The 69,104-nt window shown below is 36.6% G+C and overlaps 3 protein-coding genes across 3 annotated transcripts; all 3 read right to left on the bottom strand.

Annotated features, from left to right (window-relative positions):
• Nucleotides 1-21,001: 21,001 nt before the first annotated feature.
• On the bottom strand, nt 21,002-21,406 carry LOC141719319 (uncharacterized). Its single transcript, XM_074521690.1, has one exon. The coding sequence runs from the start codon at nt 21,404-21,406 to the stop codon at nt 21,002-21,004; it is 405 nt and encodes a 134-aa protein (XP_074377791.1).
• A 402-nt stretch (nt 21,407-21,808) lies between these two features.
• Nucleotides 21,809-22,776, bottom strand: LOC141719318 (uncharacterized). Its single transcript, XM_074521689.1, has 2 exons — nt 22,649-22,776; nt 21,809-22,499 (listed from the first exon to the last, which is right to left on the bottom strand). The coding sequence occupies exons 1-2, from the start codon at nt 22,774-22,776 to the stop codon at nt 21,809-21,811; spliced, it is 819 nt and encodes a 272-aa protein (XP_074377790.1).
• Nucleotides 22,777-42,736: 19,960 nt separating this feature from the next.
• LOC141719317 (uncharacterized) lies at nt 42,737-44,604 on the bottom strand. The gene is made up of 5 exons (XM_074521688.1): nt 44,464-44,604; nt 44,162-44,379; nt 43,394-43,420; nt 43,126-43,250; nt 42,737-43,026 (listed from the first exon to the last, which is right to left on the bottom strand). The coding sequence occupies exons 1-5, from the start codon at nt 44,602-44,604 to the stop codon at nt 42,737-42,739; spliced, it is 801 nt and encodes a 266-aa protein (XP_074377789.1).
• Between the last annotated feature and the right edge of the window lie 24,500 nt (nt 44,605-69,104).

The following is a 69,104-nucleotide window of genomic DNA, read 5'->3' as shown; positions in this document are numbered from 1 at the left end:
GGCCATTTACGACGGCCAACTTACGACGGAAAAGAAATGAGCGTCAACTTACGACGGAAAAACTGTTTCGTCGTAATTATTTACGACGAAAAAAAAATTATGTCGTAAATTTAATATTTTATTATTAAAACTATCACCAACTGAATAAAAAAAGGATTGAGGAAGATTTGTGGAAGAACGACGTCATTAAACTTACGACAAAATGTTATATCCGTCGTAACTTACGACGGAATTTCCGTCGTAATTAAGTATAACTTACGACGGAAATTCCGTCATAATTGTTCCCACCAACCACAATAAATGCCATCTATACTAGCATTTGTTAGCCGTTCGAAAATAATATTTTTTTATAAAAACTTACGACGGAAATTACATTCCGTCGTAAGTTATCAAAGAGGGAAATTCAACTTTTCCCCTAAAATTTTGGCGGTAAATTTGACTTTTTCCAAATTTTTGGCGGCCAATAATTTATGATAAATTCCGTCGTAAATTAGCACATGATTTTTGATATTTTTAATTTTTAAAAAAAGTATTATTTAATGATCCAACCATATTAATGTCAGCATTTATTTAAAACACCACATAAACACCAATTCAAGCTTAAACACTTGTTAGTTGTACGAGTCAAACTCATGCTTGACTGTTAAAATGGCAAACAAAATAAATTTATTTTGATATGAAATTTTGGTTATATCACTTATATATATATATATATATATATTGACATCCATACAATTGGATCGTTGAACTTTTTTAAAAAAATAATCGAAACACCAATTCAAGATTAAACACTAGTAAGCTATACTACTCAAACTGATGCTTGACTGTTAAAAATTGCAAACCAAATAAATTTATTTTGATATGAAATTTTGGTTATATCATTAATATATATATATATATATATCTATTGACATTCATACGGTTGGATCGTTCAAAAATATTTTTAAAATAATCGAAACACCAATTCAGGATTAAACACTAGTAATGTGTACTACTCAAATTGATGATTGACTGTTAAAAATGGAAAACAAATAAATTTATTTTGATATCAAATTTTGGTTAAATCACTAATATATATATCTATTGACATCAATACGGTTGGATCGTTGAGAAATATTTTTAAAATAATCGAAACACAAATTCAGAAGTAAACACTAGTTAGCTGTATTAGTCAAACTCATGTTTGACTGTTAAAATGACAAACCAAATAAAATTATTGTGATATGAAATTTTAGTTATATCACTAATATATATATCTATTGACCTCCATACGGTTAGGTCGTTGAGAAATATTTTTAAAATAATTGAAACACATTTTCAGAAGTAAACACTAGTTAGTTGTACTAGTCAAACTCATGTTTGACTTTTAAAATGACAATCCAAATAAAATTATTTTGATATGAAATTTTGGTTATATGACTAATATATATATATCTATTGACATCCATACGGTTGGATCGTTGAAAAATATTTTTAAAATAATCGAAACATAAATTCAAAAGTAACCACTAGTTAGCTGTACTAGTCAAACTCATGCTTGACTGTTAAAATGATAAACCAAATAAAATTATTGTGATATGAAATTTTGGTTATATCAATAATATATATATTTGTTGACATCCATACGGGTGGATCGTTGAGAAATATTTTTAAAATAATCGAAACACAAATTCAGAAGTAAACACTAGTTAGGTGTACTAGTCAAACTCATCTGTGACTGTTATAATGACAAATCAAATAAAATTATTGTGATATGAAATTTTGGTTATATCACTAATATATATATTTATTGACATCCATACATTTGGATCGTTCAGAAATATTTTTAAAATAATCGAAACACAAATTTAGAAATAAACACTAGTTAGTTGTACTAGTCAAACTCATGTTTGACTTTTAAAATGATAAACCAAATAAAATTATTTTGATATGAAATTTTGGTTATATGACTAATGTATATATATCTATTGACATCCATACGGTTGGATCGTTGAGAAATATTTTTAAAATAATCGAAACATAAATTCAGAAGTAAACACTAGTTAGCTGTACTAGTCAAACTCATGCTTGACTGTTAAAATGAGAAACCAAATAAAATTATTGTGATATGAAATTTTGGTTATATCACTAATATATATATTTGTTGACATCCATACGGTTGGATCGTGGAGAAATATTTTTAAAATAATCGAAACAAAAATTCAGAAGTAAACACTAGTTAGGTGTACTAGTCAAACTCATCTGTGACTATTATAATGACAAATCAAATAAAATTATTGTGATATGAAATTTTGGTTATATCACTAATATATATATTTATTGACATCCATACATTTGGATCGTTCAGAAATATTTTTAAAATAATCAAAACACAAATTTAGAAGTAAACACTAGTTAGTTGTACTAGTCAAACTCATGTTTGACTTTTAAAATGACAAACCAAATAAAATTATTTTGATATGAAATTTTGGTTATATGACTAATATATATATATATCTATTGACTTCCATACGGTGGGATCGTTGAGAAATATTTTTAAAATAATCGAAACATAAATTCAGAAGTAAACACTAGTTAGCTGTACTAGTCAAACTCATGCTTGACTGTTAAAATGACAAACCAAATAAAATTATTGTGATATGAAATTTTGGTTATATCACTAATATATATATTTGTTGACATCCATACGGTTGGATCGTTGAGAAATATTTTTAAAATAATCAAAACACAAATTCAGAAGTAAACACTAGTTAGGTGTACTAGTTAAACTCATGTTTGACTGTTAAAATGACAAATCAAATAAAATTATTGTGATATGAAATTTTGTTTATATCACTAATATATATATTTATTGACATCCATACGGTTGGATCGTTGAGAAATATTTTTAAAATAATCGAAACACAAATTTAGAAGTAAACACTAGTTAGCTGTACTAGTCAAACTCATGCTTGACTGTTAAAATGGCAAACCAAATAAAATTATAATGAAACGAAGTTGTGTATAACATCAAAACCATCAAACGATTGAATAAATAGAAAGCCCCAATTCGGATTATAACCAACGAAGAACCCTAATTTTAAAATGGAAGATTTACCACTTTTCCACATGATTTGATGCAAGAACTTGACAGAGCTCTTAAGCCCATCTTTAGAGAATTTTCAGAATTTTCTTTTATTTTCTGAAATTTTTCTGAATTAATTAATTAATTAAATTGATAAAAACAATTTATAATTACCATAATTATATCCCGTAATTACAATTAAGGATCAATTTATATCATTATTTATTTTTAATTGTTTGTAAAAATAACGATTCGAATTTTAAAATATACTTGTATAAATATTACAATATATATGCCAAAATTTCCCAAAAATTATGAATAACACAGAAACACGAAGATAACAAAAATTTGAATAATTATTAAATTTATATGAGTAAAAGTATTAATTTTATGGGGCTCCAAAATACCGAAAATGTTTCATTTTGAAAAACAAAAAGTTCCCTAATTTAATATGATATGTAGAATTTCAAAACCCCGAAGTGTTTATAAACGACATATAGGCGTACGATATACCTCGGGATAATGACCATTTTCAGGCTACCAGCCAGCCTCCGCGCTGATCCGGTTCCCGAATAATTACTTTAAAAATACATAACAAATCGAAAAATAAACTAGTTCACACGAGGCAAGTTAGGTTATGCCACATACATTATTATTGACATCATAAAGCCGACTTTATCATATTTCAAATATTTTTCATTTTTAAAAATAATTACGGAATTCCCGGATATTACACTTGCTACTCTAAACCATTTGCAAGATATTTAATAATTATTCTTTAGATAATCATTTACTTTTTGATTAATAAATTAGAAAATTTAAATACTTTAGATTTGATAAAATGTAGTCGTAAAACTACGTAAATTAATTAGTTGAGATACATTTAAATTAACGAATTTGTAAAAGATAAAAATATATATAAAATTATACTTTTGAACTTTGAATATAGTCATCCTCATGAATAAATTATACTTTTGAACTTTGAATATAGTCATCGCACATTACAAGATAGTTTTACCTATGTTAATCGTTAAGGATCACCAAGGAAATTGTACATAATATTGGCCTACAGATTTAACTCTACAATAGTATGACATTGTCCGACCTGGGGTGAGCCTGCACAAATTTATTTTTGGGTACGTCCCAAAATGCTTCAAATTAATGGAATTTTTTGACTGCTTATTAAATAGAAAACTTTTCCTCCCATAAATCATGTGGGATAAATCCTAATAATTTCTCTTTTCACACATCGAACTCGACACTTGTCGAATCTGCCTCCTTAACTGTGACCTAGTTCCCCCTGACCCATATTAGAAGTCCATCTAGCTCTATGACCCTCGAGACCCATACTAGAAGACCCACCCGCCTCCCTCTTTAACCGATCCTGGCACCTGCCTCTTTCTAGGCCCATGCGGGAGCCCATGTGAGATTGTTATAGACCGTTAAAACTCGCTCTGATGCCACTTGTTGGGCTTGCTAAACAGCCTTGGTCAGCATTAATATACCATTGTGGGCCGAGCCCTCATGGATTTGTTTTTAGACACATCCGAAAGGTCTCATACTAATGGAGTTAACTAGTAGCTCTATATAAAAAATTATTTTTTATTATTTAGTCGATGTGGTACTTGAGTTTATACCACTAACACATGATATCTATATTCTCATCTCTAAGCCATCATGCATAGAATTTTATTTTGACTTAAAAACTATATAGTTTGCATCTGTATTTTCTTGGATGCATTATTTGTTGATAATGGAATTCACAACTTAAACACACTCACCCCTGTCTTTGATAATATTCGTAAAAAGAGCTAGAAATATACCAGCACAGGAGGTGTTGGTCTAACGGTTCACAACTTAAAATTTATGAATTTTTTAGTGACATTGGTAATGGAACAATTTATCCATCTACAATGCAACACAAAAAATGATTCAACTTGGATATAAATGATTATCTCTGGGTTATATAATTAAAAGCGACATAAAAATTCTTCCTTATTAGACTAATTACGAAATAGCAAATCTGGTTGCTTCTAAAAGTTTACCCTAATGTCACATAGTTGCTTATACATATATGTTGGGTACTAGAAAATAGTTAGGATAAATTTTCAAAATTATTGTAGTAAAATAACATAGCAGGGAAGATATTCAAAAAAATTATTCATTGAAATAACATTAATTATTCAACTATGTAGCACACAACATATTCCATTATGAAAAATATTTAAATTACAAAACAAATATAATATAAATATAAAAGAGAAAATATGTTAATCATAGAAGAAAACTTAATGCAAGATTAATAACATTATAAAATATATACTAATTAAAGATTATATAATTTCTATGTTCCCGTCTCAAAGGATTTTCCCATGGTCTCCAACCTTAATTACACATTATAATACAATAGCAAATATGATCTAAAATTCTAATATTCATTTATATTCCTTTTGGTCCGTGTATAATTATATTAATTTGGTTTTTTATATCATTTTATATCTTTCGAATTTAGTTATGGATTGACAATTTATTGTATATTAAATTTAATGTTATTTTGGAGTTTGTTTTTGTTTTTGATGATTGTTGGCCAACTAAATATATTTTAAATATGTGAGGACGTGCAAAGCTTTTAAATGACATACATGTTATTTGGTTAAAAATTGAGCATGTTAGTTTTAAAACTTTTTTAAAAAAAAATCATCATTAAAAATGTAATAAAATCCTTATAATTAAAGTAAAATTAGTTTGAAATTATTATACAATTGATATATTACATAAAATGGATTTTAATAAAATTCAAATTTCGAAAAAAGGCATACTTATATTTCTTTTCAGTAGAAGTCTAACTATCAAATATTTTATTTTATTCAAGAATTTATACTCCTTATACTCCCTAATAAACAAGCCTAATACTTTTGTTATCTTTTAGCCTATAGTGAAATATTTTAACTAAAGGGGATAACAGAAAGTAGTATATCATCATTCATATCCATCTATTAGTATGATATAGAAAAACTTAGATAATTTATCACTTACATTGACTAGTGAGATTTATCACTGGAATATAGTATAGGTCTCCAAATGTACTTGTTTTGTTATCATGTAGATAGGTTTATTCTGATTGCTCAAGTTAATAATCAGCTTAGAAAGTTTCTAGCAAATAGATTGTATATAGGATCTAAAGGTATTCATCCTGGAAGAAGTTCAAATTGTTCATGCAGCAGGGTGAATTGCTTTGAAGAAATAAGGTGCAGAAATATTTCTAAGTCCCCATGTTGAGAAGTCAGAATGATGGATGTCGTGAAGTCCTCAAATCTAATACCGTAGAGTGTTGAGATCACAAAGTCCAAATGCTTAGTCCGTGAAGTGAGTTTGTGCTATAGCGCATACTTCTCTCAGCCATACCGCAAAGTACTCCACATAACTTTACGGCAAAGTCTCTTACATAGTTGTACATCAAAGTCTCTTACATTGTTGTACATCAAAGTCTTCATACATTAAAGTTTGAAAGAGCTATGTTGACATGTGTGGGGAAGAGGGAATACTGGAGTTTACGATATCAACAGTTAAACATTTAACAGCAAGATAAATGAAGGTACAAGACAGAAAGAAAGTGAAGACAAATACTGGGAGTATCCGTACTGGGCTGTGGTCCAATAACAGATGGCAAACCTACTCAACTTGGAGAAGTTGAAACGAAAAATAAAAGGCTAGTGGGGGTCCTCACCTGCACAGTGTATTCTCTGCGTAGTTTGTTGGAGCCGTCATTGCAGTTCAAGGGTAATTGTGTAAAATGGGAATGTACACTAGTTTTGTATAGGCATTATATATCATGCACATTCTCATTAGCCATAAGTGCGAAAAAGAATACGTACAGAATCATCTTTTCTTTCTCCGTAAGAAAACAAGAAACAATCACTTGTTTGTTTTGAAACCAAAATTTTTATTCTGGAGCTGTAGTGCTCGATTTACTTTTTATAAAGTAGATTGAGTTATTCTATGTGTTCTTGTTTTTACATTTCCGTATTCAAGCATACACACAAAAAAGCAAACAGTTTTTGGAAAAGTTCTTCATAATTTTGAAATTATCCATTCACCCCCTCTGCATAGTTTACGTGTGTTACTCACACTTAACATATCTTTTGTAAATTTTTGATGAATTTAGTAAGAATTAAATCTCATTGCTATGTGTTGTTGAAAGGTTGAGTTTTTTCAGATTCATTTTGTGACAACAAATGCTTTCATTTTTCAAGTAGTGATGTGAAAAAATGATTTAATATAGGTGAAATTAATAAATTGAATAATAAGTAAGTTGTCTTGTTATTTTGTGGTTATGTATATCAAGTTCTAGTTATGTATACCAATGTTTGTGTAACAGCAATAGTGAGATGGGGATAATTTATTTATATCTTTTTTTTTGAAATGGGTTTGATGTTGTTAGTTATCTATAAGTTGTGTTTGATATGAATTTTAATTGAGATTTCTAAGTTTAATAGCTTAGCCTGAAATGAGAGCGTCTAGTTTTATCATGTGAGTGATGCTTTTGAATTTTGATCTAGTTTTATTAGTTAACTAGTTGAAAATACCGCGCTTCGCGCTGAAGAATCTTTCAAGAAAATAACAAAAAAATTAAAATATTATCACGCTATTTTCCAGCCAAAAATAAAAAATAGTATAAAAAATCAGAAATTTTATTTATTCATTTTGACAGACCCAATAGAATAACAGAATATGTAGCAGCTTTGTTATTTCAGCAAAAACAAAGTATTCAAAATTACAAATTTAAAATTTTAATGAGGTCCACATAACTCCATCATTCACATAGAACAATATCTAGGTTCTCAATAAATTCACTCAAGAACCTAAATCCTACTAATACATGTTTCATATTGCTGCAGTGTGAGATTCACTTCTGTAATGATTAATATACCACTAAAATATAACAAATTTTGCAGCAGGCTACTATTAAACACTTCTAGTGTAGATTGGGATTCCAAATGAAATTCCCTTGTAATTTAAAGAACTGCTAATCTGCTATACCTAATTGGATAAGTATATTGCACATTGTGAAACATTGATTTCACTTCTATGATAAACAATGAAAATAATAAAGTATGACCGGGGCCAAATGGAATGCAAACTGATGATAGTCTGGTAGACCAGGCTCAAGATTAATGAATAAAAGACTTAAAAATGAAAATTTAGACAATTAACATAATGAATCACATTCAATTGAAGCGAAACCCTGGGTTTTTTCAAATTAATACGCTTGTTGACATTCATATAATATACAGTTGTGGCGCAGTGTGAGGAGGTGTTCAGCAAACGGGGCTTCACCAAGAATTTGAGATAACCAACCGAGGAAGCTTGTCTTTTTGAGAAATTTAAGGTACCTCCTCATGACACATATACATAACTCTTTTTACATTGCTTGCACTCACAGTAGTAGTTGAAAAAAGCATCTCAAAGTTTTTTTTGATTTTTCATTTTTGCCGAAGCCAGCTTCCACTAAAAGCCTGGCCTACAAGCATACCTTGCTATACAGAAACTGAGATGGGGGTTCATAAGCAATCACTTGCTTAAGAATTTTCAAGGCCTCTAGTTACAACTAGACCCGGGAATTTTGGACACGACACGACTTACACGACACGAAACGACACAAAAATTTAGTGTTTGTGTTTGCATTTTTAGTACACGACACGAAAGTACACGAACACGAAAGTACACGGTCAAGATTTAGTGCCGGTTTTGTGTTTAACCTTCAAGTACACGACACGACATGAAGTATACGACATAAATAAATGTTATAATTAAATTTTAATATTTTTTATGAATATATGTAGAATTATAATAAATGTATGCATATTTATTTTTAAAATATTATTTGATTTCATTATATTGTATAGATATGAGATCTAAATATATATATTTCATATATTTTATAAATTTTTTTACCTAAAAATTTTATATTTTAATTTATATTAATATTGTTATGGATTAAAACTAATATATATAATTGTTGTATCTAATAATAAGGAACATGAGCTTCGAGGCTCGATTTGACTGCTCTTGTGTTTCGTGACTCAATCTGCCTTACAAGATGTCTACGTACCTTGCTGATTGCCATTGATCAAGTCAAAAACGTAGTTCTGATCTGTGGGGTGAGACCCCTTATATAGATGTTGGGAGTCCTTGAATTGGACTTGGTATAGGAGACTTGGTGGTCAAGCCTCTGATTTTGGATAGACTTAGGAGTCCAAAAGAGTAGGAAGCTGATTCCTTATCCCATGAGGTTCCTTGGAGGCCAATCTACAAGGATTTGTATCCTCACTAGGACTTATCTTAATAGTTGTTTTTCTCCCTTATTTATTAATTACGAAATTAATAAATAATCAGGGTTTTTGGGCCTTCTTTGTTCCATTAGGCCTGATCTGGCCCATCAAGCCTGATCGATATGTTAACCTTTCTGGTCTGAATGTCATACATCTGCTTATTGGGCCTAGCAGCCCATACCTTGTACAATTAATATAATTTAATTATACAATTAGGATTTATTTTTCCCTATCATTTGCCCCCCAACTTTTGGGAAACATTGATTAGGTTTCGCAGAAGTTAAGTCTATTCATTCCCTTACAGGGTTTCGTTTTTGCGTAAACTGTGGAGCGACCTACATATTTACAATGATTTTTCCTTTAATTCAGGAATTATCTTAATTTCCAGGAACTTTTCCCTAATTTTCTGGATTTTCCCTTAATTTCTGGATTTTTCCGTAATTTTCTGGGATTTATCCTTAATTTCCTGGATTTTTTCCTTAATTTTCTGGGATTTATCTTTAATTTTCTGGATTTTTCCCTTAATTTCTGCCCCTTTTTCTTTTTTCTTTTTCTCTTTTTTTTTATACAGATTTCGACCAGGATCCTGGTTGAATTAATCTTCAGATTGCCCTGGTCGACAGGGTTTCGGGCAGGATGCTTTCGATCAGGAATCCTGGTCGAATTTCGGCCAGGATTTTTTCCTTTTTTTTTTTTCGAGCAGGGAATTTTCAGTCAGGATTTTGGGTCAGAACTCCTTGCCTTGACCGAATTAGCCATCATTTTGAGCCCTGATCGAAGCAATTTCGACCAGAATTTATTCTGGCATTCTGGTCGAATGAATTTGTTTCTTGACCGAATTAGCCATCGTTTTATCCTTGGTCGAAGCCTATTCGACCTTAAGCATTTTGATCAGGATTTTCTCATGATTCCTGGTCGAATTGGGTCAGGTTTCTGATCTTTTTATCCACTTTTCCCTGGGCTTTGTTTTTGGGCCATCTTCACTTAGCTGGGCCTTTTTCTAGGCTTGTATTTAGGAAAGTATTCAGGCCTTAATCTTGGTCTTTTTTTTGGGCCCTTTTTCCGGGCCTTTTTTCTTTTGGCCTGTTCTGACTGGATTTTGGCTTATGGGCTTTTAATCTCAATTATCTGGCCCCTTTTCTGGGCTTTTGTTTTTATTGGGCCCATACTTAGGCCTATTTATTCATCTGTGTTTTTTTTTTATTCTTCCAGATTCTTCAAAAACTCAATTTTTTTTCTCTTGAATTTTCCAGGAACTTCCTGGATAATTCCAGAACCTTCTAGCTTTTGGGCCCAAATGGGCTTTTTAAGGCCCATTATCCACTTTTTTTCCTATATATAGGTGGGGGAGTGTGCATTCACTTCACACTCTTCACTCTTCACTCTTCATTTCATCTCAAACTTTCTCCCCTTCCTTTCTTCCCTTAGCTTCTAGCATTTCCTTTCTCAAATCCCTTCCCTTAGTTTTCCAGCTTCAGGCTTTTTTCAGCTCATTAATGGCTGACAAGAGTTCCGAGAGGGCGGCAAAGATAGCCTCGGCTTCGAAATGAGGTAAGGATATCGAGATCCGTTCTTCGTATATGTCTTTAATCGATATGATTAACACTAGGGGGGATGAATATCCCTCTACTGCACATCTTGATTCTTTTAATCATTGCAATACTTGGTACAATATATATTTCGATAAACTAAATGCACGTTATAACGTCCTTCCTCCTCTTAGATTAGTTCCAGTCTCTGATGGTGACCGTACTTGCCATTGGAGACCCGACACTCTTTTTATTTACACAGATGCCCTTAATGCTGGGCTTAGGTTTCCTTTCCACCCTTTTATTCCTCATCTTTTAGCTGATTTACAAATCAACCCGTGTCAGCTTCCTCCAAACGCCTGGAGGAAAAACGCCTGGAGGAACATTTTATGTTTTATGGTCTGCTGCCTTAGGGAGGGCTTTCCTCTTTCTGTAGCTGTCTTTAGGAAGGTCTTTCAGTGCTATAATAGCTCGTCCAGTATTTGTGGCTGGGTTTATGTCAAGCAAAGGCCCAAAAGTAAACATATCTTTAACAGCGCCTCTATTCCTGATAACAATCAAAATTGGAGGAATAGTTTCGTTGGGTTACGTTGGGAGAATGGTGACTGGAGCACACTTTTCCGATCTTCCTTCGGGAAGGTCAGTGATGGTAGCCTAAATCCATTCACTTAACTCCTGAGGAAACTATTATTTATAATGGTCTTACTCAGGATGATGGCACTACCACCAGCTGGACTCTTCTAGAGGAGTTCTCCCTCATTCTCATGGGACTATACTCTGTTTCTCAATAGGGTATTTTTCTTCCCTTCTCAACTTTATTTCATTTCATGCATTATTAACATCACTTATTTTGTCTTTTGCTTTGTTTCGCAGCTGCTAAGGAGATTAACGAGGACAATGTTCCCCTGGTTGAAGAGATAGCTAGGATGAAGAAAGCTCGGCTCGCAGGCCTAGACACCCGGGGAAAGGCGACAGAGCCTATCTTCTTAAGAAAGCACAAGGAGCCTATGGGGGAGGCTTCGAATGAAGGAGCTGAGGGCCATAATGCTCCTATCACTGCTGCTGCCCCTACTGCTGCTGCTACCGGTGCCTTTCAGCCTCTCTGGGGATTCCGCCGAGGGGATACCGTGGTTGGTTCCATGAAGCATGCTTGGGATTGGTCTTACCATAGCGTGACTCCCAAGGACTTTACTGACGTGGTGGCCACCCCTGACCTTGAGAGGATTAAACTTATGGGAGCCCAGTCTCTGGCTTCGGTATGCCTTCTCTCTTTTGAATTTATCTTTCATTCTTGTAGCATTTTCTTACCTTATACTTTGTTGATTGCTTTGTTTCAGTCTAACACCTATTTTCAAGGTGCTGTGAGGCAAGCCGAGTCATGGAAGCGGGCTTCTGATAAGGCCGATTATGCCCTCAGGAGGCAACAGAAGAAGTATGCTACCTTGGAGAAGTAGCTCAAGCGCAAGGAGGAAGAACTCGCAGAGTCTAACGCCTGATATTAACCCGGCGGACTATGTCTGCCCTGATGACGAGGCTTTGCTACAGAGGTTTCGTACCCGAGTAGTTGTCTCGGATCATGTTCCTCAGGATCCATTCCTTCCTCATCCCGAGTCTTCTTCCAGACCTGCTGAGGACGATAGCTCTTCCTCCTCCTCCGAGACGACAGAGACATCCAGCGAGAGCGGAGAGGATGATGATATGGACGCCGAGGGTACTTCAGCTCCTTAGAGCTTTTTCAGCCCTGCGTGGCTTGCTTTTTTTTTCTCTATTTTTTTTATCCTATTTTCGAGACTTTATTTATCGAACTCTTGTAATATCTATCAGATCTATTTTATTTATCACCTTTTATGCTTGCATCCATGCATTAGGTTTTTATTTGTTAGGCCACAAACATACTTTGAAGAACTCATGAATTTCATAAAATTGTCTAGGACTCATCCCTTTCACAAGTCTTAATAAACTTCGTAGTAAAACTAAAACATATAAATCCTAAGCAAGCAAAGCTTCAAGGTGCTTTTCAACCTACTTGTCACAATGACAAGTGAGAATCGTACTTCGACTATCTTACACGTAGTAAACCTTCAGGTTTTGTGCGTGCCAGGTTCTCGGGACTTCAAAACCATCCATAGTCTCCAGCTTGTAGGTTCCTCTACCCTGAACGCTCTTGACTTTGTATGGCCCTTCCCAATTTGGGGCAAGTTTCCCTTTCTATCCTACCCCAGAAGCTTCTATCTTCCTCAAGACTAGGTCACCTTGTTTAAAGAACAATTCTTTAACCCTTAAGTTGTAGTAGAATGAAGCCTTCTTCTGATACTCTACTATCTTTGCATGTGCTTCATCTCGCACTTCATCGATTAAGTCTAGAGCCAACCTTTGTCCTTCCTCATTTTCCTCAGTATTGAAAGCCTGAATCCTTGGAGAGGAATGTGATATCTCCACTGGAACTACTGCTTCTGCCCCATACGCCAACATGAAGGGAGTTGCTCCTGTCGTGACTCTACAAGTAGTCCTATAGGCCCACAATATGGGAAGTATCTCATCCACCCAATTATTTATTGACTTCTCGATCCTCTTCTTTAGTCCATCCAGGATTATTCGATTTGCTACTTCTGCTTGCCTATTGGCTTCTGGGTGAGCCACGGAGGTAAACCGTAACTCAATTTCATTTTCTTCACAATACTTCTTGAATTCCTCGTTGTTAAACTGCGTTCCATTGCCGGTGACTAGGACACGGGGAATTCCATATCGGCACATAATGTTTTCCCACAGGAATTGTGCAACTTGTTTAGTTATGATTTTGGCCAAGGCTTTGGCTTCAATCCACTTAGTGAAATAATCAATGGCTACAATCAGGAACTTCCTTTGTGCCGTGGCCATAGGGAAAGGCCCCAGGATATCCATCCCCCATATAGCAAAGGGAATGGGTGAGTTGATAGATGTCAGCATCTCGGGAGGTTGTCTAACAACAGGTGCATGCTTCTGACAGTGGTCACACTTCTTCACATATTCTTTGGCATCAACCATCATTTCTGGCCAATAAAAGCCTAGACGAGTTATCTTATGAGCCAAGGCCCTGCCCCCAAGTGTTGTCCACAAATACCTTCATGCACTTTTCAAGAGCCAAGCGTGCCTCATCGGGCCTGAGACACCTCAAGTAAGGAACCACGAAAGATCTTTTATAAAGAATCCCATCTATCAAAGAGTACCTTAGTGCTCGAACAGTTAATTTTCGTGCTTCAGTTGCATCACTTGGAAGCCAACCGTTTTGAATGTGAGCCTTGATGGGATCAATCCATGACGTCCCCAGGCCTATGGGAGCCACAAGCTTAACATCTATGCTTCGTGTCTTCAAAACACGGAAGTACACACTTCCTGAACTTTCTTCTATCTCAGATGAAGCAAACTTTGATAGCGCATCTGCCTTAGCATTTTCTTCCCTTGGAATGTGTTCAACATGGCATTCATTAAATTGGGTCATCACAGCCCTTACTAGGCGGACATACTTAGCCATCGTATCATCCATTGCCGCAAATTCTCCCTTTACCTGGGATATGATCAGCTTCGAGTCTCCACGGACCTTTAAATTTTTGACTCTAAGTGTCCCAGCTAGACCAAGGCCAGCTATCAGGGATTCATATTCTGCCTCATTATTTGTGGTTGGGAAGTCTAGCTTCATAGCATACTCAATTAAGAACCCATCAGGGCTTTGCAAAACCAATCCTGCTCCACTGGAGTTTGTTTTTGATGCTCCATCAAAATGGAGAACCCAAAATTCTTTATCATCCTTCTCTTTGCCCCCATTATCGACTCCCTTGTCTTGATGTACGGCATCTTCCTGCCCCCCGACTTCTTGGTTGGGTATGGTACATTCCACCACGAAGTCAGCTAGTGCCTGGGCTTTTATTGCCGTACGTGGCTTATACTTGAGATCGAACTCTCCCAGCTCTATTGCCCACTTAATCAATCTCCCACTTGCCTTGGGACTGTGAATGATATTTCTCAGGGGCTGATTTGTTAGCACCTCAATCTGGTGAGCCTGAAAATAAGGACGCAGCTTTCTCGAAGCCATTACCAAGGCTAAAGCGAATTTCTCAATAGTTGAATAATTCAACTCAGCACCATGCAAAATTTTGCTGACATAGTTTACGGGTTTCTGGACTTTCAGCTCCTCCTTAACCAACACCGCGCTCAAGGCGCTCTCTGAAACAGCCAAGTACAAGAATAAAACTTCCCTCAGAACTGGCTTGGCCAACAACGGGGCCTGGGCCATATACTTCTTTAACTCTTCAAATGCCTTCTGGTTTTCCTCACTCCATACAAAGTCTTTGATGTTCTTTAGTGACTTGAAGAATGACAAGCACTTGTCTCCCGACTTGGAGATGAATCGTCCTAGCGCAGCAACCCTTCCTGTGAGCTTCTGAACATCCTTGAAAGTTTTTGGTGGTTCCATGTCCAGGATCGCCTTTATTTTATCGGGGTTAGACTCAATTCCCCTCTTTGAGACCATCCATCCCAAGAATTTTCCAGATCCTACTCCGAAAGCACATTTTGTAGGATTTAACATCATCTTGTGGTACCTCAGGACCTCAAAAGCTTCCCTCAAATGGGTTATATGATCAGTCTTTGCTAGACTCTTGACTAACATGTCATCAACATAGACTTCCATAGTCTTACCAATAAGATCCTTAAAAATTTTATTCACCAACCTTTGATAGGTGGCTCCTGCATTCTTGAGACCAAACGCCATAACAAGATAACAATAAACACCAAAGTCAGTGATGAATGATACCTTTGGAATGTCATCCTTATGCATTTTGATCTGGTTGTATCCGCTAAATCCATCCATGAAACTCAGCATCTCATGTCCAGCAGTGGCATCAATCAAAGTATCAATTCTTGGCAGTGGAAAACAGTCTTTAGGGCATGCATCATTCAGATCAGTAAAGTCTATACACATCCTCCACTTTCAATTAGCCTTCCTCACCATTACAGGATTTGCTAAGCACTCCGGAAATTGGATCTCCTCAATGAAACCAGCCTCTAAGAGCTTTTCTACTTCTTCTTTTATAGCCTCTTGTCTTTCTGGGGAAAAATTTCTTTTCTTTTGTTTTACTGTATTCCGGCTTGGATCCACGTTTAACATGTGAGTAATCAACTCTGGGTCTATGCCTGGCATATCAGCTGCTGACCATGCAAACACATCACTATTTTCTTCCAAAAATTTCACTAATTTCCCTCTAAAGGGCTCCTCTAACGTGGCTCCAATGAAAGTCACCCTCTCAGGATTCTCGGGGTCTAAAGGAACCGAAACCAATTCTTCTGCTGGCTTTCCTCTCTTCTCGTCATTTTCTCGGACATCCATATCTTTAATAGGAAGAACCTGCCCCCCGACTCCATCTACCCTCAAAGAGGCCACATAACAGCTTCTAGCCATTTTTGATCTCCTCTCTCTTCTCCAATCTCGTTTCGGGTGGGAAACTTCATAACTGAATGGTAGGAAGAGGGGACTGCCTTAAAGGCATGTATCCCTGTTCTCCCCATGATAGCATTATAAGTTGAACTAGCCTTTACCACCACAAAATCCAACATATGCGTTGCTTGTCTTGGTTCCGTACCTATGGTGGTTGGCAATTTGATAATCCCTTCCACAGGACATTCTACTCCAGCAAATCCATATATCGGCATGTCGGTTAGTGTCAACTGGGAATCGTTATACCCCATCCTTAGAAAGGCGTCATGGAGCAATATATCCACAGAAGCACCATTATCCACAAGGACCCTCTTAATCGGGCTATTTCCTATTATTGGTGTTATGACCAGCGGGTCGTCATGAGGAAACTTTACACCCTCCAGGTCAGAATCATCAAAAGCCAATGTTACTTCTGTCCTGGCCCTCTTCGGGGTTTCTCCCACAATATGTATAACCTCTTTAGTATATGCCTTTCTGGAATTTTTGGAAAATCCAGCAGCAGTTGGACCTCCAAAGATCGTGTTTATCACAGGCCCTCGAGGTCGCGGACCTCCAAAAATTGCATTTAAAACGGCCCTCTAGGTTGGAGATTCCGCCCCTGATCATCTTGGTCCCTCCTACGATCTTCAAAGTTCTTCCTTCCATTATTATTCCTTTCCCCTCCTTCTCCAGTATACTTGTTCAATCTTCCTTTTCGAATCAAAAACTCAATTTCGTCCTTCAATTGCCTGCACTCATCGGTGTCATGGCCAATATCTTTGTGGAATCTGCAATATTTGCTCTTATCCAGCTTGGCTGGATCAGCCTTCAAGGGCTTAGGCCAACGAACATCTCGATCTTTCTCGATCTCCATCAAGATCTGGCTTCTAGGAGCATTCAGCTTAGCGTATTCGGTGAACTTTTGCCCAGGTCCTCCCTTCTTGGGGGTTGAATCAGGATTTTGTTCGGTTCTAGGATACTTGTCCTTAGCGATATACTCCAGATCAGTTTTTCACTTCTTGCCTCCAGTGGGCTCATTACTTACTACTGTCTTCCTCATGCTCTCTTCAACCTTGATATACTTCCCTGCCCTCTCTTGGAGCTGCAACATGCTTTCAGGGGGACGTTTGGCCAAGGACATCTTGAAAAACTCATCCCTAGTTCCTTGTTGCAGTGCTATCATGGCTACCTTATCATCAAGGTCTAGGACTTTTAAAGCCTCCTTTATAAAACGATTCAGGTAATCTCTCAAAGGCTCCTTAGCTCCCTGAACAATACTCATAAGAGATGCTGAACTTTTCTCATGGACTCTCCCACTAATGAACTGCTTAATAAAAGCCTGGCTTAACTCTCTGAACGATCCAATAGAGTTTGGGGGCAAGCGGCTGTACCATCTTTGAGCCATACCTGACAGGGTTTAAGGGAAGGCCCGACACTTTATAGCATCATTCACGGGTTGCAGCAACAGTGCATTAGAGAATGTCCTAACATGATTAGCGGGGTCTCCCGTGCGATCATAGGCTTTGATAGTGGGCATCTTGAATTTTCTTGAGATATGAGCATTCATTATCTCCTCTGTGAAAGGTGTAGTTGGATCATCAGGATCTCCAAGGGGAAGGAGATTGCTAGGATCAGTTCTTGGGATGACAGCCCTTCTTCGCACCGGACCATCCAGGTCTATGACAGGAGGAGGATTTCTCCCCGTAGGAGGTATCTGGGGTCTGGTGGCCTGGTGAGCTTCCAAGTCCCGCCTCAGCCTTTGGATCTCAGCCTCATGAGCCCTGATCCTCTCCTGCACTTCTTCGGGATTCGCCCCTTGGGTGCTTTGAGGGCGTTGCCTTCTATCAGCCATTGGCTCCTTGCCAGGACGCCTCCTTCTTGGGGCCACTTCATCATCTGAAGATTCGGAGTCTCTTTCATCAGTGTAAGGACCAGAAAATTCCCGATCCTCGGGGATAGGAGCCAAACTTCTTATATAGGGGGGTGATTGCCCTCGTGCTTCACTTTGCCTAGCATGTCCACTTCCTCCAACCTCGGGGTAAAGGGGCATCCCATAAGGGGGGTTAGTAGTAACAACAGTTGAATATTCATACCCGACGGGTCGAGAAGTCACAGGTACATGTACTTGTTGAACTTGAGGATTCGTACCTTGAATATTCAGGGGAGTCGTCCCTTGTGGCTGAGGTTGAGTTGCCCCTATCTGGGCTTCCCCTTGAGTAGATGCATAAGTTGAGTGGGGAGGAATCTCCACGGTTGACGAGATCACCTGGGTTATCCCTGATGGTGTTCCTTCCTCCAGAGCTCTAATTGTTCTCCGTGTTCTTGCCATAGTTGTCGTTGTACTTTCCCACAGACGGCGCCAAATTTTATGGATAAAAACTAATATATATAATTGCTGTATCTAATAATAAGGAACGTGAGCTTCGAGGCTCGATTTGACTGCTCTTGTGTTTCGTGACTCAATCTGCCTTACAAGATGCCTACGTACCTTGCTGATTGCCAAGGATCAAGTCAAAAAACGTAGTTCTGATCTGTGGGGTGAGACCCCTTATATAGATGTTGAGAGTCCTTGAATTGGACTTGGTATAGGAGAATTGGTGGTCAAGCCTCTGATTTTGGATAGACTTAGGAGTCCTAAAGAGTAGGAAGCTGATTCCTTATCCCATGAGGTTCCTTGGAGGCCAATCTACAAGGATTTGTATCCTCACTAGGACTTATCTTAATATCTGTTTTTCTCCCTTATTTATTAATTACGAAATTAATAAATAATCAGGGTTTTTGGGCCTTCTTTGTTCCATTAGGCCTGATCTGCCCCATCAGGCCTGATCGATATGTTAACCTTTCTGGTCTGAATGTCATACATCTTCTTATTGGGCCTAGCAACCCATACCATGTACAATTAATGTAATTTAATTATACAATCAGGATTTATTTATCCCTATCAAATATTAAATTTAATATATATTAATATTCAATTAACACCACATACACGAAACGAAACGACACGAAACGAAAGTACACGAACATGAATGTACATGAACGCTAAATATGTCAGTTTTATGTTTGGCCTTCAAGTACACGAAACACGAAAATACACGACACAAAAGTATACGACACGAACGAATTGCCAGGTCAACGTACAACCCCCCTTTCGTATAAATAAAAAGGAATGTAGTGCCCTAATATTTAGTTGGTTAATTATATAGCACAAACATGCCAATTTAGTAATAGTGCAGAACTCAAGAATCCACAAACTTAATTTTTACAGATGCAGGAGTAAAGGTCATTGCAAAGGCCTAAAAGAAGATAAAGTCACTAAGTGCAAAGAACCACAAAATGAATAATAACGTTTGATTAAACTCCGCCTACTAGGCTAATAGATCTGCTAATCATCACTCTTAGCAAAAAATATATTTCATTGCATTTTTTATAAAACACAGATTATCTAGAACAATATGAACCTGAAAGGTTTGAAATTAAATAGACATAAAAGAATTTTGGTACAAATATAGGAGAGGTCTAATATCCCATGCCAGCTTCTCGTAACTCCCTTTTATCTAAATTTCATATGCGGATTCAAACTTTGAGTAACCCAAAGTTTTGATCCAAACAAAATTTTCCCAGAATTTACATATCTCCTTTAAAAAAGAGACAGTAGAGCTAATATATGAAACATGCCTATAATGAGGAAAAGTGTTGATCAACAATGGGGAAAAAAATTCTGAAGCAAAAAATTTACACCGATAAAAATAACAGAATGAATGCATGTTGGTTGTGTGGTTAGCAACATGAATGAGAGCATGTTTGGCACTTTGAAGAAAATATAAACATGATAATTCCTACGGGGGGAGTGCAGTATGATGCAAGTGGAAGATTGATATCTCAGTACAAATTTAAATGATTTAACATCCTAGAATTTATAACCTTTTTTGCAGGGGCTGAGCAAGTTGCTGGATGGAACACCTATTCTGCTGTGCTTTCCACCTGCAGCCCGAATATGCCAATGTGTTGGGCTGAGAATAAAATAGAGAATGAATTAAAGAGAATCATTTATGGATCATCTTAAGAATCTTAGGCTTAATTCTATAAATTTACAACATTTGAAGTTAGGTTTAAAATTTTAGGTGGATTTAATTTTTTGGATAAGCACATATTTATTGTTTCCAGTGTGTAGATACACCAAGTAAATTGGGAAACACTACAAAATATTTAAATTCATGCATCTCACTAAGATATTCCACCAGTAGTGCCATGGTATAGAGATTTTTTTTAAAATTCTGATGTGCCTTAACATAGCGGAGCGAACAGTGTCGGGAATGAAAGTACTTGTTCAACAATAATAACACAATGGAGCAATACCCCAATTTGTTAAACATTCATCTCGAGTGAAGATTGCTTAGAGTTCTTAAAAATATTCTATTTTTATGTTCCTTGGTTATTAGCCAATGTGTGATATTAAATGCTACCTATGGCTATGCGATATAATTTTTTTGCATTATAGTTGAACTATGGATAACAGAAAAATGCACAGATGCAATAAGTTATATATTTTATGCTTAACAAAAGAGGTAGCATGGTCTGATGTCTTACAGCTGTCACGTGTGGGCGCCTGAATGTTCTCGAAGACCTATTTGTAAACAATGTTTTTTATTAGAGCCTGGTCCTTCACCTCAGTATCAACATTGACAATGATCAAGCCTTCTATTCCAGTGACCCTTGACAGAGCCACATACACCTGTCCATGGGTGAATACCTGGCTAGGAAGGTACAGACCTACACGGTTTAAAGACTGGCCCTGACTTTTATTAATTGTCATTGCGAAACATGGTGCCACTGGTAGTTGACGCCTATTAAGTTTAAATGGCCATTTTGATTCTTTCGGAGACATGATGATTCGCGGAATGGTAACATTTTGACCAACTTTTGCTCCAGAAATTATGTCTCCTCGAATAGACCACTTGCCTAGACGGGTGACTATTAGTCGTGTGCCATTACAAAGACCCGCAGATTGATTTAAGTTTCTGAGAAGCATGATGGGGGTTCCTTCCTTAAGTCATATATCGTGGTTTGGGACTCCACTGAACCTTAAACTATTCAAAAATTTTGGGGGGTATAACAAATCATCATCAGCTTTAATACTCGCATTGCACACACTATCGGAGCTTAGATATGTTCTTCCTTCTCCCGGTATCATGTTCATTAGAAAGTCATTCAATTCATGGACTGTTTCATTTTTTGGTGTCAATATAGCACATTCTTTTATGTATGCAATATCCTTATAATTTTCCAGCAAAGAAGGGTAGACTTCGCCGACAATGCCTTCCATTGGATTCTCGGTTGTTGGGCTGCACAACTCTGGTGGAATTCTTATCAGTTCCTGTGCTGGATTTTCGTATAGGGAACCATCTCCGATCTGCAAGAGCCATCTATCAAATTATGCTATTTTCTCGGCTTCTATTTCTTCAATCCCTTCCCTGTAGAGCCTCATATTTTGTTTCAGCTCAAAAATTTCAAAATGAGGCCAAAGGTAAGATGAGTTTAGTGAGGCATCAATAATATCTGCGCGTTCACCTTGCGGGATAACAGGTAGAATCTGGCGAAAATCCCCACCACACACGACTGTAAGGCCTCCAAAGGGCTTTGATCGACTATTATCATACCGTGTGCTTAGCAAGTCTCTTAAGGTCTTGTCTAGAGCTTCAAAATGATATTTGTGGGTCATTGGTGCCTCATCCCAAATAATAAGAGAAGTTTTTTGAAGAAGTTTGTCTAATTGCGTACCATGTTTAATCTCACATGTAGATTCAGCTGTTATGTCCAATGGGATGCGAAATCGGGAGTGTGTTATCCGACCATTCGGTAGTAACAACGATGCTAACCCTGAAGTAGCAACATGAAGGACTATCAGCGACTCTGATCTTAATTTAGAAGTGATTGTATTCCATAAGAATGTTTTTCCTGTGCCACCATGACCACTGATAAAGAACAATCTGCCTTCTTCATTCTGAACTGAGTGTAAAATTGCGTCATAAGCACCTTTTTGGAATTGATTTAAATCATTTAATGGTTTCTCATGCAAGATCTTCAAAGCAACATGATCATAATCCAGCTCCTCATTCAGCAATCTATTTGATAAATCTCAGGTGAGTGAAGAATTTGGTTGTGGCATTCCATCTATATCCTTTAGGCTCTTGCCTAATTTTTGCATAATACCTTCAATTTCAACCAGTGCATATGACTCAATTTGTTCTTGTGTTAGATGTAGGTTAGGTACCTGAAACCTTTTTCTTTGTAAGTAAAGCATATCTTCCGAGAGTATTGTTGAATGACTTTTCCAAAGTTCCGGTACATTGGAAACTTGGCAAAAGACGAGCATTGTGACAAAGAGATTGTGTAACTCATTTCCTGTTGCCCAAACTGCGGCCTCAGATAAGCAATCTATCCATTCTCTGTCATCATCCAATAATCCTAACACTACGCCATAGATGGCCTATCGCAATGGTTTAATCATGGATGTTACAAAATTATGTTACCTTAGCTATGTTCATCTTAGCCTACCGCAACATAGTATTTTTAATGTTATCATAGCCTTTGTAACTTGTTACTATAGTTCTAAAGTGTTACATACTGTAACATGTGAAAACTTATGTTACAATAGGGTGTTAATGGATAAAAAAGTAACATTTTACAAAAAATTAACAATATATAATTATTTGACTTCAAAATTAATTTAATTTGATAATATAATTAACCATTAATATTAATATTAGCTAAGATTGATTAAATATTTTCTTTTTGTTATATTTTCAAAACTGTAGTATATAGTAACTCAAATTTTTTATTAATTAAAAATTTGAACACTATTTAAACTTAAAAATTTATTAAAAAAATAAAAATAAAGTGAAATTAGCCATGTTGGGCTTTAGCTCTCATCAGGCGGGCTAAAATAGGCTTAAAATTTTTGGAGAAGCGGCAATTTTGTAGACAAGTCAAAACACTCTCTCAGCTTCCAGAATCTCCGTCTCTCTCTCGGTCGCTCTCTGCTCTCACACGCTATCTCTCTCTCAAATTCAATTGAATCGAATCTAATCATTCTAAACTACTGCCTCAGAGATCGATTATTCAAGCTAGAATTTTATATTGATAAAATCTCACAAATTCGAGTTTCAAACAAAATTAGGGTTTTAAATTGGAATTGGGGTTCTACTTTAAGGTATTACCTCTCTTTCTCTCTCTCATTTTATATGTATATGAATATACTACCTTTGCCCCCTCTCTCCCTTCTTCCCTGCTCTCCCATGTCTATTTTGCAGATTTCTAAATTTTATGTTATGTGTTTGTATCTTGCAGTCTAAAGAACTCTGTAATTACACTTACAACTTTATGAACTTTAACTCTTTAAAATAACTAGTACTAGTCGATGACTAGTTAAGAGACCTGCAAACTACAAAATTTTAGGTTAGGATTATTGTTATATATATAAATCTATTTAGATTCTGTAAATTTTTCGTTTTATAGTTTTTTATTTGATTTATTTTTGTTTTCTAATGTGCTTGTTTTAAAGTATAAGAGTAATGATTGTAATTAAGCTTTTTATAGACGTTGGTCAATTGTTAGGTTCAAGTAGTTGGTTGCTTTATGATGTTGGGGTTTGTGTTATAAAATTGGATAATACAAGTGAAATTTATTAATTTTTCTAAACTGAGTCTTCCAAAGGTAATGATATACTTGTTGAATATGTTTTATACTTCTATTAAGTGAACTGTTTTGCATAATGCTGTTGACTCTATCATGTTTTCACCCCTATTTTCAAGATTCTCATTTGAAGAATTTGGCTGTATACGGACCAGAAACAAAGTTACATGCTGCCATTTTTTTCCAGAGGGGAAGCTTTTAGTTGGTGCAGGGCATGACAAGAATGTAAGGAGTAATGTTTTACAACTAATTCCAAAACTTAATAAATCTTTTTAATCTGTTATTATTATTTGTAGATATCTATGTGACTTTACTCTACATATATCTGTAAAGGCCATAATGCTGAGATCACTAAAATGGAAACAATTGCAATATTTGTTCGACAGGTATTACCCATAGCGAGGGAGGAGATACTAGCTTGCTATTGGCATTTAAAGTTGTTGGTAGCTTGTACATTAATATGATATGGCAGTTAAGTATCGAAATCAAAATTACCAGTAAGAGTAACATATCTAGGGAATTATGAAATTTGAACTATCAGGAAGGCCAAAACCCTGGTATTTAAATGTTTTGCACTTATTATTTCAGGAATGGAGATTAATGAAATAACACATACCAGTTCAGCTGTTTGAAGCATATTGTGGTGGCCCCTAGAGCTAAGTTCTTTATAAATTTATTCATTTTTTATATTTGATTGAGTAGTTATGGTTCAGTTTGATCCCCTTCATTGATCAGTTCATTACTTAAAAATAATAGTTTGCCTGGTTTTTTTCCTTTTTGTGCCATATTGACATAAATCAGTGATATGCATAACCTAGTATATTACTGATTTTTGTTTCTGAGTTCTGACATAGGCTTTACTTTAATAGAAACAGAAGTTGAACTAGAAGAAGGAGAAGCTGGACAGGAAAAGTGAGCTGTAAATAGAAGCTTATTGCTAAATACGGTCCAGAATGATGCAGAGCAGAAAAAAAGTTTTACTCTTCCTCCAACACCTCTACAGATTTACGTGTATGATATGTTGAACAGTTCTGCATGGTTATTTGCAATGTTATTACAATCTTTTAATATTACTTTTTCTTTGTTCAGTTCATCAATTCAGCCTTTCTCCTCTAAGAGCAGGAAAACCACCACGATCTTCACTTCATTCAATTGGAGGATCCTCAGGGATATATGTATTAGGTAAATATCAGGTGACATAACAAGGAAAGTTAAGAAAAATTCACACAGAACTTCCGGAATGAACCTCTACATCTATGGCGTAGTGTAGAGGTTCCTTGGTTTATTGATTTCTCATTGGTCGTAATTTGCATATTGAGTTTCCCGTTCCTTGGACTATTTTTTAAACATCTATTCTCTTACTAGGCTAGCACTTTAATCATATATTCAAACAGGCTTCTAATTTGGGGTCCATATGTGTGTTTCAGTCTGACCCACAATATGTTTGGAACAGATACATTATAGAGGAGCTTATTGAAAATAAGGTTAGATATTCTTTTTGTTTCTAGAAAAGTATCTTGCAAGAGTTTTGTAATGCATTTAAATCATCTAAACAGAGCTCTACTAATTTCCCAGGTTGACTTGTAAACTTCAGCTCTTTCTTAATGTATCATGCCTTTTTATTGCAGCTTGATGGGTTCATTATGCCTCTACTACAAGGGAATATCCTTAATAATTTTATAGTTGTGTGTGCGCTTGGTAATGTGTAGATACATCAGATTAATAGTTATGCTCTCTTAACCTAATATAATGGTATTTTACTTGACCTAATCTAAGTTTCCAGACTGGTAAGCTGAAGCTTAAACATTTACCTGCAACATTTACATTGATTTCAAGGAGGTACACCCGACGTTTAGGTATATTTATTTGAAGACTATTTGTTGATTAACATATATACCTGACATCGGGACATGGACAATTTTATAACTATCTATTTGAATAATTGAATGCAGATACAAGAATGTGGAGAAGATGAGCTAATCTACAAGGAGATACTGTTAATTTTATTCAAACTTAGCAGTCAATTTTACAGCATCTTGTATGAATGTTTTTACTCTATGTTCCCTGAGTAGTAACCTGCTGTTTTAATTGTGACTAGTTGTCTGTTGTAGATGCTTGTTAGTTATTACTTATTACTCAAAGTATTTAACTGAGTTTTTTCATAAAACCTTGTTGCTTAGAAGTATTTAGTAAGTAGAGACCCCTCATCCCTTGGTCTGTCACCCCTTAGTCTGTATTTACCAACTTTTTTCTAATCTTCTAGATAAAATTTAACCTAGATACTACCATTACCCTGCAGTCATATATTGCATCTTTTCCAGTATAAAATGATTTAATAGGAGTGGGTCAGCAAAATTAAATAATTTCATCCAATTGACCAGTTCTACCGGTTGCTTGGCAGATGGATGGATCAGTTTTATTTGTGGGCCTTTAGCGACGGTTTTCTCGTTCATGCTCTCGAAATTGGTGTTTGTATTTTCTGTATTTGTAATTTATTACTATCTAGTCCCTTGATTGAAATTTGTTCATTATTTGATGTCTCCTTCCCGTGTTTCAGAATCTCTGGAGCTCGCACTTTTAATTCAGAACAAAGGAAAATGACCTCTTGATATGAAGATCATTGCTCCTAGTTTTGTTTCGCTAGAGAAACAACAAATACATCTTGTGGAGAACAAACATGAACGGGTATTTATGACAGCTGTAATATTAGCTAAACAGTTTAATTGACTTCTTATTGAAGTACTAGTATATTTTTTGTACAAAACCTTATTCATTGAGCCATACCTTATTCTCTAGTCAAGTAAACTGTGAATAGATCCTCTCTCTCTTTGTGTGTGCACTGCATGGGTGCGTGTACTACCTGTGTGCATAAGTCTGACCCTTTTTGGGAATTTTCAAGAACTAAATGGTAGGTTAGATGATGAGCTGACTTTTAGAGATAAATGATGCTAAATAAACAATAAACTGGTCTTCTGTATCCTTTGTCTGTAGAATTTTCAACATGTATCTCTTCATATATTTGCTTATTTAGAAAGATATAGGGGAATTTTTGGTATACAACATACCTTCCATCTGGAACTGGTGTAAGAGTATACTTCTGACAATTTATATTATTTAGTATTAAAGTGATTCTAAAACTTAAACTTCTAAATTGCTCCGGTAGACCCAAATTGTTGTTATATGTAAAGTATTTTAAAGAAATTTTACATATATAGACAAAAGTTCAGTGAATACTTATATATTTTACAGTTGTACTTGGAAAAGAGAAACTTGGTGGGGGTTGTAACATATTCAAGGAAGGGACATCAGAACATTTACTTCTATAGAGGAGGTAATTAGATTACACAAAAAATCAAACCTGCACTGTGTAAAATAGTGGCTTTAGTGCCAAATTATATTTTACAGTACTTAAATATTTGTTGGACTTTCTATGTTAGCTTCTTTAAAAGTTTCAGTTCTTAGAATGCAGATAATATTCAAGTACAAATCCTAACAAAAGTCTACTTCCCCATCTGCTGAATTTTTCCCAGGTATGAAAAATTTATAGAAAAAGGTGGTTGCATGAGTTTTTTTTGCTTAACTTTGATTTCTATTTGTAAGTTCCACAATTTTTTGAGTTACACGGAAATAACCTATTTGCCTTGTTAGGTGAAGGACTATATGGTAAATATAGCTAATTTGATTGATAATGTTGTTATTGTACGAAAATGTATTAGGTGATGGACTATATGGTACATGTAGCTAATCTCATTGATAATGTGGTTATTGTACATGAAAATGCCTTGTTAAAATATTACTATATAACTTGCATTGAATTTTAGTCACAATTCACTATAACATCACTCATTTACCTTCGTGCATATGATTCAATTGGTCCATTTTCCATTGTTTCATTCTTTTATTATCTTTATGTTTGTTATGACACTATGTTTGTGTTATGTCCAAGATGTAATGAAATGCAACTGGTTCTGAATGTTGGGGGGCCAGACAGACTATCACGGCTCCAAATGGCAGAGAAAGTTGCAGTTAGAGGTTATAAAAGTTTATTACACAAACCAATATCGGCTTCATTAGTAAGTCCACCATAAACACTGAACCCTTAATCTAAAGTTACTTTCTCAGTCATCATATCATTGTTTACACTTCTGTATAACCATTTGTGCGAGTTGTGCCCTTGCCAGAAAGCACACAACATTCAATCAATCACACTCACCTAATTGGATATCAATTTCCTCTGCTCCCTACACATCTAATATTTAAGTCTTTACTTTACAGATTGATCGCGGTGTCAAGTTCCCTGCTGACATATCAATGGACATCATCAAACTATTTAAGTTTATCTTTTTTTCCTAATGTTTAGTAAAGAACCTGAACTATTTTGTTTAGTTAAAATAATTATTGTTGTCGTAGTTTTAGACATGTGATGGTTTGAATGTTTGAGTTGGTTTGGATGTAATACATTTTGTGGTATATAATGATATTTTAGGATTGTCAATTTCGAATAGCATAATTTCATGTAGTATTGCTTTTTATGTATGAAAAATATGTTAATGGTATATATGTTCTATTTACAAACAAATCCTATCAAATAAATATAATACAAATCATTATGAAAAATGGGGCCCACAAGTGGGCCCTATTTTTTTTTGTAAATTTAAAGTGCAAAGGTAACATACATAATGTGATACTATAGATATACATGGATGTTACCTTTGGTGTCTATTGTAACACAAAAGTCCATGTTGCACCAGGGCAAAGGAAATGTTACCTTAGGGGCCAAAGGTAACTCGAAAAAAAGCAACTTAATATTATGTTACCTTAGGTCTTTTGGGTGGCTATGGTAACATTTTTTTGGCCTGTTGTAATATTTTTTGGGTGTTGCTGTAGGCCATCTATGGTGTAGTGTAAAGCATAACATGCAGCATTGAAAGTGGGACATGTCACACTATTTATCGTTCTAATGCACTCAAATGATGTGCTCCCTTTTATAAAATTTAGGAGCATGCGCATATAGAAACGTTCTCCACTTGACGGATGTGCAAAGTAAATTCTACCAACTGCATTCCCCTTTTTCTGCTTGGTCCATAATTTATCCTTGGAATTCCAAACCCAGTGTTGGGGGAATTCTGCATAAGTAAGACTGCGGGCATCCTCATGCTTCCTGTTTGTCTCCAACCATTCCGTGAATTTTGTTTTTTCTATTCCGGGCATATTGAGCACGTTTTCAATGCACCTGCTTTCCTAAAATATAACAGTATGCTCATTGGGCAGGTGAAAAGGTAATCGCTCAACTGCTGGGTACCTGTAGTTGATGTCGAATTGAAAAATTCTCCAGCAAGCCTCACATGCTGATATGTACTTGATAAAGGTAAACATGAAAGGTATGTAAATATTATAATTAGTTAAATCAAAAAGCTTCCCTGATCATAAAACTTACATATTCTGACATAAATTTAAAAAGGTTAGTTTTTTTTCTTTTACAACACATAGCACGTACCTACAGTCAAGGTATGCTTTAATTTCATCCCGCTCGTCGGCGGTCTCAATCACTGCGGTTGCTCTATCTGGGCCTTTGTTAATATATTTGAATAAATATTTGATTGATCTTGCACTGTTACAGAGTTCAATGTTAATATGAGCATCAAATTTGACTGATAAATTTCTGTTGTAAGGGATGACATAACGATTGTCCAGGAGGATGCCATTTTTTTCCACAGTAATTCCTGTATTCCTGCGCTTATATATTGGGAACCCATCTTCTCCAATTGTGGTGGTGTCATTAAATTTCTTTGGGAAAAATTTGGTGCATTTTCCTTGTTGCATATAAGGAGAGGATACATTGGCTTGACCACACGACCCGTGAAGCATAGATTTCTTGACCGCATTATAGGCATCATGGTGGACATTGATATCCGGTATCTCTGCGCTTATTATGGTGTCAATATATTCTGAGAAGGATTTTTCATTGATGGGTATAAGAAATGCAGGATGTGCGCATGAGGTAAACCCCTTTTCTGGAATTCTATGGTGTATAAACCTGCACCAACATTTTGATACTATCAAAATAGAATAAACAAATAAACAAATTTGGGACTTAAATACTGGCTGATAAAAAATACGCTATAAACAAAGCAAACTTACATGCCATGACTTTACCAAATGGCTGTTCTTTTTTGATGTAGTGTATGAGTTGCTGCAACTTTATCTCAAATACTTGACATATAATATCAACTCTGTTAGAGTCATTTTTTTGACTGATCAGGCCAAGCATGTCATTAATCTCTTTCCATTTTGGATTACATGTGAATGTAATGAAAAATCCGGATAGCCTACCCACCGACAAATTGCCAATGCATCTTGGTAATTCTGAGCCCTGTAGCGCGGACCTCCAGTGTGTGACGATGGCAAGATGACTGATTTTCCTACCGTGGAGCTGGTTGAGTCCCTATAATGCACCGCATCCATTAATCCTGAGTATAATTCTGTCCTGAGTTCACTTTGATGGGTTCGAACCCACCTAAACCTTTCTTGCTCAACTGCCATGTAAGCGTCGACTATATATTGTTGCAATAGGCGTCCTGCTAAAAGTAAGGTATGCCCCTCAGTGGACCTTTGTTGGAATCGAAAACAATAATACTGGCACATTGTTAGTGTCTGTCATTTAGAAGTTTGAGAGCCCCTTTCTGCTAAGGGTATACCCAGCCTGTAGCCATCTTCTCCATAAGGATGAATTAAGGGATACTCCATGGACATATAGCTTCGGTGTAACTCATCAATATGTGAAATCCCTTTAGTACGGTGGCACACAATAACGTCACGCTCAAATTTTTTCTCGGTGAGCTCAGCCACTATCAAGCCCCCACTTCAGATTCCGTTGGGATGTTGTATTGTCTACCATCCCTAGTACGGGCCTCAGGTAGCCGCAAATGAAAAGTGGTTTGTGGTTGCTCTTCGAACATGTCTCTTGCTTTTCTATAAGATCTCACCAAATTGCTATTCTCGTCTAACATTTGTGTCAGACCCTGAACAATACTTTCGTCAATAGCGGGACCTCTCTCTGGATTTCACAGTGTGCTAATTCTATTACTAACCTCATGATCAGTATCATATATGTAGAGCTGGGCAAACAGGGGCTTTTTACCTGCTGGTGGGAGTAATGAGCTTGTGTTATGGTAAATCTGTCCACCAGCACGAAACACATAAGGTCCTCTCGATTTGTTTATTAATCTATCAACCTGGACTCCTAATGATGCGACAGCAAATATTGAGTTGTAAGGCCTTATATTCTGCTTGAAATTGGTATCTTGCTGTCCAAAATTTGGTCCAAGAAGATGTTTGAGTAAAGCAGGTGGTTCTTTCAAGAGTTGTAGCTTCACGGGTCCTTCTTCACAACAAAAGGTGAAGTGTGGGTCGGAGGTGTGCCTGTTCCTTTTAACCCGCTCTTCATAGCATAGCACAGCACCACAATGCATGCAGTTGTGCCCGGGTGGTCCGAAATACGACAGAAGTGCTTGTTCAGCTGCAATTGTACAATAAGTGGAGAACACATGAATAATAAGTTTTTTGTTAAGATGCTTGTAGAATATGTCGGAGGCGACAAGCCTGGTTCAATTAACAAATTTGAATAAGCTAGTACTTGTAGCCTAATTCGTAGAGGTATTGTTTGGCCCTGCATCAGTGGTTAACAGTGGGCCCCTCATGGTACGGTTGGTGGTGCCTGTGAGCGATGGAACTCTTGGTAGTTTGGCCCTTTGCTCTGGAAGTAAAAGTATCAGCTGGATAGGAGAGATTTAAAATGTATAGAAAGAGCTTCAAGCTGTAAAACGTGCATTAAATTACTAGACTCGACTTGGAAATTTCCCGGTGCTGCTCGCTTGGCTGTGTGTGGTGCATTGGCAAAGAAGATTCAGCCCTGAAATCTGAAACAGGTTCAAGAGTGATGAATTTGCATGTTCTATGCACAAGGAGCCCAAGTTAATTTGCAGGTAGGTGAGGTATATTAAACAAAAGGGCAGATAGCCTAAATAAGTACCCTTATTCAGACAAAGAATAAATCTACATACATCACAGATAGATCTTACATTTGCTGCAGTAGTATATTGCATAACATGCAAGGAAATTAACTTTTATTATTCACAATAGTTGTATATGAAGCATTGCACACAAATTCACTAATGATTCATGTATGATATTTTCGAGGCGATTTTTGATACATAACATATCATTCAGTGGCTCCTAAGGGTAGCAGAGAAACCACCAAAGGAGAGATTATGTGGTAAGCCAAAACTATCACAATTCGTTGAACCGTTTTGCATGGCCTAATGGGACATGATAAAACAGTAGATATTTTCAAAATGTTTAATTTTGGTTTTTTTAAATTACAGCAAAAACACAGGAAGTGTTGCTGCAAAATCAGGTGGAGGCTTTGCATCCTAGCTATTTTTCCTTTCATAAACTTGGGAAGCACAGTTTATTTTAAAAATAAATAAATTATATTGTTTCAATTTCTGACATTGGTGTAATATTATTTTTATATTTGATAATTTGTTGTGATATTATTGCAATAAATATGCAAATATTGAGAGCTGTATATTGTACAATATTATTTCATATTTTGGTTTTTGAATAATAGAAGTAAAATGTAATATTGTTTTATAGTTTCAAGCCGTAAAACGTGCATTAGATTACCTGACTGAGCTTGGAAAGCTCTTGGTGCTGTTCGCTTGGCTGATGTCTGGTGCATTGGCAAAGAAGACTCAGTAGTGAAATCTGAAACAGGTCCAAGAGTGATGAATTCACATGTTCTATACAAAAGGAGCCCAAGTTAATTTGCACTTAGGCAACGTATATCACACAAAAGGGCAGATAACTTATATAAGTACCCTTATTTAGAGAAAGAATAAATCTACAGACATCACAGATAGATCTTTTATTTTCTGCAGTAGTATACTACATAACATATATGCAGGAAAATTAGCTTTCACTATTCACAATAGTTGTATATGAAGCATTGCACACACATTCACTAATGATTCATGTATGATATTTATGAGGCGATTTTTGATACATAAGAGCGCATTTAGTGGCTCCTAAGGGTAGCAGAGGAACCACCAAAGTAGAACTTGTGTGGTAAGCCAAAAGTATCGCAATTCATTGAACTATTTTGAATGGCTTAATGGGACATGATCAGATTGCAGAAATTTTCAAAAAGTTTAATTTTTGGTTTTTAGAAATTTCAGCAAAAACACACGAAGTGTTGTTGCAAAATCAGGTGGGGGCTTTGCATCCTAGCTAATTTTCCTTTCTTAAACTTAGGATGCACAGGTTTTTTTAAAATAAAAAAATTATATTATTTTAATTTCTGACATTGTTGCAATATTAATTTTATTTTTGATAATTTATTGTGATATTATTGCAATAAATATGCAAATACTGAAAAATTTATGAATGATTAATCGTAATAGGGCTATATATTGTACAATATTGTTTCATATTTTGGTTTTTGAATAATAGCAGGAAAATGTAATATTTTTAAATAGTTTCAAGCCGTAAAATGTGCATCAAAAAGTACCTCACTAAGCTTGGAAAGCTGGTGGTATTGATCGCTTGACTGGTATGTGAGGCATTGGCAAAGAAGTTTCAGCCCTGAAATCCGAAACAAGTCAAAGAGTGATGAATTTGCATATTCTATGCAGAAGGAGCCCAAGTTAATTTGCAGGTAGGCGAGGTATAGTTGCATGAGCTCAATTTTTTTATTAGTTTTGAATAACATCTGAACACATTGTTGTCTACTACTTTAATAAGCAAGTAGTAAAATTGTTAGGCTGAATAGCACAACCTACTAAGATATTAATAACCGAGCTATAGGTTGCCATTTTTTGTAAAGTAGCCTGAGCACTGAAAAGAATACTATGATTGACACTGCAAGTCTTGTAATCACTGATTATTTTGAAGGTTTTTTGTATTATAGAAACTCCGGTTGTATTAATCAAATCCCTAGATATAGTTATTTCAACTATATTCACCACTGCCAACAGTCAAAATAGTGTGGTACAGACTAAATGATAATATGTACCTCAATTGAGCACTGAAATGATTGGTTTCCACTGGTTACCCGCTGATTTTACAAGCTCCAGTTAATTTTACAACCTATCTGGTCACCTAACTAATTATCTTCTTCCATCTTCTTTATTAGTTTTTTTTTGTTCAATACAAGTTTTGGAAGTTGCAGTATCGCAACACTAAAATTGTGATGCGAGTTAGCTCTGTTAGTGCCTGTTTTTGAAGTCTACCAGGCTTGAAAGAAATATCATTCTTAGGTCATACTGAGTAGCTAAGTATGGAAGTTCATTCATATCAATTAAAGAAAGGGCAATACCATTTGATGGCGCCAGCTTAATGCAATGGCGCAGAAGCAGAAGCTGGGAGGGATGCTGTGAGCACATATGCATAATTTGCATTGCGGAAAAGTAAGGCAATCCTTGGTTAGTCTGTAGCTTTCTACTAAGTATAACAATTTTTCTCCTCATCCTTGCTTGTTTGGCAATCATTTTTTTCAGGAAAACAGTGTGAATGCTTCCACCTGGGGAGTTAGCTGCCATCTGCCGCTTAAGGCGGATCTTGAGAGTCCTTTTGTACCGCGCAATGGAAGATAACCAGCGGTGGAAACTTGAGTTCTGCAGAGAGCACCCAAAGGTTGATAATCCTCGTTAGTAGGAAGAAATGGCTCCATTGGCTCTACCTATTTTATTTTCCGCGTAAAGATGAGTCCACATAGACTAAATAATTTGTGAACAAATCTTTGAGCACCAGAACAGAGAAGAGGAAGCCAAAAAGTCTTCAATTACTCAAGATATTGACGTTTTAAACAGCTCCCCTGTATCTATCTGAGCACGTAAATTATAATAATAGGACCTACATCTACACACATTTTTAATTTTAAAGCACCAATATACCTACGAAAAATTCACCATTTTTACCTTAAATATATGATACCCTTTCTATAAATAAATAAGAGAATTTTAAAATTATAAGAAATCTAATATAGAAATAAATTGTTTTCCCTTATTTAGTATTGTATGTAAGCCAAACTATCTTGATATAAAATATTGGCACTTAATTTCTTGGAATGCACATAATTTATTAGCATGTTAATTTTAATATTTTACATTAATTTTAAAAAGTTTGCTGCACCTATTTTACATTTTACCAAGGTAAAGGGTACTCAATATTTCTTAAGTCTATTTTCTACTTAATGTTGCAACTTAAACTTAATATATTCTTATATTTAAAATAATTCAATTTAAAATGGGAGGCGTGATCCAAATTTTTTAATCTGAGTTGAGTACTATAACCTTGATATAAAATATTTGTACACCAATCTGATTTTAGTTTATGGGAGCCTTGATTATTTTTTTTTTAATTATTGTGCCATAATATTCTGACATAAAATATGGATATATAATCAGTCATTATGTATATAATTTATCAGGACGCTAATTTTAATATTACCTTAATCTTCAAAAGCAAGTTATTTTACATTTGACCAAAATAAAGGATTACCAAGATTTATTCATAAATGACTATTTTTTCATTTATATGAGAGATAAACTTATATCCTTATTCAAAATTTTGAAGTTTCAAACTTGTAAAAATAACTTCAAGCTAATTTAGTATTTTCAAGGTGTAAAACTGAACTTTCTAATATTATCCCCCTGCCGGCTAATAGTTCCTGTTTTTCGGTTCTGCGTGGTAGATGCAAATAATTCACTAACAATTTGACGCTTCAAAGACCTGGAAAATGCACCTACATGCTCGTATAATTCTTAGATATCCAACTCTAAGACTCTAAACATGAGCTTTAACTTCAGCTAAAAATTGCTCCCAGTAGAACATTTGTTTATCATCAGCAGAAGCTTCTATTATAAGGGGGATAATTTCTCAAAGATAGACTCCCCTATTCGAATGTAAAGAAAAATCTCATATGCTATGGATTAATATGCATGTATATTTCAACACTTCTTGCAACAGAGAGGCACACATATTATGAAAATTGGCAAGCATGCAACGAAAGCAAAATTAAACATTTAGCCTACTTGCCAAAGGTACAATACACAATTATATCTGATTATTTAATATCAATCAAGCAGCCTATACAATCTGAGATAACCAAACATGTTCCCTTTTCAGGAAGACTGCTGATAATATTAAATAAAGGTAACAACATCATTTGCACAACCCAGGCTCTCTGATCCTCAAGACCTCAAGTCAAACAAATAACTTTTTCCAAACTCGCCAAATATAAACGCAACGCACTACAACAAATCTGGCCATTTACGACGGCCAACTTACGACGGAAAAGAAATGCGCGTCAACTTACGACGGAAAAACTGTTTCGTCGTAATTATTTACGATGAAAAAAAAAATATGTCGTAAATTTAATATTTTATTATTAAAACTATCACCAACTGAATAAAAAAAGGATTGAGGAAGATTTGTGGAAGAACGACGTCATTAAACTTACGACTGAATGTTATATCCGTCATAAGTTAAATACCTTACGACGGAATTTCCGTCGTAATTAAGTATAACTTACGACGGAAATTCTGTCGTAATTGTTCCCACCAACCATAATAAATGCCATCTATACTAGCATTTGTTAGCCGTTTAAAAATAATATTTTTTTATAGAAACTTACGACGGAAATTACATTCCGTCGTAAGTTATCAAAGAGGGAAATTCAACTTTTCCCCCAAAATTTTGGCGGTAAATTTGACTTTTTTCAAATTTTTGGCGGCCAATAATTTATGATAAATTCCGTCGTAAATTAGCACATGATTTTTGATATTTTTAATTTTTAAAAAAAGTATTATTTAATGATCCAACCATATTAATGTCAGCATTTATTTAAAACACCACATAAACACCAATTCAAGATTAAACACTAGTTAGTTGTAGGAGTCAAACTCATGCTTGACTGTTAAAATGGCAAACAAAATAAATTTATTTTGATATGAAATTTTGGTTATATCACTTATATATATATATATTGACATCCATACAGTTGAATCGTTCCATTTTTTTTTAAAAATAATCGAAACACCAATTCAAGATTAAACACTAGTAAGCTATACTACTCAAACTGATGCCTGACTATTAAAAATGGCAAACCAAATAAATTTATTTTGATATGAAATTTTGGTTATATCATTAATATATATATATATATATCTATTGACATTCATATGGTTGGATCGTTGAAAATATTTTTAAAATAATCGAAACACCAATTCAGGATTAAACACAAGTAATGTGTACTACTCAAATTGATGATTGACTGCTAAAAATGGCAAACCAAATAAATTTATTTTGATATCCACTTTTGGTTATATCACTAATATACATATCTATTGACATCAATATGGTTGGATCGTTGAGAAATATTTTTAAAATAATCGAAACACAAATTCAGAAGTAAACACTAGTTAGCTGTACTAGTCAAACTCATGTTTGACTGTTAAAATGACAAACCAAATAAAATTATTATGATATGAAATTTTAGTTATATCACTAATATATATATATATATATTGACCTCCATACGGTTAGGTCGTTGAAAAATATTTTTAAAATAATCGAAACACATTTTCAGAAGTAAACACTAGTTAGTTGTACTAGTCAAACTCATGTTTGACTTTTAAAATGACAAACCAAATAAAATGATTTTGATATGAAATTTTGGTTATATGACTAATATATATATCTATTGACATCCATATAGTTGGATCGTTGAGAAATATTTTTAAAATAATCGAAACATAAATTCAAAAGTAAACACTAGTTAGTTGTACTAGTCAAACTCATGCTTGACTGTTAAATTGACAAACCAAATAAAATTATTGTGATATGAAATTTTGGTTATATCACTAATATATATATTTGTTGACATCCATACGGTTGGATCGTTGAGAAATATTTTTAAAATAATCGAAACCCAAATTCAGAAGTAAACACTAGTTAGGTGTACTAGTCAAACTGATGTTTGACTGTTAAAATGACAAATCAAATAAAATTATTGTGATATGAAATTTTGGTTATATCACTAATATATATATTTATTGACATCCATACGTTTGGATCGTTGAGAAATATTTTTAAAATAATCGAAACACAAATTTAGAAGTAAACACTAGTTAGTTGTACTAGTTAGTTGTACTAGTCAAACTCATGTTTGACTTTTAAAATGATAAACCAAATAAAATTATTTTGATATGAAATTTTGGTTATATGACTAATATATATATCTATTGACATCCATATGGTTGGATCATTGAGAAATATTTTTAAAATAATCGAAACATAAATTCAGAAGTAAACACTAGTTAGCTGTACTAGTCAAACTCATGTTTGACTGTTAAAATGACAAACCAAATAAATTATTGTGATATGAAATTTTGGTTATATCACTAATATATATATTTGTTGACATCCATACGGTTGGATCATTGAGAAATATTTTTAAAATAATCAAAACACAAATTCAGAAGTAAACACTAGTTAGGTGTACTAGTCAAACTCATGTTTGACTGTTAAAATGACAAATCAAATAAAATTATTGTGATATGAAATTTTGGTTATATCACTAATATATATATTTATTGACATCCATACGGTTGGATCGTTGACAAATATGTTTTAAATAATCGAAACACAAATTTAGAAGTAAACACTAGTTAGGTGTACTAGTCAAATTCATGCTTGACTGTTAAAATGACAAACAAAATAAAATTATTGTGATATGAAATTTTGGTTATATCACTAATATATATATCTATTGACATCCATACGGTTGGATCGCTGAGAAATATTTTTTAAATAATCGAAAATCAAATTCAGGACTAAAAACTGGTTAGTTGTACTAGTCAAACTCATACTTGACCGTTAAAATGGCAAACAAAAAAAGTATTTTGATATAAAATTGTAAGTTGTAACTTTATGGTTGAAGAGCATTCTAAAAACTCACTATTAAATGATAATATCTTAAATCTCGTGCGATACTTGAATTCCTTTAATATGTAAATAAATTTTAAATTTTATTTTATTCAATCATATATTAATTTTATTATATTTATTTAAATATATAATAATTATTGATTTATAATAAAAATTATACAGAAATTAGAAAATAATTGTGATCGTAGTTTAGTAGAATATCGTAGTTTAGCGTGATAAGGAGATCAATTAAATATTAATTGGTCTTCTTATATGAATATACTATTTTTATTTTATTAACTTATTATATATACTCCTATAAAAAAATTATATAAGAATTATTCGGATTGTAAAAATTAAATAAAACTCGCTTGAAATTTAAAAGTTTTCCATATCAAAATCTCTAACGCCACTAATTTACCTTTTAATAATTTTGTTACCCTGTGTTTATTGGAGATAGAAATATGAGATACATAATAGACTATGTGTCAGTTATTTATTTGACGAACCCGTGTCACACGGATTTCCAGTATGTAAACAACTCACAGCCCTTAGATAATATAGACAAACAGGACAAACACATACATCTCCTCTCTCCTCTGACTCACTGCCCAGATCTACAATCTTAATCCCCATACATCAACGAAAACCAAAATTTGATACAACCCATTTAGTTTTATCAATTGATCATGCTTTTGCTAAATATTGTAGTAATCATATTATCGTCATATAGTTTTAAATATCACCTGCTAAGATCAAACAATCACACTATCAACGATCAGATTTTTTCGACTTCTAGGAAGATTTTGAGTCAAAAAAGCGAAATGGATTCGATTATGATGCACATAAATGGAAAGAATTTAGGTGAGTTTAGTGGTTCTCGGGGTTTTTTAAAGCAAGTGGAGTTGAAAGATGTGAGATTGGAGCCTAATTCTATACATGGACATGCTCAACAAACAAATTTAGAGTATTTATTGTTGTTGGATGTTGATAGATTGGTTTGGAGTTTTAGGAAAACTGCTGGGTTGTCCACTCTAGGTGTTGCCTATGGAGTTTGGGAGGCGCCTAACTGAACTTCACGGACATACTATAGGTTAGTTTAGCTTTTGCAGCATTTGATTTTCTACTGGTTTTATGGTAAATTTATGTTTTTCTTTAATGTTATGTGTTAGCCTATTTACTATCTTTTTGTGACCAGGAGATTGAGTCTTGAAAAGGAATCAAAAGAATTAGAATTGAGGACAATAGGCTTGGGAAGGACAAGGGGCAACTCTTATTGACTACAGCATCACAAAGAGATGGATTACCCGATAGGGAGGATGGGGATATATTGTTGAAGAAACCACCAGCAGACAGTTCACCTTGAACCTGGTTGTGTGATATGTTGAAGGAAGTAAGGTGGGATAGATTAGCTAAATATGAAAAAATCAGCGCTCTACACATAGCTTGTCGATTCGTTAGAGAGCGATTCGATAGTGTGTTGTACTTGGAGATGACGGCTATTCCCGAATTGGGATAATACTAGTGGTTCAAATAGTTGAATTGGGGTTTCTGGAAAGTTATCGGAATCCGGCTAGATATTTTTTTTTAATCCTGGAAATACAAACTTACGACGGTTGTTCATCATATATTCCGTCGTAAGTTACTAATTTACGACGTATAGTTCCGTCGTAAATTTGTGTTTTATTTTATTCAAGAAGGGTCTCGCAAGAAAACATACGACGTTTTCTCCGTCGTAAGTAACTAACATACGACATTATTATTCGTCGTATGTTGATAACTTACGACGAAATATTCCGTCGTAAGTAGATTTATTATTTTATTGAGAATGTGGGCCCTTACTTCCTAACTTCCGACGCAATTTTATTTTGTGACGGAAAATTGAACTTACTACTCGAGCAAAAACGACGGTTTTTTTCCGTCGTAAATGCCTCAATTACGACGATTTTAGTTCAAAAAACCGTCGTAAATGGCCTGATTTCTTGTAGTGATTAAAAGATCAAATAGTTGGTAGATATTTATGTCTATAGCATAAGGCTGAGGATGCCTGCATCAATGCACTCACTGCAACACAAGGAACTCCATTCTTTGGAAGACACTAACTTAGAGCGTTGCTGCTAATCATTTGGAGCATTTCAGCCAACCGTAGCATAGTCTGCACACTCTGAAAATTGCTCTATAATTTATATAAATATCAACTATGTTATTCAGACTCCAATGTCAGTTTTAAAATAGAAACAAATTCAAGTGTCCGGATCAATTCTATTTCTATCATCAAAATTGTGTATATTACCTAACTACAATAAGAACAGAAAAAAACTGAAATATGGGAAAGTGCGAGAAATTGAGGTTGCAGACAATTATAGAAACCTAAAAACTTTGTAAGTAAAAGAGTCTATAAATTTATAGCAAAGGAGGAAATATAAGATAAAGTAACAAAAGGTCTGAAGAAGCACAAGGATAAATTGAGACAAGTGGAGCTAAAAAAAATCTGCAGCTAAATGATTAATTACGGAGAAAGCTAAAGTTGTTAAACGATAACCTAAGGAAAGTGCTGGCGCCAGAAATGCTGGAACTTATTCTCCCTCTCCTTTTTATCTAGAAGAAGGGGTGAAAACATTCAAATAAGAAAAAAGCCAACACAATTTTCAGGGAATGGTCAAAACTTGTAAATAAATAAAAATATCATAAGCAAACCGATCTTTTTTATTTATTGCCTGCATGTCTGTGGAGCATTAGAAGGTTCAATCCACTAAAAGGATAAACTAAAGAGTTGCAAGCAGCTATTCATTTGAAAAGATAAAGAATCAGTTTATTTTAATGCTCTTGCAGCAAGCATAGTGGCACTTAGTCTAAGGGGCGCCATTGCTGCCTCCCTTGACAGCTTCAACAGCTTCGATAACAGTAGATAGCTTTGGCTTAAGTTCATTGCTACCGCCCGCTTGAGAGCTGGAGGAGCAGTCGCCACGGTTCTGAGAAGCCTGTAGCATAGGAGAATAAGATAAATTGGAAGTTGATGAACTGCATACCACGATGGTTTAAGCAAAAGGGTAAGCACATATGATGGGATGATGACTGACCTGTGCTTGAGCATTTTTCCATAAGCAACCTCCAGTTCTTCCTCGGGAACGAAAACCGCCGACACACCGTAGTCTTGCAGCCCTTCAACCAGATTGTACTTGTTCAATTTCAGCTTGTAAACAAATTCCTTACCCACAAGGGCTTGCAGCTCCAAGGGCACAGAAGTATCCCCTTCTGGAATTTTATTAATTAGTTTTTTGGCTGAGACGTCTAGCAAGCGCTCAGCAGTAGAATTGTGTAAAACAACAGTCGCAGTTCCGGTGGGATCCTCCACTTGTAGATTAATGCAAAACCTGAAAGGGTTGGGGGAACTATGCATTTAGTTAAATAATATGTAAGGCCCAGATTTACACGTGATTAACTGTAACCATGTCTCCTTACATGGCCAAAGGGTACTTAATTGGCTGCTTGCAATTATTGCAGATAAAAACCCCATCCCGAAGAGTGCCCCTTTTCACGCATGACTCGCACGATATATAATACCATCCAAAGCGATTGTTGATGGCAGTTATGGTAGCCTTCAAGGTCACTATATCAACCTATCATAGATTAAGATTAAAAAAACCTTACGAGAATATGGAACATTTTATGTTGATTAACGTGGGATACCGTGAGATTTCAGGCGGAGTTTAGCGTATACCTCTAGTTCACCAGCACATGTAGCTCTGACCAGGGATTCCACGGTCATTCGATTAACAAACATTGCTTCCTCAGGGGTTAAGTTGGCAGAGCTGGGGCCTTCAATAGCCACGACAACCGGTGGTAAGGCCGAGAACCTCTCCCTTATAGAGGAGACATGCTCCACCTCTGGGTCAACATAAATTTTTCTAGCGCTAGTTGTAGCGAAAGTCAGAGCACATGCATGACATAAGGGGGGCATTATAGCTACTTTATAAATATTGAGAAATGTCATACAAATTGCAGAATAACCTTGTTCTCACAACTTGACTAAATATTTTTACTTCTAAGAAGCATAGCTCTTACGTTGAAAGGTCTTGACTGTGACAGAGGAGATCACGATAACATAGGGCGCGTCATCTCCAATATACAGTGTAGGATCAAACTGCTCGCCTAGTTTACCCCACAGAGTGACGGTGCTGGTGACAGAGCTTACAAAACAGGAAGAAGGTAAATATGTCAGGTTGAATACTTGGTAAATTACCAATTTTTTTATTAGCAATCCCCACTTACTAATCTGTGAAAATTCTATTATCCCTTTTTTTGAAGCCAGCCCCGACAACCTCCAGCTCACCATAACCGCAGAAGCATCCCACAATATCTGCAACAAGTAAAAGGTTTTAATTGGAGCACAACTTGTGTAATAGCAGCCCGGGTAAATTAAGGTAATGAGTTTAATGGATCCAATGTATAAGTTTGCTAAGAACCGTGTGTATATTAGGGAGTAAGACTAAAATAAGCCAATACTTTCATACAACAGTAAACATGGATTCCAAATATCACAAAACTTTCCTTTATAAAAACATATTATCCATATTCTCCGCATAAATAAAATCCAAGGTGTTGTGCAAATAGATAAATACAGAATAATGAGCTAATTTTAATTCCAAAAATATAACCTCCTAAATTTAACCCATTATGGACATGGCTTTTAAAGAATGGAGCAAGGGAAGCTAGACTAAAATAAATCGATATTATCACACAATAGCAAATATGGACTGTAGACAACATAAAGCTTTCTATCATAAATACATGCATGATACATTATTTATATAAATAAGATCTAAGGTGCTGCGTATAAATAGCTAAATGCATTATAAAGTTCTAATTTCAATCTTAAAAATATTATCTTCTGAATTTATTTAACTCAAATGGACCTATCAGGCATTAATTCCTATTTGGAACACTTATGTCAGGCCAGGATGAAATGGAGAAAATTGGGTTTTCAGATATACCCAACTCAACACAGGATTAAACCAAAGAAAAGAAACTTATTCCAAGAGATTTACCTGAGAGTGGACACGTCACCAGCGCGGCCTAAAGCTTGGGCAAATTAACAAACTGGAATCCATATCTTGGGATGCGCATAATATCCTCATCTAGCTGCACAACCTCGGTAACCGGCAAGAAAAACAGCCTTTGATTGCTAGCCAGTGGCCTATAGTGGGAGGTATTCATCGCAACCTTGACATTTCGAAGACTGTAGACCAGGCCCTCACTGATTTGGTGCCTGAATCGAGGCACCAAATGCTTACGGATAGCAGCATGCATAAGATTCTCCTGGAATAAATAGGGAATCTAATGTAACAAAGCAAAAAACCTAAAATAGTAGAGGCCATCAGAGGGAAATGAAGGAATCTGTACCTTTCCATCAACCAGGATCATATCTATGCTAAGCAAGCTGTTGTCCTTTGTGTTGACAACATCCCACATCCTGCAAACGCGGGCCCTAATCAACCAGTCCTCCGCATCACCCTCAATGTCGGAAAGATAAGAAAACTCCATAGCTGTATCAGTTTATAACAAAGCCATACATTATCACCAAGAGGATACATGACAAGACCGAAAGCAACACAAATTATCCATGATATGAATAAATAGAATCACGATAAATAATGTAAATTTAGAACAAATGTAAACATGATAATCAAAAGACAAAGGGTTGAGTCTAAAAATAATCGCACACTTACAAATTTATACATCACACAATGATCACATCATGCAGATTGAATAAATTTTGCATGCTGTTACCTGGAACCATCACATCCTTTTTGGCCCCTATAGCTACCTTCTTTGTCTATATATTCCGATTCACAAATCACAATAAAATACTACTAAACACAGTCAACATTCAGCCTTGCTCTTATCTTTGACCATTAATTTCTTTTATTCAACTATAAAGCCATTCAAACTATGCTTAAACACTGATACCTACCCTTTCTCCCAACAACCATGATTGACAGTACTAACTAAAAAGCATTTCTTAAATACTTGTGTTCAAATTTTAACAGAAAAGTTTAGACACTAATTCTTTAATGTTATGATTCTAAAATGTATTGGAGAATAAATTTGAATAGTATAAGAAATATAAACATCAAGGAGCCCTATTTTTACTGGTGGTTCGTTCTTGTGTTGGTCCTTTTAGTTCCAGAAATGTGTTATTCCAAGTCCATGATAATGAACTTTTGCCATCTGGTGCTCCTTCACCAGGCAATTAAAGGTTAAAACAATGGGCCCACTTTACCCCCTTCTCTCTAAAAAAACCATGGCATCGACAAAAGAAGCTCATTATAGAGGAGCGAGATCAGAAACAAAGACATATAACTAACATAATCACAAATGATATTAGTTCCATAACTTTATCAGTCCATAACAAATTCAAACATACAACTAAGCTAAACATTACCAAAGGAGATTTATTAGAATACCGAAATAACCTAATTCATTCATGGCTGGAAGGGCTGAGCCAAAAATTAGACTTACAATACAATGAAATGATGATAAAGCATAAACATTACAGAGGGGCAACATTTAGAAATTAGGAAATACAAGAACAAATAGAATTACAATACATTAAAATTACATTGCAATTGCAATGGCAACAAATGATAAAGTACAATCATGGGTGGACAATCATAGGTGGACAATATATGAAAATATAAGCAAAATATCACCTTTTGGATGAGACAGCGCCGTGAAACAATCCAGATAAGCCCAAGCAACGGCATGGCGCCACAACATATATAGTGATTGCGGGGCATATGAGGGAGTTGTAACCGGCGTTATCTTAATTGCTCTTTATTTAGAGGTAACAAAGATTAACCCAAAACTTGGTTACTGGTAAATTAATTTTTTTTTGAAAAATGACAGAAATTGGAGATATCAGAATATTAGGATAGGAGGCTTTCAAAGGGCACACGTGGGTCATGCGTGTTTTTCCTTTATATAAATATATAGATGATGATTTGTTTGACTTGTAAATTATGTCTTATATTTTTGTTGTATTAAATATAAGTATCTTACATGAATGATATGATTGCAAATATTTTTTAATTACTTTGTACGTAGTATCTATAGGAAGAAAGCCAATCAAAGTCATGAGACGTGGTCGTGGACCTAGAAGAACAACTCATGCGATTTTACCAACACATTGTCCACCACCTCCACGTACGTATGGAGTTGACGAAAGCCTAAATCAGATTCTGATGGCAAGTTAAGGAAAAACAAACCAAAAACTCCATGCAATATCAAATTCCAAATGAGGGTGTAATTGTCATTTAAATGTTACAATTATCATCTTTATCCCATATATCTCATTTAACCTCATTTAACCTCAAAATAAAGAGTAAATAAGGTTAACCTCAAAATAAAGAGTAAATAAGCTTAACTGATAGATGGCTACTAGCTTATAAGCTCGTAACAACTTATTGATGACTGTTTGACGACCCAACTTATAAGTTGAAAACTTATAAGCTGATAGTGGAAAGTTGGCAGTAACATATTTTTTTCCAACTTATTTTTATTTTTTTATTTTTTTCTAAAATTTTGATTTTAAAATATAAATTTTTATTTTAATTTCAGATTCATGAACTAAGATAATTGTATTTAATAATTATTTATTTGTGGTTTCTATAATGGTTTAGGGGCCCAATCTCGGCTCATGCTCGATGCAGCAGCTGGAGGCGCCTTGTGGGCCAAAAGCTATACTGAGGCTTATAATCTTATTGAGACTATGGCTTCAAATGAGCATCAAAACCCAACTCAAAGGATGATGCCCGGGAAGGTAGCAGGTATTCTGGAAGTCGATGCAGCCACCGCTATTGCAGCGCAACTCCAAGCGCTGTCTATGAAGGTCGATTCTCTAGCTACTTATGGAGTCAGTCAAATAGCTATGGTTCGTGAGCTTTGTGCAGGTTCTCATGCTATGGATCAGTGTTCTCTTGTTAATGAATCTGTTTAGTATGTGAACAATTATCAGTGACAACAGCAGCCTGTGCCAGCTACTTATCATCCTAACAATAGAAATCAACCAAATTTCAACTGGGGTAATAATCAGAATGCTATTCAGCCACCATATCAGCAAGGTGTGAGTAAACAGTTCAATCCACCTGGATTCCAGCAACCACGGCAGTATGCTCAAAGGCAATCATATCCTCAACAGGGAGGTAAAGTTGTACCCACTAGTGCTGATTTTGAGGAACTTAAGCTGTTGTGCAAGAGTCAGGTGTTGTCGATCAAGACCTTGGAAAATCAAATCGGTAAAATAGCCAATGCGGTGCTCAATCGTCAACCTGGCACACTTCCCAGTGACACGGAAGTGCCAGGCAGGAAGGAAGCTAAAGAGCAAGTCAAGGATATTACCTTAAGGTCTGGGAAAGTTGCTGATGCTGAAAAGGCAAAAGAAGGTGAAGCTGAAGTTGGAGATGAAGAAGCTAAGCAAAAGGAGAAAGCGGCGGAACTAAGGAAGACTACTGTTGAACACACTTTGCCTGATGGTAATACAGGGGAGAAACAACTCTATCATCCTCCACCTTTCCCTAAGAGATTGCAACAACAAAAGCTGGATAAGCAGTTCGGTAAGTTTCTGGAGGTGTTCAAGAAACTTCACATCAATATACCTTTCGCTGAGGCTCTGGAGCAAATGCCTAGTTATGCGAAGTTTATGAAGAGTATTCTTTCAAGGAAGGTGAAACTGGATGACCTTGAGACCGTTGCTCTAACGGAAGAATGCAGTGCTGTGCTGCAACAAAAGTTACCTCTAAAGCTTAAAGATCCAGGTAGCTTCACCATTCCTTGCACCATTGGCAAGTTATCTTTCGACAAGTGCCTTTGCGATTTGGGAGCAAGCATAAATCTGATGTTGTTGTCAATCTTTAAAAAGTTGGACTTTCCTGATCCAAAGCCCACCTACATGTCTCTACAATTGGCTGATCATTCTATTACTTACCCAAGAGGCATAGTGGAGGATGTGCTAGTCAAGGTGGATAAGCTCTTCTTTCCTGCAGACTTTGTTATTCTGGATTTCGAGGAAGATAAAAAGATTCCCATAATCTTGGGAAGACCTTTCTTGGCTACTGGCCGTACCTTGATAGATGTGCAGAAAGGTGAACTTACTATGCGGGTGCCGGATCAGGATGTGACCTTCAATGTATTCAAAGCAATGAAATTCCCTACAGAAGATGAGGAGTGCTTAAAAGTGGATTTGATTGATTCTGCGGTTACTTCGGAACTCGATCATATGCTAATGTCTGATGCATTAGAAGAGGCCTTAGTGGGGGATTTTGACAGTGATGATGAGGATGACAATAAGCAATTACAATATCTTAATGCTTCTCCCTGGAGGCAAAAGCTAGACATGCCGTTTGAAGCTCTTGGTACTTCTGACCTTAAAAATGCTGAAGGAAAGCTCAAACCATCAATTGAGGAAGCACCCACCTTGGAGCTTAAGACATTGCCAGAACACTTGAGGTATGCTTTTTTAGGTGATGCATCTACATTACCTGTTATTATTGCATCTGACCTTTCAGGTAGTGAGGAGGACAAACTCTTAAGGATTTTGAGAGAATTCAAATCGGCTATTGGATGGACCATAGCAGACATCAAGGGGATCAGCCCTTCATATTGCATACATAAGATTCTGCTAGAGGAGGGTAGTAAGCCAACTGTTTAGCAACAACACAGACTTAATCCTATCATGAAAGAGGTGGTGAAGAAAGAAATTCTGAAGTGGCTGGATGCAGGAATCTTTTATCCTATTTCTGACAGTTCTTGGGTGAGCCCCGTGCAATGTGTGCCTAAGAATGGGGGTATTACTGTCGTAGCAAATGAGAAGAACGAGCTCATCCCCACTCGAACACTCACAGGATGGAGAGTATGCATGGACTACCGAAAGTTGAACAAGGCCACGAGGAAGGATCACTTCTCTCTTCCGTTTATTGATCAGATGCTTGACAGGTTGGCTGGTCATGAGTATTATTATCTTCTGGATGGCTACTCGGGGTATAATCAAATTTGTATTGCACCAGAGGATCAAGAAAAGACTACCTTCACTTGTCCATTTGGCACGTTTGCTTTTTGCAGAGTTTCGTTTGGGTTATGTGGCGCACCGACCACTTTTTAGAGATGTATGATGGCTATATTCTCTGACATGATTGGGAATAATGTCGAGGTGTTCATGGACGACTTCTCCGTCTTTGGACATTCGTATAATGAATGTTTGAATAATCTTTGTGCCGTGCTCAAAAGGTGTGTGGAAACTAATTTGGTGCTCAATTGGGAAAAATGTTATTTTATAGTGCGTGAAGGCATTATTCTTGGGCATAAGGTCTCTAGCAAGGGTCTTGAGGTGGATAAAGCCAAGGTGGGAGTTATTGAAAATCTTCCACCACCTATTTCTATGAAAGGAATCCGTAGTTTTCTTGGTCATGCAGGTTTTTATCGGGGTTTCATCAAGGACTTTTCGAAGATATCTAAGCCGCTGTGCAACTTGCTTGAGAAGGATGTGCCTTTCAAATTTGATGATGAATGTTTGACGGCATTCGAGACTCTTAAGAAGAGTTTAATCACTGCACTAGTTATTACAGCACCGGATTGGACAGAGCCTTTTGAGATGATGTGTGATGCGAGTGATTATGCGGTAGGTGCAGTTCTTGGGCAGCGCAAGAATAATCTCTTTCATGTGGTCTACTATGTTAGCAAGACCTTAAATGGGGCCCAAATGAACTACACCACTACTGAGAAGGAGCTCTTGGCTATAGTCTTTGATTTCGAGAAATTTCGATCTTATCTGCTTGGGACAAAAGTGGCAGTATTCACTGATCATGCGGCCATTCGCTATTTGGTTTCCAAGAAGGATTCGAAGCCGAGATTCATTCGTTGGGTGCTCTTACTACAGGAATTTGAGTTAGAGATCAAGGATCGAAAAGGTACTGAGAATCAAGTAGCTGACCATCTCTCTAGATTGGAGAATCCCGAGTCTACTTCACATGATAAGACATTGATCAACGAATCTTTTCCGGATGAGCAGTAGTTCGCAGTACAGGAGGAAGAGCCATGGTTCGCAGATATTGTGAATTATCTTGTCAGCAATATAATGCCTCCTAATTTGACCACAGCTCAAAAGAAGAAGTTTCTGCATGAGGTGAAGTGGTATATGTGGGATAAACCGTATTTGTTTAGACAGGGAGCTGACCAGATCATTAGGAGATGTATCCCATTCTGTGAGATGGAGGGGATATTACGAGACTGCCACTCCACAGTTTATGGAGGACACTATGGTGGTGAGAAGACGACAGCTCGTATCTTGCAAGCAGGTTTTTTCTGGCTTACTTTTCATTTAAGTAAAAAAACTTCCGACTTATAGGTAAAATTTATCCAAACACTTATAGAACTTATAAGTATTTATCAACTTATCACTTATTTCGCACTTAATCATTTTAAGTCATAAGTTACTTATTTTAAGATTTCCCAAATACTATGAACCATATTATGTTATGACCCACTATAATTATATAAATTTTTTAGTATACACATTCACACAACGATGAAGACATTGAACGCAATTATTCGTTCAAAATGGCCGGTTGGGACATACACATCTATGGTCATTATTGCACAAAATCTGAATGGATTGAACAAGTTAGCAAGGAGTTTGGTGTATGTTGTTTTATTTCTGTAATTCGGTGAATTAGACACATATGTAACTTCTATTTATTAATAAAGGCATAATATTTCTTACAATATTGTAGTTTTACTATACTCATTTGATGATTCAAAAACTCGAAAAGGCTACATGAGTGTTTAAATTTATATGTGAGAAAAAGTATTAAAAAATTGGTTAATCAAGGTTAAAAAGAAATATAAAATTTACTAGAAAGCCCGCGGAGAGTTTATGCCCAGTCTACTTCAAAAAAAACTTGTGACGCCGGATAAAAGCTGTAGTTGAAAATCGACAAAAGGCAAGAATAAAACAATTAATATTTTATCATAATTTTTATTGGAAGACATCTCAAATTATAATATTTATCTATCTTTGATTTAATTTTCGACAATCAAGCAAGACAATGATGATGGAGAATATGATGAGGATTGCAATGGTGAAGAGTGTGATGGAGAAGATACAAGGTATAATGATAATGAAGCATAATTTAATTTAATTATATTTTATAAATAATTGCATAAGACTATGATGTTGATGTATTTATCATGCATTTTAGGCTAAGACATTGTTTTTTTTTATTTTGTACGATGGAGCAATTTGGTTTAAAATTTTGAATTTTAATTATGCATCTATGGTTTTTATATTCGTGTATATGATTTTAACCATGAAAATAGATGTGTATTATATTATATTATGAATTACAGGTTTCTTGATTGTTATGTTTTGGTGTAAATGTGCAGTGCAAAAAATATAGTAGAAATATTTGAACATGAAATGTTAAAATCCAGAAAACTGACCAACATTTACCATTTAAATCTAATATAAACCACCAAATGCAAGAGAGAAAACCTAGAAAATTGATCAAAATAGAATATTTACGATCATCTTCAACTAAAAAACCGACCAACTTCGTTATTCTTATAAAGTTGGTCAGTTACATGTGATCGAAAATAATTGATAAAAATGTCTCATTTGTTTGTCTCTGATATATACGTAAATAACATAACAAAACTGACATAACAAAGTTAAAATCGACTACGAAGGCATCCTAGTCATGTGTGACACGCGGATGTCATGAAGATGTCAAGAAGATAAAAGTGGGATCACGTAATAGTGATGAATCGATTTAAAAGCAACCAAAAACTTGGTTGGTTTTATGACCTGGCACAGAATAACCCTTATCCTGCGTTGCAGGGTCAATATTTAGGAAATTGAAATAGTCATTTACGAGCGACTTTTCGGTCAGTAGTAAACATTATTACCGACTGAAAAGTCATTTGCGAGTTAGGCCCTTATGAACGATAAATTTGGTGGTAAATTAATATAAGCGACCTTAATGTCAACAGGTATTTCAGAGAAAACAACTGATATATAGGTATTTTGGTCATTATTTCACACTAATATAGAAGAAAACTTGATGCAAAATTTATAACATTATAAATTATAAGCTAATTATTGATTATATGATTTGTATGGTCCCCTCTAAAAGGAATTTTCCATGACCTACAACCTTAATTATAAATTATGTTATAATCACAAATATGATTAAAAGATTCCTAAATTCATTTATATTCCTTTTGGCCCTTTCCCTAATGTAATGATGTTACTCTTTTTTCCTATCTTTTTGTACATAGTGAGATGTGATTGGTTCTGACTATGTATAGTTTTTGATTGCATTTGAATTTACTTGTGAATTAGCAATTTATATTCTATATTTAATTTTGATATTTTTAATTTTTGATGATTGTTGGCCAACTGAATTTATTTTAAATTTGTCGAGTTAAACCACCTACATGTTATTTTGGTTAAAAAATGAGTAAGTTATATTTAAAACTTTTTTTTGAAAAATCATCATTCAAAATCTAATACAGTCATTCTATTGTACAATTGATATATTTCATATTATGGATTTTACTTGATAGAATGAGTCAATGTTTATTGTCATTTCATACTTTTATTATCTATTTAATGAAATATTTTTTTTTAATTACATTGGATTATTTGAATTTAGTTTCTAAACAACAATAATCTTAGTTATTCAACAAAAAATTGCGAGAAAGGAGCCCGAGATAATAATTATATGTTGGATTCATATTATTTGAAAGTTTTTTATGAAATAAAGGAATTGTTAGTTATTTTAATTTTTAAGTTTGTATTTATAATAATAATTATAAACATGTTATGACTATGTAGTTCATATACAATTGAATGAAATGGAATCAAGAAAACAAACTCCCCTTCATTGAGATATATACAAATACATACACATCCATACACATCCTCTGCCAATTTAATAATATTTGATCACTAATATTAATTTAACATGCTCCTAATTCCCGCTACTGCTGTCCGGAGTTATGATGGCCGTCCTCCAGTCCGTCAGCCACTCCTTGTCCTAGGACTATATAAAAAACACCTTAAGATATTTAATACAATTCAAAAAGAGAATATATTAAAAAAAGACAGTAAAAAAATTAGTATGTGTTGAAGTAGTAGTAAGAAGAGAAGAGTTAAATATCGAGTTTTATATCAAATTACCCACTGAACTCGTTCAAATGTATGAAATAGCTACTCAATCTCCACGACAACTCATTTAAACCACTAAAATAGTAGTATGTATCACTCTTTTAGATTTTTTAAAATTTTTTAACGGAAAACATTAACTTTAAAAATTTATAGTCGTATATTTTCGTTAAATTGCCAACACATGAAATTGAGATAAACAATGAGAGTTCTAATTAAAAGGACATATTCTTTTCATCTCTCTATAGCAAATACAACACTTCTGTTAAAAAATTTAAAAAAATCTAACGGAATGACTAGTATTTTAGTGGTTTAAATGAGTGGCCGTGGAGATTGAGTAGCTCCTTAATACATTTTAACGAGTTCGGTGAACAATTTAATATAAAACCGGTTAAATATCATAGATGATTTACACCACCTGAAGAATCGGGATGGCAAATCGCCGCTTTGGAAACAGTCCCGCAGAAATAATACAGATTCCTAGAGGGCTGTTTTGAACAAGGGACATGATCTTTTCTATCACATCCTGAATAAAACATTACAATTACAATATTTTAATAAAATTAAATAACAAGCAATATAAAAGAATCAAAAAGAGAATTAGTATGAACAATCTCTTTTTTATGTACAATGAACAATCCCTGATAAAGTTATACATATGAAAAATTCAACAATTAAAAGTGGCTACTTATAAAAAACAAATCAAAATCTTATTTATTAGAAATTAGTTGTATCTTCAGCACAAGGACCTTGATGTCTTCCCCCCTCTCCTCATCATCTTGGCAGCTAAATTGATTGGTCATTTACTAAAATTTGAAGTTTGGAATATGGTAAGATTGGAGCCGCCGTCAAGAATTTCGGTTTTATGGGTATGTGAAACACCCTTAGGCTTATATAGGCTGCTGGTAAAACATGGGAAATTTCCTGTTTCTTATACCTAATTTTTTTTAATCAAGTAATTTTTCTATTTGTTTATATTTCTTTGTTCAAATTCTTTATAAGCTTTAAAAACAAAGAAATGACATATTTGTTTGTTTGTTATAATTGTATGATAAATATCAAAATAAAATATTTATTAGATTTATTATTTTATTTATAATCCAAAAACAAAATTACAAATGATAAATTTTTGAATTTTGTAATCCGCGCATATTTCCTTCTCTCTATACCATTATATACACTTTTTCTTTTTGGATGTCTTTTTTATACATTTCAAACATTACTAAAAAAGTAAAATTATATAATATAGAAATTCACTACACTCACTTATATCCACTATTCTCATTTTATTTATAAAATATTGATTGGTCTAACACTTTACTCATTTTTTTTCCTACTTACCCTGTTTCTTGACCAACCATTTGTTTCTTCACCAACCATTTGCATATACCTCAATAGGACGCATGGCTAATAGTTAAAACTTCCACCTCAATTCAAATTTTGAACTTTTAAAACTAATTTACTTCTTTTTTATGGAACATGCATTTTTTAAATTAATTAAATTAAACAATTTATAGGGGTTAAAAATAAATATTAAAATACAATAACTTCTTTCCAAAAATACATTATGTAATTTATAAAAAAGGTAGCCTAGTGCAAATATGTATTATATTATATAATTCACAAATAATATATGCATGTTTTTTCGGAAAACAAAATGATATATAAGAGAACCTTCGAGGAGATACTAATACATGTTTGATGGCTTGATTTTCCTCTCTTCTTTATGAGATTTTTCTTCTCTTCTTTCTCTTTCTGTATAATCATCCCAAATTTCTCTCTTCTTCTAGTACTTTTCCTCCTTTTTGTAATTTTTATGTAATGTACCTTAAAAATTTCTCTTTTTGGGATTAAAATCCGATGGGCGTTTACAGCTTCTCATGCTATTGAATTCACCGTATGAGAGCAAATCCCATGAGTGACATCCTTCAAAGGCTGCCAATTCTTTCCGTAATCAAAAAATGTTTTTTATGTTCCATGTCATTTATATCATCTTTTTTCGAGAAATCACTGTGATAACTCCTGGTGGCGGGGCTGCTCCTTCGACGCCGTCCTGGATCCTTAGCCGCTGTAGAGGTGTAGCTGTGGTTGGGTTCCTACAAAATAACACCGGAAGGGGGGTTGGAGTCCCGCGGCGCCTCCGGCGTGAGAGTAAGAACTAGCTTTTTGGGAAGATGAGGATGAATATGAATGTACGGTGGTTGTGTATGTATATGAGTGTGAAAGAATGATTAACCCCAAAACCTCACCTTCTTGGGCTATTTATAGCCCAAGGATAGGGTTTTAGGGTTGGTACCTTTGAATCGTAGCCATTGGTTCTGGGAGCGGAAGACACCTGGCGGGAGTGGATGCTTTACATGTGTCAGTGCGGGACTGGTCGAGGAATGTTTTGAGGATCCTCTGACACGTGCCTTGATTATTCCCATGATTGATGTGTGACAGTTACTCCCATCATGTGCTTGGGTCAGCGTCTAACGTGCTGGGATTACTCAAGGTTGGGGTCGCGGGACTGGACTAGTCAGGACTGTAGTGTTAGGACTAGACTGAGTTGGGAGGCTAGGACTAGTCCTTCCAGGAGCTGTATGTAGTTGGGAGCCTAGGAGTAGTCCTCCCAGGAGCTATGTGGAGTTAGGAGCCTAGGAGTAGCCCTCCCAGGAGCTATATGGACTATCATGTGCCCCCCACTCCCTTATGCAGATTTTCTGGATGGGGGAGTGAATTTGGGTATGTTTGTAGAACATGAGCTTTTGATTGTTTTGTTAAAAGAACTTGAGCTTTTCTTGCCCCCCAGTCCGGAGTTCGTTGAGTTCAGCGAATCAGGACTAAGGTGGTTGTCTTTAGCAGGAGTTAAGCTTTTCTTGCCCCCAAGTCCGGAGTTCGTTGAGTTCAGCGAATCAGGACTAAGGTGGTTGTCTTTAGCAGGAGTTGAGTTTTTCTTGCACCCAGTCCGGAGTGCGTTGAGTTCGGCGAATCAGGACTAAGGTGGTTGTCTTTGGCAGGAGTTGAGTTTTTCTTGCCCCCAGTCCGGAGTGCGTTGAGTTCAGCGAATCAGGACTAAGGTGGTTTTCCTTAGCAGGAGTTGAGCTTTTCTTGCCCCCAGTCCGGAGTTCGCTGAGTTCGGCGAATCAGGACTAATGTGGTTGGCTTTAGCAGGATTTAAGCTTTTCTTGTCCCCCAGTCCGGAGTTTGTTGAGTTCGGCGAATCAGGACTAATGTGGTTGTCTTTAGCAGGATTTAAGCTTTTCTTGTCCCCCAGTCCGGAGTTCGTTAAGTTCAGCGAATCAGGACTAAGGTGGTTGTCTTTAGCAGGAGTTGAGCTTTTCTTGCCCCTAGTCCGGAGTTCGTTGAGTTCGGCGAATCAGGACTAATGTGGTTGTCTTTAGCAGGATTTAAGCTTTTCTTGTCCCCCAGTCCGGAGTTCGTTGAGTTCGACGAATCAGGACTAATGTGGTTGTCTTGAGCTTTTGTTGCCCCCCAGTCCGGAGTTCGTTGAGTTCAGCGAATCAGGACTAAGGTGGTTGTCTTTAGCAGGAGTTGAGCTTTTCTTGCCCCCTAGTCCGGAGTGCGTTGAGTGAGAGGATTCCGGACTTGGAAGTTGAAACGGTTTTGGGGTTTTTCCCCCCAATTATTTGAATTATTACAGCTGTAAGGATATGGAGAGACGTGCTGTAATAATTACTCTTTAATAATTACTGCTTATGATGGGTGGCTGGGATCGTGCCACGTGGCGTGGATGTCGGATTTTTCACTTCCTCTATAAAAAGAGGGGCTGCCCTCTTTCTTTAGTTTTTACTTTTCTTCATCATCTCTTCTCAATTTTCTCTCTTTTCTCTGAATTTTTTCCGTCGGGATTTCTTGTTGGTGCGCCGCCGTTGTCCGGTCTTCCCCAATTTCTCCGTAATCTTTTCATTTGTAAGTTTCTTACTCTTCTTTTCTTTATTTTAGTTTGCTGTTCGATTGGGTTTTGTGTTTCTGCTATAGTTTTTGTATGGTGTTCTGTTTAGTTCTTGTTTTGATTGTCTTGTATATCTGTATATATGTGTGTATATATATGTTTTTGTCTATATTTTGGTGTTTGATCCTGTAATGATAGTGTTTCTGGAATTAGGGTTTTCTGTTAGAGTCCGGACTTGGGTACTTAGTCCGGACTAATAAGCTAGGTTTTGCGTTTATAATTGGTTGTTGTTTTTGGGTTGTTTATATAACAGGCTAGGGTTGTTTGTTTGGGTTCGGGGGTTTCCAGTCTGGAGAGGACGTTTAGTTTTATATTTTGGTTGGGTCTCCGGACTGACTGATTTTGACTTGTAATAAAATGGAATCATAGGGTAGTCCGGACCATGTAGCTTCAAAGATAAATAAACTGTAGGAGTTTTAGACTAACCTTTGTAATTTGTTTTTAGGTTTATTGTCCGGACTAAAGCTCTTGCCAAGGCCTTCATAACTTGTTATCCGGGGCCATCTAGTTCGGATTCTGAGTCTTCTGCTGATTCTGAACGGGTTGAGATGGGGAAGAGGGCTTCCACTTCGGATTCTGAGGCAATAACGAAGCTTACAGTTGCTAAAATATCTTCACGGAAGGTACCCTGTAGTCCGGAGGGTTTGTGGGTGGAGAATCTTGGTTATTTTGTTACTAAGAGTGAGGAGATAGAAAATAGTTTTTATTTTAGGAGCATTAGGTCCGGATATGCTAGGCAGGAGAATGCTGGCCCGGGGCCCTATGATAGGGAAGCTTTTGATAGGAAGTTTGCTAACAACATAGTGGCTAAGGAGCACTATAAGTTGAAGGATGAGTATTCTGGGCTAGATAATGAAGCCCAGGATTCGGCGGTCCGGGCTGCTTTTCAGTTGGATCGGCGGATTGAGTGGAGGTGGCCGACTCCGGACGAGAGGGCTCATCATAGGCCGGCTGATGGCTTCGTTCCCGTGTGGTTGGAGCATCTCCGGTCTGGATGAAATCCGCACTGGCATTTGTTTCTAAAACATTTGTGCAAATATGTGTACAAGATCTCTCCAATGCAGATAACGCCTAATGGAATAAAGTGGATGACTTGGTTCATTGCCACTTGCAATCAATTTAAAGTTCAGTCCACGTTCAAGCTGTGGCATCACATCTTTCATTTAGTCCGGTCTAGCCAGTTTCCGTTATACGAGCTTCGGTTCCGGGCTCCGGAGTGTGGATACGGTGGCTCTTATAGGCCCGTTATTCAGCAATCTTCGCTGAAGTTTTGGAATGGGGAGTTGATCATGCTCCGGGGTTTGGACTTGCACTATTTACCCCATATAGCTTCGGAAGGAGTCCGGACTCGCTTCTGCAGGGATGTGCTCCGGGGTGACGCTCTCCGGTTAATTTTTGTATTTTGTGAATGTCTGGGTTTCCAGATGACCCGAGACACCTTTATGAATCATAGAACTCTGCATAGGCTGGGTTGTAAGTAGTTTTCTTTCTTGTCCGGACCTTTTAAATGTTTCTTATCTGCTCCCCTTCTTGTTTGCTTCTTGTTTTTGACTTGTGTTTTTTGTTTGTTTCCTGCAGGTTTACCACATTATAATCCGGACATGTCGTCCTCCGCTTACAGTGATGCTCTGAAAGGTTTGGGCAAGGCTTTCAAGTTGCCAAAGAAGAATGCTGTTGGTGGCTCCGGATCGAACGCCTCGGCCGAGGAGGGATCGCAGAGCAATGCCATCCCCAATCCGGAGCCTGTAGTTCATGTGAACCAATCCACTCCGGAGCATAATGTTGAATTTGATATGGGTAATGAGTTTGACAATCTTGAGGATCTAGGTCCTACTGGGGAGGTTCCGGGTGCTGATTCTGGGCGGAGGAGGAAGAGGCTCCGGACTCTTGGGTCAAAACCTCCTAGGGCTGAAAACTATGAAGCTGGCTCTGGGTCCGGGGCTGGCAAAGGGAAAGCAGTTGATGTGGATAGTCCGGATGAAGATGGTCCGGGGCTGGAGGAGAAGGTGGCTCGCTTCATGGCTGGGATTCCGACTCAACCTCAGTGGAGTAAGATGAATGAGTCCGGATTTGATGCCACAATGAAGGAGTGTTCCCGGCTCTGGGGTCATGTATTTTCTTTCCGTTCTTGTTTTTTTCCTTGGTTTGCCTTAGAATATTTTTCTGAGTTTTTCCATTTTTTGCAGCTTGGCGGGTATATGGCCGGATCAGCTTCTCTGGCCTACAATGAACTTAAAATCTCCCGGAGTACCATTGCTGGTAAGGACTCGGAGATTAGTCAGCTCCGGGACCAGATAATTGTGAAAGACAATTCCCTCTCCGGACTGAATAAACACCTGAATGATGTAACAATCCGGGCGGAAAATGCTGAAAAGGAGGCTTCCGAATTAAAGTCAGAGTTAGCTGAGCTCCGGAAGCAGATGTCCGCTGTGCGTCCGGAGTCTGAAGTTGTTGCTGAATTTAAAAGGTTCGAGGAGTACGATAGAGCCCTTGCCAATGCTGGTGCTCCGGAGATAGCTCGGTGCTGGTTGATTGCTGAAAAGCATATCAAGACGAATCCGGAGGCTGATTGGGATAGTTTCGTCTCTGAGTTTATCAAAGCCAAGGAAGATATTGAGCTTGGACTAGGTGAACCGGAGCCGTTCGATGGCCCTTGTCCCAGTTTCCTGCCTCCTAATGCTCCGGAGTCCTGATCTATATTTGATTTGTAAAATTGCTACTGATTTAAGACTTGATAATATTTGGTTCTTGTAATATTTTTTTGTACTTTGTTCCGGGCTCGTTTGAGGCCGGTGAATTTGTAATGAATGCTTTCCTTGCTGTTGTTTTAGTCTGTTTCTGTAGTTTGTTTTTGCCTTAGAATATTTTTCCAAGTATAATTTTGCTGGTTAGTCCTGACTAATCCTTTTGTCCGGACTAGTGGCTGCTTTTAGTTAGAAAATTGGTTCTAAGTAAAAGTTGATTGCTCTAGTCCTTATTTATAGCATGTCCGGACTAGTGGTTGCTTTAAGATAGAAAATTAATTTTAAGTAAAAGTTGGTTGCTCTAGTCCTGACTGATAGGTTGTCCGGACTAGTGGATGCGTTTAGTTAGAAAATTAATTCTAAGTAAAAGTTGGATGCTCTAGTCCTGACTAATGGCTTGTCCGGACTAGTGGTTGCTTTTAGTTAGAAAATTAATTCCAAGTAAAAGTTGATTGCTCTAGTCCTTATTTATAGCATGTCCGGACTAGTGGTTGCTTTAAGATAGAAAATTAATTCTAAGTAAAAGTTGGTTGCTCTAGTCCTGACTGATAGGTTGTCCGGACTAGTGGATGCTTTTAGTTAGAAAATTAATTCTAAGTAAAAGTTGGATGCTCTAGTCCTGACTAATGGCTTGTCCGGACTAGTGGTTGCTTTTAGTTAGAAAATTAATTCTAAGTAAAAGTTGGTTGTTCTAGTCCTGACTGATAGGTTGTCCGGACTAGTGGATGCTTTTAGTTAGAAAATTAATTCTAAGTAAAAGTTGGATGCTCTAGTCCTGACTAATGGCTTGTCCGGACTAGTGGTTGCTTTTAGTTAGAAAATTAATTCTAAGTAAAATTTGGTTGCTCTAGTCCTGACTAATGGCTCGTCCGGACTAGTGGTGGATTTCTAAAAATATGCAAGTTAAAGAGAAAGCTTTTCATTGATCATTCATACAATATAGAATGAGAAACATTTTGGTTGGTTGCCAATATTGTCTACAAGTGTTTTGGTTGCTTTGTTTGCTTTACTAATGATAGAATTTCCTTAGCCTTAGTCCATGCCAAGTGTTTGGGACTTCTAAGGCATTCATATTCAAGAGCTTGTATGTTCCTGGCCTGAGGACTTCTTTGATCTTGTATGGTCCTTCCCATTTGGGTATTAACTTTCCGGTGTTTGTGGGGTCTGATGCTTCAGTGTCTCGAAGGACTAGGTCTCCAACTTGGAAGTTTTTGACTCTTGACTTCTTACTGAAATGCTCTCTTGTTTTCTCCTTGTATTTCTCCATTCTTTCCACAGCTTGGTCCCGGACCTCATCAATTAGTTCCATGTTTGTTTTGAGTCCTTCTTCATTTGCTTCTTCTTCGAAGTGTATTGCTCTGTGGGAAGGAGAGCCCACTTCAATGGGCAGCATTGCTTCTGTTCCATAAGCTAGTTTGAATGGAGTTTCTCCCGTGCTTGTCCTTGGGCTTGTCCTGTAGGACCAAAGTACGCTTTGTAGTTCTTCTGGCCACTTGCTTTTGCTTTCTTTGAGTCTTTTCTCGATACCTCAGAGTAGGATTCTGTTGGTTACTTCTACTTGGCCATTTCCTTGGGGATATGCCACTGATGATTTTTTGTGCTTGATCCCGCGCTCTTGGAGGTAAGACTCGAACTCTGATCCGATGAATTGGGGCCCATTGTCTGATACTAGGACTCGTGGTATCCCGAATCTCATCAAAATGTTGTCCATAAACTTTATGCAGTCTTGCTGATTGATTGTCCTCATTGCTTTTGCTTCAACCCATTTTGTCATGTAATCAATAGTGACTAGTAGGTACCTGAGGTCTCCTTTTGCTCGAGGGAAGGGTCCCATAATATCAATACCCCAAACAGCGAAGGGGATAGGTGAAAGGACTGAGGATGGTAGGACTGGGCTTATCCGGGACATATTGCGGAAGAGCTGGCACTCCTTGCACTTCTTGACGAATTCTATTGCATCCTGATGAATTGTTGGCCAGTAGTAACCTTGTCTTACGATCTTATGAGCTAGGGCTTTGGCAGACATGTGGTCACCGCATATTCCTTCATGTACTTCTGTCAAGCAGTACTTTGCTTCTTCTAGGCCGATGCACTTCAGGATTGGAGATGAGAAGGTCCTGCGGTAGAGTACTCCTTCTTCGAGGAAGAACTTGGCTGCTTTTGCTTTCAATCTTTGAGCTTTTCCTTTATCTTCTGGGAGCTCCCCTTTGTCCAAGTAGTTTATGAATGGAGTCATCCAATTTTGGGTGCTTTCTATTTCCAAGACCTCTCCGGAGTCAATGGATGGTCTGTGGAGTTCTTCGAAGTAGACTGAGCAGTCCAGATCTGATGAATTCCGGACTAATTTGGATAGGATATCCACTTCTTCATTTTCTTCTCGGCATATCTGGAGGACTTGGTGGCTTGGGATTGAGGCTAAGTAGCTCTGAACCAGCGCTTGGTACTTCGCTAGAATAGGGTCCTTCGCTATGTATTCTCCGTTTGTTTGCTTGACCACTATCTGGGAGTCGCTGTAGATTTTTAAGTTCTGGACCCTTAGAGTCTGGGAGAGCTTTAGTCCTGCGATCAACGCCTCATATTCTGCTTGATTGTTTGTTACTGGGAAGCTGAATGATATAGCTGTCTGAATCTTAAATCCTTTGGGGCTCCTGAGTATGAGTCCGGCTCCTGACCTCTCGGTTGTTGAAGAACCATCTACCTTTAAGGTCCAGGCTCCCAGACTAATTTCCTTTTTTGGCTCCTGATCCGTGTCCATTGTCTCTTGGTCTTCTTCCGGGAAGTTGCATTCGATTATGAAATCTGCAAGAGCTTGAGCTTTGATTGCAGTCCTGGGAATGAAGCTTAGGTTGAACTGGCTCAATTCCACAGCCCAATTAACGAGTCTTCCCGAGATATCTGGCTTGTGGAGTATTTTCCTTAGTGGTTGATTTGTCACTACTCTGATCTCCCTCCCTTGGAAGTAGTGTCCGAGTTTCCGTGATGTTGTAACCAAAGCAAAGGCAAACTTTTCCAATCTTGGGTATCTTGTTTCTGCATCTTTTAAGACCTGGCTTACATAGTAGACTGGTTGTTGTGTTCCATTCTCTTCCCTGATTAGGGCAGCTCCTACGGCTTGTGCTCCTGCTGACAAGTATAAGTAGAGAGGCTCTTCTGGCTCAGCTTTAGTTAGGACTGGTGGGTGAGAGAGGTAGGATTTGATTTCCTCGAATGTTTTCTGGCACTCTGGGCTCCAGTTTACCTCTTTCTTGTTTGTTGCTCCTTTGAGTAAATCAAAGAAAGATAAGCACCTCTCTGCTAGTCTTGAGACAAATCTCCTGAGTGCTGCTAGTGATCCTGCTAGTTTCTGTACATCTTTTTGGGTCCTGGGAGCTCTCATCTCCTGGATTGCTTTTATTTTCTCCGGATTGGCTTCTATACCTCTGTTGCTGATCATGAATCCTAGAAACTTTCCTGCTCCTACTCGGAAGGTGCATTTCTCCGGGTTTAGCTTGAGTTGGTTCTTCATCAGATTTTCAAAGCACTCCTTCAGATCTTCCACGTGCCCTGGTATAGTTGTTGATTTAGAAATCATGTCATCGACGTAGCATTCCAAATTTCTCCCAATCTGGGTCTTGAATATCTTGTGCATGGCTCTTTGGTAAGTGGATCCTGCGCTTGTAAGCCCGAAGGGTAGCATCACATAAGCGTATACTGCTCTGTGAGTTATGAATACTGTCTTAGGGATGTCCTTCGGGTTCATCTTTATCTGGTTGTATCCGGAGAAAACATCCATGAAACTTAGCATTACATGTCCTGAGGTGGCATCTATCAGTTGATCAATGTTTGGAAGAGGATACGGGTCCTTCGGGCATGCATCATTTAGGTCAGTGTAGTCCACACACATTCTCCATTTGCCGTTGGACTTCTTAACCATGACCACATTAGCTAGACACTCCGGATATTTGATTTCTTTGATGATTCCTGCTTTGAGTAGCTTTTCTACTTCTTCGTCAATGGCTCTCTGCCTCTCCGGAGCAAAGTTTCTTCTCTTTTGTTTTACTGGTTTTCTGTTGGGGTTGACATCCAAGCTGTGCATTGCTATGGACTCATGTAGTCCTGGCATGTCCCTTGGACTCCAGGCAAAAACATCTTTATACCCCCGGAGCAGGGATACTAATCTCTCCTTGAAGGACTCCTCGAGTCCTGACCCAATCCTCACTTTTTTGCTTGAATTGGTTTGATCTACTTCGACTTCTTCTGTTTCGACTGCTGCTTCAATTTTTGCTTGTTCTTTGTTTGAGATCATTTGATGAATCCGGGCTTCAGAGTTCTTCTTTAGATAGTTGTTTGCTTTTTCAGGTTCTTCGGTTGCTTGCATGGTAGGACGAGGTTGGTCTAGGACCCGATTTGTCTTGTCCACTACCATGACTTGGTTGCTTGCCAGTTCTTCTGGACTTGTTTTGCTTGCTTCTTCCCTTGTCCGGGGTCGGTACTTCTTCGTGCTTTGTTACTTGCGAAGGACCGTAGCCTTCCTCTTGTTATCTTGATGGGTTTCTGCCATAACTAACCCCTGGTTGTAGCATGTTTCAGCAACTCCGTAATCTCCTTTAATCTCCCCGACTCCCGTCGGGGTTGGGAACTTAATCTTGAGATGGGAGATTGAAGTTATTGCTTGCATCATGGTTAGAGCTGATCTTCCAATAATTCCGTTGTATGAGGAAGGAGCGTTGATCACATAAAACTTGATGACATGAGTCACTTGGTTAGGAGCAGATCCAAAGATGACTGGCAGATACAAAGTTCCTTGGATCGAGACTAAGTTGTGGCCGAAGCCATAGAGTGGGTCTTCTCGACATTCATTTGAGCGGACGTTCCCTAACTGCATTCTATCCACTGTGTGCTTGAAGAGGATATTTACTGAAGAGCCATTGTCTATGAGCTTTCTTCTTACTTCATTATCGAAAATGTCTAGAGTGATAACCAAAGCTGCATTGTGATGAGGGTTGACTCCTTCATAGTCCTTGCTGCTGAAGAATATCACCAGGTCTGGGAGTGATTGGATTGAAAGTACATCTTCACCGAAGTCCGGGTTCCGGGGTGGGGAGTAGGATCCGCCTAGGACCATATTGACTACATTCTTTCCTTTCTTCTGCGCTTCCCCTCTGCTATTGTCCCGAACTAAGTACTTGTTCAGATTTCCCTTTTTCACTTGGTCTTCAATGAAGTACTTGAGTGATAAGCAATTCTCGGTCTTGTGGCCATGGGTCTCGTGATAATCACACTGCCTATTGTAGGGCCTGCTCTCCGGAGGAGTTTGCATTGGCTTCGGAGGATAATAGAAAGGCTTGTCTTTGACTTCTTTCAAGATTTCCTCCCGGGCCATGTTGAGAGGAGTCCAGTCCGGCTCCTGCTTCGGCTCCCGAGATTGCTTCACGGGTCCTGGGTCGCTGTTCGACTCCTGCTTAGGACCAAGTCTTTGGAAAACCGGGTTTGCTTGTCTTTCTTGGCTTTGGTTGCTTTGCTTAAATTTCTTGTCCTGATGGTAACCCCCTTTCGGTCGGTCATCAGTGTTTTTACTCCTAGACCCTCCATTCCGGGTCATTCTCATTGCTTGGAGCACATCTGTTTCCTTAATGAATCTGGCAGCCATGGAATAAGCTGCTGCCAGACTTTGCGGCTCCTTATTGATCAGCTCCATAATATACCTTTCGTTGTGCTCTGGGTCCAGGTTTCTTCTAAAGATGCTTAAAGCTTCCCTCTCATCCAGATTTGAAACTTTATTGATTGCTTCCTGGAACCGGCGCATGTATGTAGAGAGGGACTCATTGTCGTGCTGCCGGATCGTCTCCAGGTGACACATATGCATTTCGTGCATTTTGTTCGCCCGAAATTTCCTAAGGAAAGAGGCTCGAAATTCCTTCCAGGAGTGGATGCTGCGGGAGGGGATTCTACTGAACCATCTCTGGGCCCCTCCCTTAAGGGTTGAAGCGAAGAACCTTTATTTCGTCAAGTCATTGTAGTAGTATATCTGCGCTATCTGCTCAAAGTAGTTCAAGTGCTCCTCCGGGTCTCCTAGACCATTAAAGGAGTCAAAGTTGTAATGCTTCAAGTTCCGCTGCCGGGGGATAGCTTCTAAGGAGTGGCTGAAAGGAGTGAGTGTTTCTCCAATCTCCACTCCTGATTCTCTGTCCATCTTCCTCTGCAATTCATAGATCATGTCTTTTAGGTCCTTCTGCTTCTCTTCTTCTTCATCATCAGAAATCAGCTCCGGAGTAGGGTCTCTCCGGGTTCTTTTGCTCCTAGACTTGGTCAACAGCTTCTCTTCTTCTAATTGCATTCTCTTTTGGATCTTTAGCTCGAGCTTTGCTTCTTCTTCTTTCCTGATTTGCTCCCGGACTTCTTCCAACTTTCTCTGTTTAGCGGCTTCTGCTTCTTTTTTGCCTTGATCTTTTTTGCTTTTCTTCCCCTTGGCTCCAATGCGGTCGAACAAAGACTTCTTTGATTGCTGGGAGTCCCCGGATTCCTCCGGCTCCTCCTCTAGTTCTGCCTCTTCTTGGAGGCGGTCTGCTCCTGTCTGTATAGTCTGATTGGTTGTGCTAGTTCATCACTTGTGAGGTTAGCCATGTGCTCTTCGGCTACCGGGACATTTGTGTACTTGTACTGATTGAGCTCTATGAGGGTCCTGGCATCCCTTGTGTTTACAATTCTCTCCATTACGGGAGTGTGTAGTGGTTGCTTCTGGAATGTTTCTCTCTCGGCTCCTGGGTCAAGAGCCTGGGAGTGGTCCGGCTCCTGGACTTGAGCACTAGCAGATAGCCTCCCAGAGGTATTCTTTCCTGGTCTTGCCATTTCTCAACAATACCAACAACAAATAACAACAATATGGCACAGAGAATATCGGTCTAAGGTTGCTTTATGAAATTTGCAGAAACTACCCAAAATAACAACAAATACTAACAAATAGCTTCCCGGGAGCAGTTCAAACGATTTTATGGGACTATTCAATGATGAAGTACAACGCAAATGTTATATTCAAACTAGAACAATAACGATTAAAACTAACGATAGCTCACACGAACGTGGCTTAATCAACAAAACGGGCTCACACAAACGTGGCCTAAAGTAACGAGCGCATACAAACGTGGTCGACATAAACAACATTCATGCTTACGGAAAGGGTTGGTTGATTGAGTTCTTACAAGTTTGAATAAATGGACTCTTTGAAGAGTTTGTTGAGGACACCTGGCGGGAGTGGATGCTTTACATGTGTCAGTGCGGGACTGGCCGAGGAATGTTTTGAGGATCCTCTGACACGTGCCTTGATTATTCCTATGATTGATGTGTGACAGTTACTCCCATCATGTGCTTGGGTCAGCGTCTCACGTGCTGGGATTACTCAAGGTTGGGGTCGCGGGACTGGACTAGTCAGGACTGTAGTGTTAGGACTAGACTGAGTTGGGAGGCCAGGACTAGTCCTTCCAGGAGCTGTATGTAGTTGGGAGCCTAGGAGTAGTCCTCCCAGGAGCTATGTGGAGTTAGGAGCCTAGGAGTAGCCCTCCCAAGAGCTATATGGACTATCACGCTGATTAATACCTTAAAATGCCAACTTCACTAACTTACAAAAAAATGTATAATATAAATAAATTAGAAAAATAACACAATGACATCTAACTACTCCAATGGATTGCTAAAGAGGGTGACTAGTCATGTCAGGGCACATAGTGTTGGACTCGTATTGGCACTCATTGTTAGTGTTGCTGTGATGAGCCTTAGAACTTCTCTTTCTGAACCTTTAGAACTTCTTGTGCTTTTGAATTTCCACTAGAAGAAAAACCGGTTATTCCTAATGAAAACTTCCTACAGACATATTTCCTATCGATAATTTCCTACCAATTTTCAAATCAAACGGTCTATTCCTACCGCTCACAGGATCGGTAGGAATTTCCAGCCATTTCTTATCGATCGTGGTAGGAAATGACAAAACCGGATCCATTTTGCTTTAACACGTCTAACACAAACAAAACGATGTCATTTTTAATAAAGTATTTCCTACTGCTACGATTTGGTCGATTTTGAGGGCAAGAAAATGATTATGATATTCCCCACTTGTCACGCGGTCATCAAAACAACGTCGTTTTGCTTACAACATTTTCTACCGCACAATAGCGGTAGGAAATGGTTCGTCTACTCGTTAGAGGTATGAATACGTGTCGATTTGTGATTTTCTGAATAGATAGAGCCCATTTCTCACCAACAAGCGGTAGGAAATTTTTGACATTTCCTACCACCTAATAACATTTCCTACCAACAACTATTTTTTAATTAATTTTAAAATATAATTAGAATTTAAGGATTAGATTAAGGTTCGACAATAATTTTTAATAAAAATAATGTTAACGATCCAATCGCACGCATATCCATATGACTATAAAGTAATTATGTATGCAAACAATTTAAGTTTTTTCACTTCATTTGTAATAATTTTATAATGAAAATATATTTTTAAACAATTAATTAATTATTAAAAAAATAAAAATTATTTAAGTATCATGAATATAATTTCAAATGTACCCCTCAGCTTAACACAAAAATAAATTGGTATAAGAAATTCAAAATCAAGATTCCTTTACAAAATTGACAAGAAGATGTTATTCATTTATATATTGAATTACAAGATGTCTACGTATGTTTAGAGAACCAAGACAATAAATGCATCATAATGTAGTTCTAATTGTGAGGTTAGGAGTTTTATATTGATGATTTGTTTTGAAATTGGTTTAAGACACTTCACATGTAACTTATCTCTGGAAGAAATTCTAGATTTTCTAGAAAATTGATTCTTTATACGTTTTGATGTGTGACAAAATACTAATTAAGTAATTTTTTTTTACTACACATTTATTGGGTGGGCTGAATATTTATTGTTGCCTAGCCGGCTTAGGAACAAACTAAAATTAGGTCAGCTTGATCAATTAAGTTTAATAACTCATCATGAAAACTTTTTACCATTTATACACAACTCATATTTAAATGAGGTTATAATTCATGTTGATAATTAAACTTTGGAATGAATTTATATTCATTCTTGATTATATATTATGATATATGATTAATGAGATAGACTAGAGAAGAAAATTAACTGTGA

This window comes from Apium graveolens, chromosome 4, assembly GCF_009905375.1.
Source record: "Apium graveolens cultivar Ventura chromosome 4, ASM990537v1, whole genome shotgun sequence".
Taxonomy (NCBI): Eukaryota; Viridiplantae; Streptophyta; class Magnoliopsida; order Apiales; family Apiaceae; genus Apium; species Apium graveolens.
The sequence above is the reverse complement of the archived record's forward strand: the minus strand, read 5'-3'. Positions and strand labels throughout refer to the sequence as shown.

Bases quoted from the DNA above. Each gene is read 5' to 3' on its own strand.
- LOC141719319 (XM_074521690.1), bottom strand. From the start codon at position 21,406: ATGCTTCTCAGAAACTTAAATCAATCTGCGGGTCTTTGTAATGGCACA.
- LOC141719318 (XM_074521689.1), bottom strand. From the start codon at position 22,776: ATGAGTTACACAATCTCTTTGTCACAATGCTCGTCTTTTGCCAAGTTT. The intron at 22,500-22,648 runs GTACCTAACCTA...TTTATCAAATAG, and splicing joins TACAAAGAAAAAGGTTTCAG to ATTGCTGAATGAGGAGCTGG.
- LOC141719317 (XM_074521688.1), bottom strand. From the start codon at position 44,604: ATGGAGTTTTCTTATCTTTCCGACATTGAGGGTGATGCGGAGGACTGG. The intron at 44,380-44,463 runs GTACAGATTCCT...TATTTATTCCAG, and splicing joins TGATCCTGGTTGATGGAAAG to GAGAATCTTATGCATGCTGC. The intron at 43,027-43,125 runs GTAAGAGCTATG...TTTATAAAGTAG, and splicing joins CACAGTCAAGACCTTTCAAC to CTATAATGCCCCCCTTATGT.